The following is a 69,585-nucleotide window of genomic DNA, read 5'->3' as shown; positions in this document are numbered from 1 at the left end:
TGTGGCCCAGGGGTTGAGCGTCGACCTGTGAATCAGGAGGCCACGGTTTGATTCCCCATCAGGGCACAGGCCTGGGTTGAGGGCTCGATCCCCAGTGTGGGGCGTGCAGGAGGCAGCCGATCCATGGTTCTCTCTCATCACGGATGCTTCTCTCTCTCTCTCTCTCCCCTCCCTTCCTCTCTGAAATCAATAAAAAGTATATATTTAAAACAAACCAACCAAAAAAAAAACAAACCTCTGGCTACGTCGTACCTGCGGATTCTTCAGAAATCACTCCCAGTCTTGGCTGGACTTGGCTCAAGGCCTCCCTTGGATGTCGGCCGTGCTAATTGTACTCGCGACGTACATACAACGTTGTCCCGGCCCCTCCGGCCGGCGGACGGACGGACGGACGGACGGCCGGCCGGCCCGGCGTTCCCGTCATCGGTCACAACAGTGATCCGACCGGCAGCTCATTCATCCCAGGGGCCGTGGGCGTGGGAACGGCCCCCGTCCGTCCCTTCTGGAACTTTCGGGGTGCCGGCCGAACCCCCGCCGTGATGTGTTGCTGATGCAGGGATGATGGCCCCTGTCAGCCACGAACAAATGACAGATAAAAGAGCCACCCGCGGTGTCCAGGCACTCCATTAGCCGCCGTGTGATTAAATTACAGCAACACGGCCAGCTATAAACCTTTATGGAACCTCCTGGACCGTGCCGCGCGGCCCCTAACTATACTATTATGTAGAGCGCAGATATTTCTCGGCAAGTCGCCGGCCATCCATCAGGGGGGCGCGGACTGCCGGCGCGGGGTGGAGAGTACATGCATCTTGCCTCTGCCGTGAATAAAACCTCTCGCCTCTCATTACTTTATGACAAGACACAGAAATTCACTTTGCTTTTCATTTAAGCGCCCGGCTTCCCGTTTATGGATGTCTATGCCTTCACGCTTTCGTTCCCTCCACCACCACCACCACCCCCCCTCCCGCGCCGCCCGGCCCCGGCCGCACGTAATAAATGATTATAAATTTTCACATTCGGCCACCTCACTCTCCGCCCGGCTCATGCTTAATGCACCAAGTTGCAGAGCGGCAGGTGAAGAAGAAGGAGGGAAAAAAAAAAAAGCCACACACGCGCACGCACACAACAACGCGCCAACACTTTTTATTTATGGTGTTGTCCTTGGTAACGGAAATTTCAATGCCCTGAAATGAAAAGTATGATTAAAGGGATAGATGTCCTCACTGGAGAGCGGAGGGCAGCCTTCTATTTCCCCCGGAAAATATATAATACTTTTTTGACATCAATTTCATAGAGAATAGACATGGGCTAGTCATCGGAGGAAGTGGGGGGGGGGGGGGGGGAGCGACACAAACGCGTTTCTAACTTCTCGAAGGTTCCCTCCGATCGCTCGCCTGAGAAATAGCGGTGGCGGCGGCTCCGGTGGGTGCTGTGGTTTGGGAATCATGGACCGGCCGCCTCCTGCACGCCCCCCATTGGGATCGAGTCTGCAACCCGGGCCTGTGCCCTTGACCGGAATCGAACTCGGGACCTTTCAGTCCGCAGGCCGACGCTCTATCCACTGATCCACACCAGCCAGGGCAAGAAGAGGACTTTGAAAGCCGTCGGGCCCAAGTCCACCGTCCTTTCATTTCTGGGAAAACGTGCTCCTGAGGTTTGGGCTAAAAAAAAAAAAAAGGCCGGAGTCTGTGAGCCTTTGGGCAGCCGCACGGCCTCCCTCAATACCCGGCCCCACCAATGCCGCCTGACACCTGCCTCCCGCCCCCAGCGGCCGCGGGGCCCTGAGAAACACATTACGTCTCATGTCAGCCATAAAAATAACAGCACGGATTCTAACCCAAACACAATTACCCGGTAATTATCATTTAGACGTCCGCTCGAATCCTTCTCAGAGCCGCCCTCGCCTCCCTCCGCCCCACCAGGGCCAGACGGTTTAATACCCGCGGCCCGGCCAGGCGCACAGAAGGGTCCTCTAGCCCTCCCTCCCACCGGGCCGCCCGCCCGCCACGTCGGCTCTGGACCCCACGCTCTGGGCCTCCCGGTCCCTCTCCGGGCGCCGAGCGCTCACAGCCTGAAGTTGGACGCAAACAGGGAACATGTGCAGCCGATTAGGGGGGGGGGGCGGCACAGGGGTCAGGGGGGCGAGAACACAGCCCACGCTCTCTTTCAACTTGTTAATGTCTCTGACCCTTTTGTACCAAAAGAAAGAGAAGAAAAACCACTTTCATCAACACTCGACACACACACACACACACACACACACACACACACACGGCGCTGTGGCCGGGCCCTGTCGCGTCCCGTAACCGTGTTTGGGTATCAATTACGCACATCAAGTTGAGACGCCGCAGGCCCGGCCGTCATGTTCGGGCAATTAAATCGGAGGGGCTTTGGGGGGGGACCCTCCTGGTTAGGGAGACCCCCCTCTCTCTCCTCCCTCCCTCCTCCTCCTCCTCCTCCTCCTCCTCCTCCTTCTTCTTCTTCTTCTTTCTCTCTCCCTCTCTCTCTCTCTCTCTCTCTCTCTCGCAGCAACAGACGAGGAAGCTTCATCAAACATATCCGAGATCTCTGCTCCTCCCAGGAGCCGTGAAGCCGTGTGCCTTCTGCACCCTGCCTTGTTCCCACATGTCACACGTACACGTACGCAGACCGTAGCCAAGCACATTTGTGGAAACTCGGTTCTATCATATATATTCTTATTGATTTCAGAGAGGAAGGGAGAGGGGGAGAGAGAGAGACACATCCATGATGAGAGAGAATCATGGACCGGCCGCCTCCTGCACGCCCCCCACTGGGGATCGAGCCCGCAACCCGGGCCTGTGCCCTGACCGGGAATCGAACCGGGACCTCCCGGTTCACAGGTCGACGCTCAGCCCCTGAGCCACGGCGGCCGCGCAATACTGGCTGTTTTTGATGCCACAAAAGTTTAACTTCCAGAGAGAAGACAGTGGTCACCCAGGCACTGGTTTTTACTACAAACAATACTCCGTGTTTCTCTCTCCCTCCCCCTCTCCCTTCCTGTCTGAAATCAATAAAAATATATTCAAAAGTCAATAAGGAAAACAAAAGAACCCCCCCTCCGACAACCATTCATTCATTCCGCAGTCGAGTCTCCATAGAGTGCAGATCGCCTACAAACGCACGCGGGGCGCTGCTTCTGCTCTAAAAAGAGTGACAGGGAGCCAGGCCCAGACTCGCTGGGAGCCCCAAGGGTCAGGGGTCCGGGCAGCGAGGAAGGAGGCACGGGGGGGGGGGGGGGGGGGGCGGCCTGAGTTATGGCCCCGCGTGGATCCGCCGCCCACCTGAAGCCACCGGGTTGCTAAGGCGGCAATAAAGCTCTTTGCATCCGGCGGCCACGCACATCCACATTTTAATGAACTGTTTTGACATGGGTCACTGGACATCTCGGGGCTCCTGCAATACAAATCACCACCCCCTCCCTCTCCTGCCAGCCCGCTCCCCTCGCCTGTACTTTCTCGGTTTTCAAATGCAAATGGATACCCAGGCCTGGGAGGTTCCTCACAGACCTGCCTGGTGGAGCCCAGGAAAGTCTTCGTCCCCGGACCGTCTCTCTCAAGGGCGGGGATCTCGGACAAGGTCAACCTCAAGTTTCCAAACCCCAGGCGAAGGCGGTCGTGACAGTCAGGGACACGCCTGAAAAATAAGCCAGGAGGTCAGGGTTCGATTCCCGGTCGGGGCACACACCCGGGTTGCGGGCTCCATCCCCAGTGGGGGGTGTGCGGGAGGCAGCCGATCCATGATTCTCTCTCATCATGGATGTTCCTCTCTCTCTCTCCCTCTCCCTTCCTCTCTGAAATCAATAAAAACATACGTAAGCCCTGGCAGGTTTGGCTCAGTGGATAGAGCGTCGGCCTGCGGCAGACTGAAGGGTCCCGGGTTCGATTCCGGTCAAGGGCATGTACCTTGGTTGCGGGCACATCCCCAGTGGGGGGTGTGCAGGAGGCAGCTGATTGATGCTTCTCTCTCATCAATGTTTCTAACTCTCTATCCCTCTCCCTTCCTCACTGTAAAAAATCAATAAAACATATTTCAAAAAATTAAAAAAAAACATATTTAAAAATACTACTAATAATAAGCCCCTCTGAGCCGGCGCCCCCGCGTTGCCGTGGTTTTAGGCGATGAATGACAGCGTTTGGGGAAGGACCGAGTCCCCGAATCACCATGAGTCAGAGCCGGGGTCCCCCGCCGGCCGGCCTGCCGCTTCTCCGAGTGACCCGAAGGCTGGCATGAATTATTGAGCCCGGTTCCGAGGCCGCAGACGTCTCCGCGGAATAATTAAGCATCATTACTGACAAACAGGCGCGCGCGCCCACGCCCACCCTGAAAGTGACACTAAATTATACAGCGCGGGGTCCGTCTTCCGAGAGCCCGGCGGCACCGCGCGTCGCTTCACGGTGAGCGATCGGCCCCTGGCACCTCATTTAATAACGGATGCAAATGAGAAATGAATACTGAACAAGCCGTGCGGCGTTTTATGGCCTCGCACGCTCTCCGGCCGGGGGGGGGAGGCCTGCCTGACGGGCCCCCCTGTCCCTCCTCCCCCGCCCCATGAAAATACGGTGTGGTCCCCCTGTCGCTGGCCTTTGAGATAAATTAACGTGTCATCCCTTTAAAATCCAGGGCAACAGGTGGCCTCCAACCTGAGACGGTTCGCGGCCCAACCGACCGTGTTCTACTCCAATAATATTTATGGAGGCTTAGGACTCAGCGAATCTTTCCCGGGCCGAGATTTGGGGATATTTGTTTTCCGAGTGGCGTGGAGGATGGAGGTGCTCGCCGTGGCCCCATAAAGATGGTATATGGCGCCCATATAACCCGAGTATTAAAAAGATAATGAATTTGCTATTCATGAGCCATTAAGCTGTGCCTCCTCCCCCTCCCCCACCCCGAAGTAAATTGTATATCATTACACGCCTATCAATACACCCGCCAAACCCCACCACCTTCCCCGAGATGTACGTGCAAGCCACGTTTGGGGAGGCGCAGAGATAAATCAGCGTTTAAAAACATATATTATTATGATGATGATTCTTTTTTTTAGTCCTCTCCCGAGAATATTTTTTTCCATTGATTTTTAGAGAGAGTGGAAGGGAGAGGGAGAGACGGAGAGAAACACTGATGTGAGAGAGACACATCGATCGGTTGCCTCCCACATGACCCCCGACCAGGGCCGGGAGCCCGCAACCGAGGCATGTGCCCTTGACCGGAATCGAACCCGGGACTCTTCAGTCCGCAGGCCGACGCTCCGCCCACTGAGCCAAACTGGCCAGGTCTGGAAACTTTTGTTTGTCTTGAACACAAGGTATGAAATGGTGCTTCCCCCTCCCCGGCCCCTCCTTTAAGTTCTCCTGGGGTTAACATCCAATATCTATTCTCCGCCTGGCAATCGATCCATGCAAGGGGCCAAAAGAGAGAGAATTCCAGCCCTGCCGGCGTGGCTCAGTGGTTGAGCGTCGACCTAGGAACCAGGAGTTGCGGTTTGATTCCCGGTCAGGGCACATGCTGGGATGTGGGCTCCATCCCCAGTGTGGGGTGTGCAGGAGGCAGCTGGTCCATGACTCTCTCTCATCATTGATCTCTCTCTCTCTCTCTCTCTCTCTCTCTCTCCCGCTTCCTCTCTGAGATCAATAAAAATCTATTCTAAAAAAATAACACCCAGCGACTCCGAGTGGATGGAGGAGAGAATCCACACGTAGACTCTTTGGGTTTCCTGCAGGAAGGACCCCGAATTTCAGACAGACACCCGGTCCCTCGGCCCATCAGCCCAGCACCGCCCGCCTCTCCGCCGGCCACCGGAGGAGGCCGCCCTGAGCTGTCTCCGCGGGCACAGAACCGATTCCCAGAGGCGCCTGGAGACAAAGAGGCCGCCTCCCCCGGAGCCAGGACCAGCGGCCGGGAGAGCATCTCTCCAGAGGCCGGCGAGTGATGGCTACAGCCCCGAGCCTCCTCCTTCCTCCTTCCTCCTTCCTCCTTCCCATGGGCCCCGCCGTGATGCTTCACAGACCCCGGCCGCGGCCACGAGCCGGCCCCGAGCCAGGAAATCCAATTGAGAGTCACCGAGGGGAACCGCACGCACAGGTGTCCCGGCCTCGGTGAGCACAGCGGCACCTGAACGGGGAGAGTGTGTGCGTGTGTGTGTTGGTGCCTCTGGGGCTCAGTCGGCCATCTCCCCTCTCCCCTCGACACAGACACCGCCGAGGTCAATCAGGCCGTCCACGCTCGCTCGGCCCAATCCCAAACCCCTCGGTTCCGATAAGATGTCACAAGCGTGGCTGCGGAGGGAGGTCAGGGGAGCGATGGCTCCACGGGGTTTTATTAAGCGTTCCCGCCTCATCGCAGGCTCTGTCAACGCCGGTTCCAACAACCAAGCTGCCCCTCTGACGTTCAAGCAGGTGTGACGATCGGAGGGGATGCCACCACTTTGGTGAAATATCACGAAGAGCCGGGCCGGCGTGGCTCGGGGGTTGTGCATCGACGTGTGGACCCAGGAGCCAGGAGGTCACGGTTCGATTCCCGGTCAGGGCACAGGCCCGGGTTGCGGGCTCCATCCCCAGTGTGGGGCGTGCGGGAGGCAGCCGGTCCACGATTCTCTCTCATCGTGGATGTTTCTCTCTCTCCCGCCCTCTCCCTTCCTCTCTGAAAGCAAGAAATCAATTTTAAAAAATTAAAAAGAGCTGCATTTTTTTGCCCTGGCCGGTGTTGCTCAGTGGTTAGCGCGTCGGCCTGCACACCAGAGGGTCTTGGGTTCGATTCCTGGTCCAGGGCAAGTACCTGGGTTGTAGATTCAATCTTTGGCCCCAGTTGGAGTGGGTACAGGAGGCAACTGATTGATGTCTTTCTCCCGCTCTCTCTCTCTCTCTCTCTCTCTCTCTCTCTCCTCCTCCCCTCTCTCCCCACCCCTTCCACCCTCCCTAAAAAATCAGTGGAAAAAATATCCTCCCGTGAGGATTAACAACAACAAAAAGAGTTGTATTTTAGTCTTATTCTTAAAAATACATTTTTATGGATTTCAGAGAGGAAGGGAGAGGGAGAGAGAGAAACATCGGCGACGAGAGAGAATCATGGATCGGCTGCCAGGCATGGGCCCCGACCGGGAATCGAACCGGGACCTCCTGGTTCATAGGTCGACCCTCGACCACTGAGCCACGCCGGCCGGCCGGGCGGGGCTGTCGTTGTTGAAAGCACCTCAAAGCCGGCACCCGGGGAAGGTGACAGGGGACAGCACTTGGCGAGGGAACCGGGGAGCATGTCGGGGGGAAGGGAGCCAGAAGCTCCAGGTTGGGGGCGGCCAGGCACCAGCTAAGGGGGGGGGGGGGGGGGTGGAGGGGAGATTCGGGGGCGGGGGAGGGTTGGGGATGTCCTGGTTGTGGGGACCCATCTGGCTCTTATATTGAGGACGAGCTGACAGCCACAGCTCACCTGGGACCCCCACAGACCAGGAATCCCCGCCCCTGCGCCTCTCCCTGTCCCTGATCGCCCCCTGGTGGGGGCATCTCCCACACACAGGCTGGCAAAGCCAGGGGACTGGGAAATGAGGCTGATTCTATGGCCTTTCTTATCATTTTTACCACCACCCCCCCCCGCCCCCCGTGGCTGCAGGCACAGGGTGGGGTGAGGGACTGATAACTGGGTGGGTGTCTCTTGGACCAGAGAGACGGGCCTCAGTCACAGTGGTCAGCTCTCCAGGCGAGTCCTGCCCTTGACCATCGTGTTCAGGACACAGTCCAGGGAGGTCTTCGTGACCCCGTGACCTCTGATGGAATCATCTGCAGCCGGGAGGCGACAGCACCTGCGTTTCCAACTCCGCCTCCCAGGAAGCAGGGCTGTTAAACACCAACGGGACTGGGTAGGTTCGCTGCAGAAACCCATCTACGACGCTGTGTCTACGGCCGGGCCGGCCGGGCTCAGGGGTTGAGCATCGACCTGTGAACCAGGAGGTCACGGTTGGATTCCGGTCAAGGGCACAAGCCCGGGTTGTGGGCTCGATCCCCAGTGGGGGGCGTGCAGGAGGCAGCCGATCCATGATTATTCCATCATCGATGTTTCTCTCTTTCTCTCTCTCTCTCTCTCTCTCTCTCTCTCTCCCTTCCTCTCTGAAATCAATGGAAAGTACATCTTTAAAAGCCATGTCTGGCCCCGGCCGGCTTGGCTCAGCGGATAGAGCATCGGCCTGCGGACTGAAGGGTCCCGGGTTCGATTCTGGCCAAGGGCACAGGCCTGGGTTGTGGGCTCGGTCCCCAGTGCGGGGCGTGCAGGAGGCAGCCGGTCCATGATTCTCTCTCATCATGGATGTTTCTCTCTCTCCTTCTCCCTTCCTCTCTGACATCAATAAAGAAGTAAAAATAATAATTTTAAAAAGGCACACATGAGCCCTAACTGGTTTGGCTCTGTGGCTAGAGCGTCGGCCTGCGGACTGAAGGGTCCCGGGTTCGATTCCGGTCAAGGGCATGTACCTGGGTTGCGGGCACATCCCCAGTGGGAGATGTGCAGGAGGCAGCTGATCGATGTTTCTCTCTCATCGATGTTTCTAACTCTCTGTCCCTCTCCCTTCCTCTCTGTAAAAAATCAATAAAAAATATATATATTTTTAAAAGCGCACATGAGCTCTCTATTAAACTCCCTCCATACCGGCATCCTCTCTGCGTTGAAAGCCATCGGACGCCAGCAGGACCAGCGATCCCTTCGGAAAATTGCCGCCGCCTGTTTCCAATACGGCGCCCGGCCCGCCCGCCGGGGCGCACTCGCCGGGGCCCGGCCCCCCCCCCCCCCCGTCCATGCGCGGCTGGGAAACAGACGTGCATTTTTATTTTATTTTTTTTTGCCTCGCAAATTACTGGCATGTTTAAAGCCCACGGTTGATTGACACACGCTCCCCCGTAATGAAGGTAATTACAAAGAATAACAACCCGGGCGGCTCTGCTCAGCGTCAGCGGCCGCCCCGCGCGCACCGTGCGCCCCGAGCTGTCAGGCGCGCGGCCCCGCCACCGGCCGAGCGTGAGCCGGGCGCGCAGACGAGAAGCAGGTTAATGCGCGTCAACACTTCGCTCCAAACACTTGTTGGAACCAATCGAAGCTGCCGGGGCTGAAGGAAGGGATCCGAGGGGGGAGGTTTGCTCGGGGCGACCCCCCCACCCCCCCAAAAAAAAACACAGCCCCGTGGGGTTTAGGGGGAGAGTGGGTGGAAGCACGCCAGCGCGCACCGGCCTCTCCGTGGCGACCTCTGCGCGGAGTCCGCGTCCCACGGGCGGGCATCTGTCGCTTTTGCTAAAAATCTCTGCTGCGCCCTTTTAAAGAAAATGTTTTTAAATTGATTTCAGACAGGAAGGGAGAGGGAGGGAGACGTCGAAACGTCAGTGAGGAGGGAGGCCCTGGCTGGTGTGGCTCAGTGGGTAGAGCGTCGGCCTGCGGACTGAAGGGTCCCGGGTTCGATTCCCGGTCAGGGCACAGGCCCGGGTTGTGGGCTCAATCCCCAGTGGGGGGCGTGCAAGAGGCAGCCGGTCCATGACTCTCTCTCATCACGGATGTTTCTATCTCTCTCTCCTCCTTTCCTCTCTCTGAAGTCAATACAAATATCTTTTAAAACAATAATAAGCCGAACCGGTTTGGCTCAGTGGATAGAGCGTCGGCCTGTGGACTGGGGGGGTCCTGGGTTCGATTCCAGTCGGGGGCATGTACCTTGGTTGCGGGCACGTCCCCAGTGGGGGGTGTGCAGGAGGCAGCTGATCAATCTCTCTCATCGATGTTTCTAACTCACTGTCCCTCTTCCTTCCTCTCTGTAAAAAAATCAATTAAAAAAATATATTAAAAAAAACAATAATAAAATAGACATTTTAATATACACTGAGTGGCCAGATTATGATGACCACCCCATCAGTACTTCATGGACACTTCCAAAAATACTGGATATTGAAAACTTCCTAAGCAAATACTCTCAAGGTTTTATTATTAAAAAAAAATATATATATATATATATATATATATATTATTGATTTTCTACAGAGAGGAAGGTAGAGGGATAGAGAATTAGAAACATCGATGAGAGAGAAACACCAATCAGCTGCCTCCTGCACACCTCCTACTGAGGATGTGCCCGAAACCAAGGTGCATGCCCTTGACCGGAATCGAACCCGGGACCCTTCAGTCCGCCGCAGGCCGACGCTCTATCCACTGAGCCACACCGGCTAGGGCTATTATTATTATTATTTGCATAACTAATTCACCTCATTGTATTGATGGGGTGGTCATCATAACCTGGCTGCTCAGGGTATATTCATATATATAATTAATATATATTAAATCGCAGGTAAAATGCAAGTGGGCGGACAGGGAACATTGAAACGATCCCAGGCGCCCACCCTGAACTTTTGCCGTATGTAATTGTGGGGCCTTTCACTCCGGAGCAGGCTGGGCGGTGGGGTCATGTTTTCTGGGGGGGGGGGGGGGGAGGGCGGGGGGCATGGAATCATGGCCCTGGTTACCTGACCTCGGCCCCTCGTTAACGGGCCGAGGCTGTGTTTGCTTTCATGTGACACTCGGCGTTCGGAGGCAGCGCCTGACACCCAGGCGATGGCAACATCAACAAACAGGGGAGGTTAAAGACTAAAGCGGCGGGGGGGGGGGGGGGGGGGGGGGGGGGGGGGGAGAATCTGCATCTTTACATTGAAAACCAGAGGGAAACAGTGAATGGACACGGGGGAGATGAAAAATGTACATTTTAGAAATTAACTTTCTCCCTCGGGCAATACATTTCTGCGATGCTGTTTGAAGGAAGCGGGTGGGGGAGGGGGGCGTGTGTGGGTTTTACAACGCCTCTCGGAAAAGTGACCAGCTGGTTCCGGGTGAGGAGCCTGGAGGCGTGAGTGCCTTTAGTCAAGCCCTATTCTGATTGATTGATTGATTGATTGATTGGAGAGAGAGAAACATGGATGTGTTGTTCCACGTACTCACGCATTCATTGGTTGCTTCTTGCATGTGCCCTGACCGGGGATCAAACCCACAACCTTGGTGTAGTGAGACGACCCCTAACCATTGGGACACCCGGCCAGGGCCAGTGAAGTCCTGGGTTTTTGTGTGTGTGTGTTTTTAAAAATATTTTATTGATTTTTTTACAGAGAGGAAGGGAGAGGGATAGAGAGTTAGAATCATCAATGAGAGAGAAACACCGATCAGCTGCCTCCTGCACACCTCCTACCGGGGATGTGCCCACAACCAAGGCACATGCCCTTGACCGGAACCGAACCTGGTACCCTTGAGTCCGCAGGCCGACGCTCTATCCGCTGAGCCAAACCGGTCAGGGCAAAAGTCCTGTTTTAATAACTCAACTGACAAGCGTTTCTCGGAAAATGTTTCCAGGCCGCAGTTTTGCTCATATCTGCGAAACAGCTGCTAACCGCCCGCCGCGCGTCCCCGCCGACTTGGAGACCACGCATTAAGACGCCCGCAGTCGGGCCCTGGCTGGCTTGGCTCCGTGGATAGAGCGTCAGCCTGTGAACTGAGGGGTCCTGGGTTCGATTCCCTGTCGGGGCACACGCATTCCCTCCGGTGAGTTTTCTGAAACCTACCGAGGACGTGGAGAGGACGTCCGGCCGGCGTGGCTCAGGGGTTGAGCGTCGACCTAGGAACCAGGTTGAATTCCTGGCCTTTCTCATAAGCCTGCAACTGGGGCGTGTGCCCCGACCGGGAATGGAACCCTGACCTCCTGGTTCCTAGGTCGACGCTCAACCCCTGAGCCACCCCGGCCCGACAGTGATGTTTTCTTACACGGCAGCACATCCCTGTCTCAGGAATTCCCACTCAACCCTTAGATCCCTGGAAAAGCCATTTAGACTCGGATTAAACTAAACAGCAAACAAAGCAAGACCCGGCTTCCAGGCCAGGCCGGACAGGCTTCTGAGAAAGGCCAGAAATTCCCTGCCGGCTCTCCATGACTCAGGACGCCTCCGTATGAATGTCTCCCCCCCACCCGCACCCCCTCCCACACACACAGAAACCAGGAAAAAAATGAGAATTTACATCCGCAGCCTCCAACGGGACCCATGTGCGCGGGAAGCCAGGAAGCCACTCCAAGGGCCCGATGACTCAGAGCCCCGAGTTGCGTGGGTGCACACTCATCGTGCGATAATCATCAGTAACTGCATTGTTCCTGCGCCCCCCGCCGGGGTGGGGGGGGTGGGGGGATGGATGTAATATGTCACAGAGAACTTTTCCAGAGAGTTTGCAGCGGTTCTCAACCTGTGGTTCGCGACCCCTTTGGGGGTCGAACGACCCTTTCACAGGGGTCGCCTAAGACCATCCTGCGTATCAGATATTTACATGACGATTCATCACAGTAGCAACACGACAGTGATGAAGTGGCCACGAAAATAACTTTATGGTCGGGGGTCGCCACATGAGGAGCTGTGTTGAAAGGGCCAGAAGGTTGAGAACCGCTGCTGTAGGTCATTGTGAACCTGGGACTGGAGCCCGGGGCCGGGAAGCCGCTCTGGCCGGATTCCTGTGAGACGCTGCCCTCCAGTGGCCGACGTGCGCATTACAGCGGAAGAGGAGCCTCCCCTTTGTCCCTCAAATTCTAGGTTTTACCTGCAAACCTGTGACGGTCCCTTCGCCAGGGTTCCCACGGGTGATAGTGACGCCAGGTGACACACCAGCCGCAGAAGGGGGGAGTCGCTGGGGGTCACAGAAGACAATGGCGGCTGCACCTGTGTTTATGGGATGCAGCTCTACACACACTCACACACACACACACACACTCACACGGATCACACACAGACGGATCACACACATACACGGATCACACACACACACGGATCACACACACTCACATGGACCACATACACGGATCACACACACTCACATGGACCACATACACTGATCACACACACTCACATGGACCACATACACGGATCACACACACGGATCACACACGGATCACACAGATCACACACACTCACATGGATCACACATATGCACACGGATCACACACATGATCACACACGGATCACACACACTCACACACACTCACACGGATCACACATACACACACACGGATCACACACATACACGGATCACACTCTCTCTCTCACACGGATCACACACACGGATCACACATACACACACGGATCACACACACGGATCACACGCACTCTCACACGGATCACACACGCAGATCACATACACACACGGATCACACACACGGATCACACACACGGATCACACATACACGGATCACACACACTCGCATGGATCACACATACACACAGAGATCACACACTCACACGGATCACACATACACACACGGATCATACACGGATCACACATACACACATGGATCACACACAGATCACACACATACACGGATCACACACACTCACACGGATCACACACTCACACGGATCACACACTCACATGGATCACACACTCACATGGATCACACACACGGATCATACACACACACACACACACACGGGTCAGCGAGGCAAGGCAGGGGCCGGCGCCACGCGGCCCGTCCCTCAGGTGCTCGCAATCTATTTTCAATTAAGCCACTCGGACGCCGTTAACGTGCCTGTGCCTGGACTTCTGCCTCTGAAGTGGCCCAGTCCCCTCCCTGGTGGGTTTAAGGCATCGACCGACCCCTCCCTCCCCCCTTCTAATTGCTCTGACAAGGAAGTGCGTCGTCCGTGATGTCCAGTACCGATCACCAGGGAGAGCGATTACCCGCTTCCCATCTTCCCCTCTGTCAGCGGGGACCTTCAGGGGCCTCCCCGGGCGGGGGAGACCGCCGGGCAGCCGAGAAGGGGGGGGGAAGGTGCAGGGGGGACCAGTTTCAATCGTATGGGCTGAGGAACTCCAACCCTAACACCGTCCCCAGAGACCGGACACCGCTCCCTCAGCGTCCATCGGCAACAACCAGCTGGGAGGAGAAGGACTCCGGACACGCGGGGGAGAACGAGGCGGACCTGCCTTCCCGGCATCAGACCCACTGACCGGGATGTTACATCCACGGCCAAGACACGTGAATGAGAGCGGGATCCCGGCCTGAGAACCCACGGAACGCCCAGAGCGACAGGCGGGGCACCCCGTTCCCCACGCCCCCTGCGATGCACCTGCCTCCCCGTCAGCCACCTGGGCAGGTCTGTGCTGTTTTCATCAGAAAAAGAGCGAACTTGCCAGCGTCCTTCACATCAGCCGGGCACGCCAGCTGCCTCGACTCACCGGCTCCCCACGTCCCAACCCGGGGAGGGGGGCTCAGAAGCCCTGCGTGTGACCCCGTCGGACGTGCCCAGCAGCGTGTTGCACCGCTATTCGCCGACGCACCCTTGGTCCTGTGGGGGAGCTTTTTCCTACGGGACCAAGTGGTTTCTCGGGCCTTCTACCGCCCCGGGGGCCAGAGGTTCCCCACCCCTGAGCCAAGACAGGCAACGGGCTAGCAGGCATTTCAGCAAAGCTCAAGGGTTGACACAGAAGCACCCCGTGTGCTGGCTGTTACTCTGCTGCTCCCGGAGAACGGAGGGTCCGTGCTGTGAGTGACGCTCTGAGACCTGCCTGGTCGCTGCAGGGCCTCCCAGGCCCCGTGAGGAGCTGCTCACCTGCACCCGGCCTGCTCCACCTGCTCACGGGCGTGGAGGGGCCCCGCCTCCGCTCCAGCCCAGGGCGGGGGTCTGCCTGACCCTCTCCATTGCCGGGGGGGGGGGGGGGGGGGGGGGGCGGTCAGCGGGGCCATTAAGGGGACGGCGCTGATGAATAACAAACAGCAGGTCCTCACAGCCCCTCTGTCCCCCAGGACCGTAAAGTGCAGGGGCGGCTCCTCTGGGCTGAAAGCCTCGGGGTTAAAGATCGCAAAGGCCAAATGCACTGCAGCCCGGAGTTTTTGTTTGTTTGTTTTGAAATATATTGTTATTGATTTCAGAGAGGAAGGGAGAGGGAGGGGAGGAGGGGGAGAGGGAGAGACATCAAGGATAAGAGAGGATCGTGGATCCGCCGCCTCCTGCACGCCCCCCACTGGGGATCGAGCCCGCAACCCACGAGTGTGCCCTGACGGGGAATCGAACTGTGACCTCCTGGTTCAGAGGTCGATGCCCAACCACTGAGCCACACCGGCCGGGTGCTATATAGCAATTTTGAGTCAGGAATAAAGTGAGTAAAATAAAACAAAAAAACCTTAGGCCAAGAGACAGTCTGCAGCCGACAGGATGTGGTAAGAGTTCTCTTTGTAACGTTTATTAGGCACATGATTCCAGTAAAAATGTACCTTTCCCCCCGAGCATTCACACACTGCATAGCAATTTATTAAGAGTATAAATACGTAAATACACAGCAATTTACAAAAGACCCCAAGTGGCTTCTGACCACTGACGTCGTGAGGCAGCAGAAGGTAAAGGTTAAATCCTGAACGTGAAGTTAAAAACCACGCCACTGATGCTCTAGCAAGTTCGCCAAACAGGTAGAAGCTTCCGGAAAAGTCCTCACGGGGACAGAGCCCGAGGGGCACTCGGCAGGGCACTGCCTATAAACACACACACAGCGCGTCAAGGAGGGCGCAGCCCAAACGCCAAGAGTTAAATATGAGAAATAAAGCAGATTCGCTGCCGGGCACCACCGCAAAGCACCGGAGACGCCGAGCGAGGCCTCCACACGTGGTGACGGCGTGGCCCTCGCACTCACCAGCTGCCCCGACGAGGGAACGGGACGCTCAGGGGCGAGGCCCGTTCCCGAGGGCCGCCAGCCGGCACCGAGCACCTGCCGCTCAGTGTCACCGCGGGGTCCCGGGCGGCCTCTGCGACCGCGCACGCGCTGAGGCGCAGGTCAGATGGGGTCCCTTACGGGAGAGCCCGGGGGAGCGGCCTGTCACTTGATGGTGGACACGAAGGTGTTTTGAAAACTGTGAAAAGCCACACGGGCCCTCCATCTCCACCGGATCCCGAGCAAACGCTCCCGTGACACCTGCCCCAGAACCAGCAGGACCCCCGGGAGCTGAGCCAGTTCTGCGCTCGGCCCGCGGGTCTGGAATGAGTCACTCGGCCCCGCGCTGGGACGGGCACAGGAAGCTGACAGCGGGTCACTGCGTCGCCGGCTGCGATCTGGACAGACACCGGGGGACGCCCTTGAGCAGGCGGCACGCCCGCCCTCGGGGGAGAGCGGAGACCGAGGAGCGCAGGCCGGCAACTTCCCACCGCCCTCGCCGGAGAGAAGGTAGCGGTCCCCCGGGTCTCCGCTCGTCAGAAGCGTCGCCGTCTCAGACAGGCTCACAGGCAAGCAGACAGGCACCAGCGTCTGAGGCTCAGGGAGAGCTCGAGGCGACGGGGATGCTCCTGGGCCCAGCTGTTCACCACGTCCCAGCGTGTCCGTCGGCGCCCGTCACTTCCCAGGCCGCCGGCCCCAGAACCACAGCCCATCGGGCCTGCCCGCCCAGCCCAGCGAGGCCAGCACCCGGTGTGGGTTTCTGGGAGATATTCACGCCGCTGTCTCGCTTCCTACCTTCTCCCGCGTGAGCGAACGGCCCGCCCCCGCCCTCTGCACGGCCTTCGCCTTCACACCCACTGGGTCCCGCTGGGCGCGCGCTCCCCTGAGCTCCGCGGGGGCCGGGAGGGCAGCGCACAGACGCGCTTGGGGACGCCTCTCCCCGCGGCGGGGCCGGTCCTGCTCGCCCCGGGCGGCCGGCGGCCCGCTCTGCTGTTCTGAGGACACGTGTCCCAGGGTTCCGACGGGTCGGGTCTGTCCTCGGCCTCGAAGCAGAGGAGGAGGGACTTGGCCGCCGATGTCAGGTCCCCACGGCTCTGGGCACAGCTGTCGGCGCCACCGCCCCCGGCCAAGACGCAGACCCTCTCCACGCAGGTCCTGAGGGCGCCCCCATCGCCGCAGCGTCCTGGGCAGGAGAGGAGAGAGTCACTCACCCTGTGGCCCCATCGTGACCATTCTAACCGGTCGACATGATCAGCTCGACTGCTCAAGAAGCAGGTGGGTTTTTGTGGGTTTTTTTCTTAAATATATTTTTATTGATGTCAGAGAGGAAGGGAGAAGGAGAGACAAACACCATGATGAGAGAGAATCACGGATCGGCTGCCTCCTGCACCCCCCACTGGGGATGGAGCCCACAACCTGGGCCTGTGCCCTTGACCCGAATTGAACCCGGGACCCTTCAGTCCGCAGGCCGACGCTCTATCCACTGAGCCACACCGGCCGCCTAGGGCAGGTGGGTGTTTGTAAGGACTGAGCTTTTCCGGCGGAAGCACTTGGGTGTTGAGTGGGGATCAGTCACACGGTTCCCATGTCGGTGATTAATGTCGAGAAGCAGCATTCGGGGGGTGTGGTTAACAAGTTAGACGAGTGAAGAGGTGCCACGACCCCTTTAACTACGAGATCCTGATGAGAACTGCCCCTCCCGCCGGAGCACATACCTCTCAGGGCAGAAACGACTGCTTCAATGGTTTGCTCCAAGCAGCGCGTTAAATTCAGTATTTCCGGGGCGCGATCAGCCATTTCCCTCACGGCTCCGCCTCCGGGAGGTTCTCCCTGCGCTCGCGTGCGGGGGCTTTCCTGTGGGAATGAAGCCCGTGTTGGTGAGAACAGGGACGGGCCCCGTTTCCTCCCCCCCCGCCCCAGCAAGACCAACCCGGTGAGAACAGGTGCGGTTCCCGAAGGAGGAAGAATTCTCATCTCATTTTAAACCCAAGCCAATCGCCCTGTTACAGGAAAACGGAATAAAACAATAGAACCACTGCCACCCAACGTCACGAAAGGTGAATGTATAAAATCCTTAAGAGTTTAATTTTGTTTTATTTAAATAAAAAAATGTCAAGCCACAAACACGTCTCTCTTTTCACACACTGATTATGCGTACACCTGTTATGCTCTCCATTCACCCGTGGCGTGAACATGCCTCGTTTATATATTTCTGCTCACGTGTGACACGGGAGTAACATACTCTGCCTGCTCCCTTGTGCCTTCGCCTCCGAGCACACGGATCGGGAAACACAGGTTGACAGCCCGTAACGACTCTCCCAGCAAAGCTGAGCCCAGGGCGGCCGGACACAGAGCTCGCGCCTGCGGGCCCACGTCCACGCCACGCTCACCCGCCACGGAGCTGACATCACCACATCGGGCGACGCGCCAGCGTGGGGTCACCCGGCGAAGCGTCAGAACGGAAATCGGCGTGACCGACGGGGACCCGGGGGACGACACACACAACAACACAGAGAAGCCACGGAGCCCGCGCTTACGGTTCTCCACTCGGCAAAGATGGTTTCCAGGCACCGGATCAGTACCTCGGCCTTCGCACGCAGCTGCTGGGCCGCCTGGAGGGAGAGGTCAGGCTGTGTGTTATGCATGCGATTCTCCGGAAGCAGGAACCCCGAGGACTCCAGGGACCAGGCGGGAAAGGCGGTCCGGCCGGGAGGTCAGAGACCAGCCCGGTGACCGGGACTACAATTCAGCGGCGAGAGCGGCCGGAGCTCCGGCCCCCTGACCGGCTCCGCAGGAGAGCGGGAGGCGGAGACGGTCTAACAAGCGTTAGGACAAGACCCCAGGACAGACGCGTCTCTGGAACTCAGTTGGGACTGGAGCTTCCCTCTCCCGAGCCCTCTGTTCCCCGTCGTGACCTCAGCAAGGACACCGGTGCCTAAACAATCACCCAGGAAACCCACGGAGTGACGTGCTGGGCTGGGCCCCGAGCGGACGGAACAGACCACCGGGCTCGGGCGCTGGACAGGACCAGCCCAGGGACCCCACCTCGCCAAGTGGGGGGCTCAGAAATGCCGAGCTCGCACCCTGAGCCCCAGGTGTGATCGCACGGCAGGTCAGAGCCGGCGTCAGAGCACCGAGCAACGGTCAGCGAGTGCTGAGAGGGACCCCAGGGGTGAACACAGGCCCCAGTCGCCCCAGCCCCCTCGGCCGCCCCGAGACGGCACGGGTGGGGCTCTGATGTCAGGGCCGAGGGGGAGGAGGCGGATTTCGGGAAGTCGCGCGAGTCCTCGTGGCTTCTGTGTCTCGTGTGAGATCATCCATGTGAACCCGGCAAACACCTCGCTCAGGGCAGCGATGCACCCGTACGGGCCGCTTGCACTCGTAAGTGGAAAAGCAGAGACCGAGGCAAAGGGGAGAGGAGCCGGAAAGGGACCAGCAGGTGTCGCTGCCGCTCCACCGGCCGAGGGTCCACCCGCGGGATTCCGCCCGGACCAGCCCAGCACTGACCAGAGGCCACAGGGACGTGTGCTCCCAGCAGCCTTTCAACAGAACACAGTCGAACACATTCAAACACATGGGTGTGTAACCACCTAATTCATGGAGTCACACACACACACACACACACACACACACACACAAGTCAATGTGGCCCAGCCCGCGTGGCTCAGTGGCTGAGCGTCGACCTATGAACCAGGAGGTCACCGTTCGATCCCCCGTCAGGGCACAGGCCCGGGTTGTGGGCTCGATCTCCAGTGAGGGGCGTGCAGGAGGCAGCCAATCAGTGATTCTCTCGTCATTGATGTTCCCCTCTCTCTCTCTCTCTCTCTCTCTGTCGCTCTCCCTTCCTCTCTGACATCAATAAAAATATATTTTTAAAAAACCACCCTGAGGCACCGCCTGGGACCCCCTAGAACCTCTCACCCCGTTACCTCGCTCTGGGGGTGCTGCCCTGAGAGCTCGCGCCGCAGCTCGTCCGCCCGCTCGAGTCCGGAGTCGATGAGAAGCCTCAGCCCGGCGCCGACTCCGTCCCACAGGGCGTCCACGAGATCCTCCTGGAAAAGTGCGGAGGCCTTAACTGGCAAACTCAGGTTTTCGATTTTTTACAAATAATTAAGTAACTATTGTCATAGCTCCTGCTTATTGCGGGAATACATTCCGAGTTCGTTCCATTCAATGGAAGCTGGACCCAACTAGCAGCCCATCGGGAAGCAAACGGGCAGGTCGGTCACCGAGCATCAGACACCAGCTGGGGACACAATGTTGTCCGAGCAGAGGGACCCCGATACTGTGTCCACAGCCAGAGGGGCCTCTATACTATGTCCACAGCCAGAGGGACCCCGATACTGTGTCCACAGCCAGAGGGGCCTCGATACTGTGTGTCCACAGCCGGGGGCCTGAGCCAGCTGACACAGACGCCCTAGAACCAGAGTCCCTCCCGGCTGACCGGCTGCGTGACCCTCACGGTAACCGCTGTCCCCAAACGAAAGGACGGAGAGGTGCAGGGAGGACTCAGCAGCCTGCGGGTGGCACGCGCACCAGCGTAGACGGAAACCCCCCAGCTCTCCTCCCACACGACTCAGCACAGGCCGTTCTACCGTGAGAGCCGTCACGCTCAGCCGTGCTGGGCCAGGAGCCTCTCCCGCCCGGGTGCGGCCTCCGGGAGCTGTCGCCCCTCCCCTACGCGCCCCTCCCCTGCGCGCCCCTCCCCTGCGCGCCCCTCACCTGCGCGTCGGCGCCCCCGTAAGCCCCGGGGTCCAGGAGACGCAGCCTGCTCCCGCTCAGCACCGCCAGCTGCCCCGCACACGCCACAGCCTGTCGGACGGCCTGGGCGGCTCTGCTCTGCGCGTCTGTCACCATCGACGGGATGTCTGAGGAGCAGCCCTGCCCGGCGACAGGGACCCGTTTGTCAGATGCACGAGGTGCAGGAGCAGGAGGAGAAGAAAGGACAGACCAGACGGGGAGGGAACCACGCTCTGTGCCCGAAACAGCAGCGCCTCCGTCTCAGAGCGAGACAGGCGGCCCCCAACCCCCGGGACAGGGACTAGGACACGGAGGCCTCTGGGGTCGCACACGGGTGACGAGAGAGGACGACACGGAGGCTCTTTGCCCTTGAACTTTTCCGGCCTCGACAGCCGCCCGGCAGGCTTCCCTAAGGGCAGCCGAGGGTCGGGGTTTGGTCTCTCACTGCCGCTCGGCTGCCTCTAAAACCTGGGAGCCCATCGGCCTGCCCCCCCCCCCCCCCTCTCTCTCTCTCTCTCTGTTTCTGCCACAGACCAGCCTCAGCCACACCCTCTCCACGCTCAGGCCCGAGTCGCCCGCAGGGCCTGGTCCCCAGCTCGGCCCCCGCCCCGCCCACGGGGAAGGTCGCAGACACTGAGCGAACGCCTCCCTCCCCGCCATCGGCACGCGGACTGACCTGCAGGAACATCTGCACGAAGCCACCCAGCTTCTCCACCTCCTGCCGCAGCTCCTCTCCCAGCCGTGCCTCGCGGGGCCCGGGCGGGGCGTCCCCCGGCCAGAGCGGGGCCAGCACCGCGAGCTGCCCGAAGGCGCAGGCCACCTGCACCGCCCGCGCCTGGGCCGCGCGGTCCGCAGAGAACACTGAGAGGAAGGAGGAGGATGGGAAGGCCTCTCCCAGGAGAGAAGCTGGCTCCACGCCACCCGCACCTTCACCCGCCGGGAACGCGTGCGGCTGTGACGACAGCCGATCAGAGGGAAGCGCCCGCATAGGAAAGAACCTGGGGGGGGGGGGGGGGCGGGGGGGGCTGCTTACAGTCGTCAGGGCTGTCCTCGTCCTGGGCGGCGTGGGCCTGCGAGATGGCCAGCAGCCCCCCGTGCACCCGCAGGAGGCTGTCCACCAGGCCGTCCGCCACCGTCTCCTCCTCGCCGCTCCGCCCGAGGACGGCCAGGGACGAGCCGATCAGCTCTCTGCAGATCCCGGGGAGGGAGGACTCCGCGGAGCTGGAGCCCAGGGAGCCGGGCTTCTCCCCCGAGCCTGTGCCGACAGAAGACAGCCCTCAGCCCGGGCCCGGCACCACAGCTCCACGGCCGTGCACCCCGAGCGCGTCCCTCACCCCCGGCACCGGGTCACGCGGGACGAGGATGGCTGACGACCACACACCTGAGGAGCGAGAGGAGGGCAGACTCGGAGCCGCGTGGGCCTGGATGTCGTGCAAGTAGCCGGAGACCCTGCGGTTCTTCACCAAACTCCTGCTCCTGCGGACAGACGAGCCAGAGGCGGTCGGTGACCCGCCCTCGAGCGGCATCATTCGCTCAGGTTCCATCCGGGGCCAAGCCCTGGGCTCCCCGTGAGGGTTCCCCGTCCCAGGCGCGTCCAGGCACAAGGTCATGGAGTGACCAGGACAGGCCCACGCGTGCAGAGGACCACGCCGAGCACGGGCTCTGGGCTCAGCCACTGGACGTGCCCAGGGAGAGAGAAACGGGGCAAGTGACCACAGCAAGCTGAGTATTGGGAGCCCAGCACGCGGGAGCTCGGGCGCAGGCGGCCACGGAGGCGGAGGGCCCAGGCCCCGGCGTGGAGCGAGCGGGGAGGCGGCCGCACCGAGGGAGGCGTGGGGGGGAAGCTGTGCTGACGCGGAGAACGCCATGTGGGTGGGGACAGCACGTGGGCGGCGAGGCAGAGGCCAGGACGGGCTGGCCGCCACGTCACTCATCGGGGAGGGTTGTAAGCGGGGAGCTGGTCTGGGAACGGAGCTCTGCGTGGAAAGCTCAGGCCCCGCAGGGAGGTGGAGGGAGTGGCTGCTCCGCCGTGTCTCCTGCTGCCCCTGCCCCTCAGCCAGCAGACCCTGGGCCTCTCCCTGGGTGAGGGCACTGGCTGTCCAGCTGCCCTGCTGTCCTGACTGCCCTGCGAAAGCCCCGTCTCCTCCCGGCCACTCGCCCGTCACCTTCTAACGCCAATGGCAGCCCCCGGGGAGCAACACAACAGCTCGAGCTGTGACCCCGACCCCCACCCAGCAGACTCTTCGACGTCTTTTCCTAACAGAACTCCGGCGGCTCTGCCCGCGCAGAGCAAACACTGCTCGTGGGGAAGGTGGTTAAACAAAGGCACTGGCCCTGCCACAGCCCGTTCCCCACGTACGCCCATGGGCCCTGCGCACCCACAGGGACAGGGCGGGAAGACAGGCAGTGCCCGTGCTCGGGGGCGAGGGAGACGGGCGTGTGAGCACAGGGATCCAGACCAGGAAACCGGCCCTTCGCCTCCATCTGGGCGAACGACGTCTAAACTGAATCAGGAAAACGCCCATCACGCCCCTTCCTGGGACGGCCACTCAGGTCCGGCAAGTCCCGCGTGCGACTGTCACGGGCGCGGCGGGATTTACAGGCGGCCGCGCTCTATTTCACTCGGCCGGGGCCTGTCGGGCGGCCACGCAATTAAGAAGCTGTCAGGGCCCGTCGCTTGTCACTCGGGGCGGCCGGGCGCCGGCGGCTCGGCCATAAACATCCCACAAGGCTGAGCCTCACTCCAAGGTCTCGGCCCGAGAGCCGCTCACTCCCTCCAGACGCCCCCCCTAAATCACAGACGCTCTCAGGAGGGTCTCCGCTGGAGGAACAGCCGGCCTCCGAGCCTCAGGACACGGGAGCGAGCGCAGTGCTGACTTTTCAGCAACGACTGAAACCTCCCTCGATTCCCTCATGGTTAACCTGCTGGTCAGCAGGGGCCGCGGCGTGAATCGCCGACACTCATCAGGCTGCTGATTTCTCTGAAAACAAGGACGTGAGCCCCGGCCGGTGTGGCTCAGTGGACAGAGCGCCGGCCCTCGGACTGCAGGGTCTCGGGTTCGAATCCCGTCAAGGGCACGTTCCTGCACATACCTGCGGGTTCCCCGGACCCGGTCAGGGCTCGTGTGGGAGGCAACCCATCAATGTGTCTCTCTCAGCGTGTCTCTCCTCCTCCCTTCAACTCTCTCTAAAAATCAATGGGAAAAATATCCTCGGGTGAGGACTGAACCAAAAATAAAATGAATAAAATGAAAAATAAGGAAGCGATCCGGACGTGCCCCCGGAGCCAGCGGGCCCGGAGCAGCGAGGCCTACCTCCTCCTGGAGAACGAGGCAGCGGGCGCGTCGGTGAGGTCGGGCTCCCACTCGTCCTCGGGGTCACAGAAGAGGTCCTCGCACTGGCAGTTACTCTGGGAGAAAGAAAACAGACGGTTTCTGCTTGTTATGAACTTCAATACGTGGCTGCACTTTATTTTACTTTTTATTATTATTTGTTTAATCTGTGTTTCTATTGATTTCAGAGAGGAAGGGAGAGGGAGAGAGAGAGAAACACCGATGATGAGAGAGAATCATTTGATCGGCTGCCTCCTGCACGCCTCCCACTGGCAATTGAGCCCGAAACCCAGGCGTGTGCCCTTGACCGGAACCGAACCCGGGACCCTTCAGTCCGCAGGCCGACTCCTCCAGCCCGCGGTCCGGGACCTGAGCCCGCCGCCTGGCCCCACTCGCGGGGATCTGACCCCGCCTGGCCCCGGGCGAGGGCTCGGTGAGTATCTGTGTGGGTTTGCCTCATTAGCATGGCATCCGGGGTTCTCACAGCTGTGATCGCACTGAGATTGGCTTGTGGTTCTCTTCTGAGTCATCTGTTCCGGTTTTGTGGTTTTCGTTTGATTTTAATCGATTATTCTCGTGTCGGAGGGCAGCCGGGACAGGACGCCTGCCTTCTCGATGCTCTGGGACCGTTCACGGGATCTGTCTGTCTGGAAGGTCTGGAGGTTCGAAAGCACTTCCTCGTGAAACCGACTGGGGTCCCCACCTTTTTGCGCGCCCCCCCCCCCCCCCCCCGCCTTTAATTTTTGAGGCTTCTTGACTGACTTTCCGGTGTGTTGCCGGTTACTCAGCTTTCATAACTCTTCTTTCACCAGAAAGGCTTCTCTTCCTGGAGAATGACCACACTTATCGGCACAGCTTCACGTGGGACACGACCTCAAAGGCCCTGTGGTCTTTGCTGAGAGGCCGCCCGCACCTCGAGTCCCGGTTCCCCTTCCCAGACCCGGCGCCCGCGTGCGCTGACCTCCGCCTCGTCCGCGACGGCTTTCCCGCTCGCTGGCTTTCCTTTGCTCCGTGTCCCGATTCCTAGGCTGACCACACACTTTTCCCACAAGGAAACAGTCAAACCCTCCGACTCATACAAATGAAAACAAACCGGTCAAATAGGTGAGGGGCAATATTTCTGGTAGCAAATTGTGAGAATACAAGTGTGATTTAAAAAATTCGTATTTGGGGTATGATTTTAGAAGACAGAAGACAGAAAGTAAGATATTGAAAACAAGTAGGGCCCGGCCAGCGTGACTCAGTGGTTGAGCGCTGACCTAGGAACCAGGAGGTCACGGTTCGATTCCCGGTCAGGGCACATGCCCGGGTTTCGGGCTCCATCCCTAGTCGGGGGATGTGCAGGAGGCAGCCGGTCCATGATGCTCTCTCATCATGGATGTTTCTCTCTCCCTCTCCCTTCCTCTCTGACATCAATATAAACATATTTTTAAAACAGTGTAGAGAGAGAGTCATAGCACGTGAACCTCCTCGAGCTCCTTCAGGGCCGCCAGCTTGGACTCAAACTTCTCCAGGCTCCAGAGGGTGGACACGCCGAGCCGCAGGTTCCGCACCCGGACCCGGGGGCCAGGGCCACCCCCTCTGTCGGGCGCCTCGTGTCTGAAACACACCAGAGGGAAAGGCCATCTTAAGACACACGTGCCCGTCACTCACACGAGAGCTTCTGCACCAGAGGCCCCTCCTCCAGCACGGGGCCCAGAGGAAACCCTTAGGGCTCAGCATGCTGTGGCCGTCACCACCATGGGCAGGTGTGCGTCCTCAGAGGAACTAAAGCACTGTCATCGTTTCTAAAGGGACACAGAGGTGAACTCTGCAAACCCAGAGCTGCTTTTCAACCCCGACCACCAAGGGCTCACCTGCCAAACACGTACTGCCTCTGGGAGCGGCCGCTGAGGGCATTGGCCTCCTGGATCATGAGGGAGAGCTTCAGGGAGCCCCAGCTCGTCGGGACTGGAAGCGAGCACACGGGGAGTCAGTGCACACGCACATGCACACACACACACACACACACACACACACAGCTCGTCGGGACTGGAAGCGAGCACACGGGGAGTCAGTGCACACACACATGCATGCATGCACACAGACACACACACAGCTCGTCGGGACTGGAATCGAGCACACGGGGAGTCAGTGCACACGCACATGCATGCATGCACACAGACACACGCGCACACACATGCACGCACACTCTAGCAATCCCCCCTGGGGAGGACAGGCCTGGGAAAGTCATTCGCTTAATGATTTAGCCCTGGCAGGTGATGCTCAGTGGTTAGAGTGTCGACCTTCTCACCAAAGGGTCATGGGTTCAATTCTGGGTCAAGGGCATGTACCTGGTTGCAGGTTCAATCCCCAGACCTGGTTGTGGCATGTGTGGGAGGCAACCAGTCGATGTGTCTCTCTCACATCGATGTTTCCCTTCCTGTCTCCTTCCCTCCCTCCCTCCCTTCCATTCTCTCTAAAAAATAAAATAAGATGAAATGAGTGGCTTTAACCCCACGTCACAGCGGTGAGGGTGGCGTCTGAGGAGCTCTCCTCCGGCCCGTGCTGCGTGCACAGGGGGCCGCGAAGCGCTGACCGCCCGCACTCACCCGGGGGAGCCCTGTCCCTGCTGCCCTGGTTCTGCTGCAGCGCCTGCACCTCCTGAGCGATTTTTTGCTTCTCGGCTTCCAGGGCCTCCAGGATCCTCGTGTGGCGGATGCTGTGGTCTTCCAGAGCCTGGGCCGTGCATCGCGGGGCCACGCGTGTGCATGTGGGAGAGAGAACACGGAGGTGGGCCGCGGAACACGCTGCCATTACGGCTCAGCTCGCAGGGCGTGTTCCAGTCAGCACAGGAGGCTACCGGGAACTTACGACACGTCTTTAAGGAATGCCTTCCCCCCAAAAAACGTCATTAGGGCTTTAATTACATGGGTTAGTCTTTCTCTTTCCACTGACAGGAGTTAAAAACAAACAAAACACACACAAAACAGCGCTCAAGCAGCCCACGTTCAATGCCTTTGAAAACCTCACTGGACACCATCAGCCTGTGACCGCCGACTAACGCTGTTCTCAAGATTTAAGCAGTTCTGCTTTTCCTCCTAAAACCCTCGAGTTTGGGCCCTCGGTGTCCTCGAGCTGACCCCTGAGGAGTGACCGCCACGTCACCACCGTGTCCACACTTGGGGCCACTGGGGTGTTAGCTCCCAGCGCCACCCCCACCGCAATCTTGGAAAAGAAATAAAACGGCCCTGAGAGTGACGCTGTGACATTAAGCCCTGATTCTCCCCCAACAGCCCGGCTTCTCCCCCGACAGCCCAGCTTCTCCCGACAGCCCGGCTTCTCCCCGACAGCCCGGCTTCTCCCCCGACAGCCCGGCTTCTCCCCCGACAGCCCGGCTTCTCCCGCGACAGCCCCGCTTCTCCCCCGACAGCCCGGCTTCTCCCCCGACAGCCCGGCTTCTCCACCCACAGCCCGGCTTCTCCCGCGACAGCCCGGCTTCTCCCCCAAGAGCCCGGCTTCTCCCCCGACAGCCCTGATTCTCCCCCAAGAGCCCGGCTTCTCCCCCGACAGCCCGGCTTCTCCACCCACAGCCCGGCTTCTCCCGCGACAGCCCCGCTTCTCCCCCGACAGCCCGGCTTCTCCCCCGACAGCCCTGATTCTCCCCCAAGAGCCCGGCTTCTCCCCCGACAGCCCGGCTTCTCCACCCACAGCCCGGCTTCTCCCGCGACAGCCCGGCTTCTCCCCCAAGAGCCCGGCTTCTCCCCCGACAGCCCTGATTCTCCCCCAAGAGCCCGGCTTCTCCCCCGACAGCCCGGCTTCTCCACCCACAGCCCGGCTTCTCCCCCGACAGCCCGGCTTCTCCACCCACAGCCCGGCTTCTCCCGCGACAGCCCCGCTTCTCCCCCGATAGCCCGGCTTCTCCCCCGACAGCCCGGCTTCTCCCCCGACAGCCCAGCTTCTCCCCCGACAGCCCTGATTCTCCCCTGACAGCCCTGATTCTCCCCCGACAGCCCGGCTTCTCCCCCGACAGCCCTGATTCTCCCCCGACAGCCCTGATTCTCCCCCGACAGCCCGGCTTCTCCCCCGACAGCCCGGCTTCTCCACCCACAGCCCCGCGCGGCCGGGAGAGTCACCTGCTGGGCCGCCAGCCTCTCCAGCTGCAGGCGCCTCCGGTTGGCCTGCACCTCCTGCTCCAGCCGCTGCTTCGCCCTCTCCAGCTCCTCGATGCGGAGATGTGCCTTCTGGTTACTCATCTCCTGCAGCCTCTTCCGCTGAGACTCTTCTTTCTTTAAAGAACAATCATAAGTGAATAATAAATAAGTGACCAGGGCCAACCTGCAAGCCCTTCTCCAAGGGCCCCTCCTTTCACCGGAGCAGGAGAGACGGACGCGCCGGGAGGAGAGCTGGCCCGGAGCACCCCTGCCTCACAGGCCCGACGGGTCTGACCACGAACGGACACCCCTGGTCAACCCCTCCCCGCGGGGCCCTGGGGACGCGGGCCCACGGATGGCGCCGGGAGCCGGGCTCACGCGGCTGGAGGGCCCCGTGGCCTCCCCATCGCTGACCCAGCCCCTCTGGAGGGCGTCACTGGGTGCTTCCAACATCAGGGTTCAGATCAGCAGGTGGACAGGGAGGCCTCCGGGGAGTACCCAGCAGGGGGCGGGCCAGAGCCAACACTCAGCCCAGAGAGGCTCCTGGTCTGGCCGGCAGCCACCTGTCGCTCAGGGAGCCGCCCAGGGGAGGAGGCCGCCCGCCGTACCAGCTCGGCCTGCAGGGCCTCGATCCTGCCCTCGAAGGCGGCTCTCTGCGAGGACAGCTCCTGCTCCGCCACCTCCTTGGCCACCTGGATGCCCTGCAGCATCTCCTGCTTCGCCCTCAGCTGCGCCTCCTGGATCTCCGCCTCCAGCCTGCGAAGGACCGAAACCCGCGGTGCAACCCGGGCCTGTGCCCTCGACCGGGAATCGAACCCGGGACCCTCCAGTCCACAGGCCAAGGCTCTACCCACGGAGCCACACCGGCCAGGGCAGGGTTTTCTCCCTTAGCACTTTACATGCAGCGCTACTCTGTATCATCTCAGGTGCACGGCGCCGTGGTCAGAGGGTCATAACCACAGCAGCTCTGAATCGTGTTCAAATGTTTCCCATTGAACAAAACCTTCAGTCTCGAAACTCCCCTCCCGGGAGCCCTCCCCCTGCAGCTCTCCTCCCCCCCCACAGCCCCCCCAAACTCACTGCTTCAGGCCCACGACACTCACTGCGATCGCTGGGCCACCAGCCACTCGTTCTTGGCGAACTCGAAGTCCTTCGGGCCCTCGCCGGCCGGGGCGCCTCCCCCGGGCGGCCTTGTCCCGCTCCGGACCTCCGCCGGGTGGTTGAACCTGAAGTAATGGTCTCCCCCGAGCACCACGCGGTCGCCCTACGGCACACACAGCGACCGCTGCAGGGGCGTCCGGACCGCACAGGCGCCCGGGACAGACCCCTGCTCAGCGGCTCAGGACGGTAGGTGTGATTCACGAGAAACACGGGTCAGAGCAACTGGCGTCCATCCGGCACTTTCTACCCCCGAGAACAGCACGGGGCCTTCTGCACGTGTCACTTCCCAGATGTGTCACAACCACCCCCGAGACACGTGGCTGCCGACGTCAGGAATGAGGAGCCTGGACCACAGACTCAATGAGGGCCCTCGGGGAGCCTCTCCCTGCAGACACTGTGCTGAGAGCTGGACACACACAAAAGAGAAAAAGTCCAGCCGGCGTGGCTCAGGGGTTGAGGGCGGACCTATGACCCAGGAGGTCATGGTTCGATTCCCGGTCAGGGCACAGGCCCGGGTCACGGGCTCCATCCCCAGTGTGGGGCGTGCAGGAGGCAGCCGATCCATGATTCCCTCTCATCACTGATCTCTCTCTCTCTCTCCCTTCCTCTCTGAAGTCAATCAAAATATATTTTTTAAAAAAACAACTTGCACATGAATCACTTCCCGACACTGAGGGATGTAGGTGAGCCTGCGTCACGGGGCGCCCGCAGGCCTGTTCCCCGGATGATCATCACGGTGATCTCTCCGGTGTCTGGGCCCGGGCAATGCACAGCCAGCCCATTCACCAGCTTTTCAAAATCACCGGGCAGAGGACAGAGGGCAAAGGGCAAAGGGCAAAGGGCAGGGCCAGGGCGCCACCCGTCCGGCCTGGGGACACACGATGAGAACAGTGGGCAGCTCGCCCGGTCCCCCCACAGCCACACGGCTCTTGTCTTTGCACGAAGGAGGCGGTTCATGAACACACAGGGGAGGGCGTTTTCAGACTGAAACGCAGACACGTGAACGGCCCGCCCGGAGCCCCGCGCCTTCGCCCGCCAGACGGCGCCCGCTTACGTGGTGCAACACCGTGGGCCCCAACACGTGCGTCCCGTTCACGTAGGTCCTGGCCTCCCCGACGGGGGCGATGCTCACGGTCCCGTCGACGTGGCTGATGGTGCTGTGGGGAGGGAGACACCGTTACGCTCCGGGCAGAGGACGGCGTAGGAGGAGGGGACACGGGACAAGCCGTCCTGTCGGGGTCACTCCTTCGGGGTGAAGGTCCAGATCAACGCGTGACAATAACAGAATTCGCTCACTTGCCTCCAAGCGGACTTTGGGTTTCGGTGGAAAAGCCTGGCCCCCCAGCAAGCACACCCTCCGCAGGGAGGAAGATGTGCATTGTGGGTATTTTGATCACAACTGCTTTTGAAAAAGGGCCCCCTCCCCCGCCCCAAAGAAAACAGAGAAAAATCCAGGGAAAAGCACAGTAAAATACTGATGGTGGTTTCCCTCTAAATGGAACAGATGGACAGTGTTCTTGTGTCCTGCTTTCCTAACGTTCCAGGTTTGTGAGGGAGTGTGTTAATAAGGGGACAGATAAGGAACGTTTTCCTGGCGTGAGAGTGGGGGGAGCGGGGAGATAAAAGCCCCTGGCTGAGCCGGCCGGCGTGGCTCCGTGGTTGAGCGTCGACCTAGGAACCAGGAGGTCACAGTTCGATTCCCGGTCAGGGCACATGCCGGAGTTGCTGACTCAGTCCCCAGTGTGAGGCGTGCAGGAGGCAGCCGATCCATGATCCTCTCTCATCGTGGATGTTTCTCTCTCTCTCTCCCTCTCCCTTCCTCTCTGAAATCAATACAAATATATATCTTTTAAAAGCACCTTTCATTCAGAGAACGGGAAAGAAACCCAGACTGCAAGCCGTCTTTGGACTAACAGGATGGAAAAGGGGGGAGAGGCCGCCCCACAGTGGGGACGAGTCTGTATGATCACGGAGCACTCCGCGTCGCTCCTCCCGGTAAAAGACGCCCCGGGAGGATCACGCCAAGGATTCAGGGCACACGTGTGCCTCCCGTGAGCGGATCGGTCACCCGCAGACAACGGCCAGGGGCCCTCGATTCAGAGAAGGCTGACCTACCAGTGCTCGTCGGCCACCAGCGCCCCGGACAGCTGGATGTCGGGGCGGGAGGTGGGGCCGCGCTTCCCGACCGCGGTGGTGCCCTCCCGGATCACGTACAGCAGCGTCTCCGACAGCTGCGGGTCCTCGCTCAGGTTGACCAGGTTCGGCAGGCGGTTGTCCACTTGGAAGGTGATTCCTGCTTTCTGAAGCCGGAGGGAGGAGAGACCGTGGTCACAGCGTGACTGTGAGATGGGCTTGAAGTGAGCGGTCCTGGTGAAAGGCTCCTCTCCACCCAACGGCTCTCAGTTAAGGTCCTTAATTTCTCCGTGGGACGTCCCAGCGACGGCCTGATGCCCCTCACATTCCAAGTGTCACCCTGACCTCCACACGGCTTTACACAAACCCTCTCTGGGCCCTGCTTCCTGCAGGGCCAGCTCGGACTCGACAAGTTTAATCTGCGCTTTGTTGGTGCCCTTCTCTGACTCCTACCTGTAACTCCTTGATTTCGTGATGTTTTCTTTGTTCGGCCTGTTCAAATTTTTCTTTCCACGCTCTTTCCAAAAACAAACAGAATTCAGAGTTTAAAATACATCCACATATATATGATTACCAATCAACAGACAATCAACAAAGATTATGAAACCACTTGAGATTGAATGAGATGGCCTGGGGGTGGGCAGCAGCACACCTGGGAGTGCGGGGGACAGGAAGGGTGAGGCTGCACCGTCCAGGCCCCGCCCCCCATCTGACCCCGCCCCCCCAGCCCCTGGTCCTGCAGCCCGTGGTCCCGCCCAGCCCTGGGCCCCCCGCCCCCTCACCTCTGCATCTCCACCATCGCTCGCTCCTGCTCGTGCAGCTTCATTCGCAAGGATGTGATTTCCTGCCGACAGAGCCGGTACCGCTCAGGGTCGACGTTCTGACGGCTTCTTTGAGCAGCTTTCAGCTTCTCAATTTCTGCTTTCAACTCTAAATATTGATAAGAAGACGCCCGACTGATGCGGAATCATCTCCGCGGTCAGCGTGGCCCTCCAATTCCCACTGCGCTTGGGAGTTTTAAATTTTCCTAAGGGAGCCGAAACCGGTTTGGCTCAGTGGATAGAGCATCAGCCTGTGGACTGAAAGGTCCCAGGTTCGATTCCGGCCAAGGGCATGGACCTTGGTTGCAGGCACATCCCCAGTAGGGGGTGTGCAGGAGGCAGCTGGTCGATGTTTCTCTCTCATCGATGTTTCTAACTCTCTATCTCTCTCCCTTCCTCTCTGTAAAAAACCAATAAAATATATTTTTTTAAAAAATTTTTTTCCTAAGGGAACCGGGATCTTTGCAGAATCGAGGCCACTGCCCCTGCGGTGCCTCCACGCCTGCCTCCCCGGCCCTGCCCGGAAGCGCTCCCGGGTCCAGGAGCCTGCCCTCCCGGGTAGGAGAGCATGGTGTCCAAGCGGCGCAGGGGAGGCGCTCACCGCGGATGAGCTGGGCGCTCGCGTCCTCGTTCACCCGGGCCCGGTTGACGATGCTGCGCGCCTGGCTTGCGTAGCGCAGGGTGCTCAGCGTCTCCTCCAGGCTGCTGGCCGCCGGGCTCACCGTGGCGATCATGGCCGTCTTGGAGTTGCCGCCCAGGCTTTCCTTCAGCAGCCTGCGGCGGGGGGCGGTGAGGGGCAGGGTCAGCCTCCGCCTCGGCCCCGCAGCCCCCAGCAGCAGCCATCTCCCCATCTCCCCCCCCATCTCCCCGAGACCGCACAGAGCGGACCGCACAGAGCGCGCGCCCAGCCGGGACAGGGGCGCCGGGCGCGGGGCGTGGTCTCCCCACGCGGGTCCTCCCCGGGCCTGCAGCTGTGCTTCCATCTCCTGGACGCCGTCTTCTCTGTTTCTCTTATTTCAGAAGCAACAACCCGTGCACAGGCCTTAAAACACGCTTAACTCCCACGCGTTTCCTAGGCTACCGCTCCCCGCCGCACAGGGAGCCACTTCGGGGAAGACACTCCACGTCTGGGTCACCCATTTCTGGGGCCACCACGACCCTAGAGGGGGAAGAGCTCAACAAACACTGAAAATGTCCAGGGGCCCTGGCTCAGCGGATTGAGCGGACGGAAGGGTCCCGGGTTCGAGTCCCGGTCGGGGCACAGGCCCGGGTTGCAGGCTCCCTCCCCAGTAGGGGGCGTGCAGGATGCAGCCGATCCATGATCCTCTCTCATCATGAATGTTTCTCTCTCTCTCCCTCTCCCTTCCTCTCTGACATCAATAAAAATATATTTTTAAAAAATAATGTAGAAAATAAAGTTCGAAAGACACTTGCCAGGTCAGGACGGACTCCCGGTAGGGAATGAACGCTCTCCGGCGGCCCCCGTGCTCCGCCAGCGCCGAGATGACCTTGCCCAGGGTCAGCAGGGACTTGTTGATGCTCACGCCCTCCTGTGGAGGGAGAGACCCGTGAAGGTCAGGTCGCTGCTCAGCGCAGGTCGACGCCACGCTCCCCTCCACACACTCCCAGCTTCCTGGCGACTCCCAGCCTGGAAAGTGACCACAACCAAACAGGGGGCCTCCGGACGCCCCAGCAGTGCAGGCTGTAAGCTGCGGGGGGGGGGGGGGGGGGGGGGGGGGGGGGGAGGGCTTCTGGTTGTTGTGGAGCACGTTTCCCTGGTAACCTCCTAAACATAAGGCCCGGGAGCAAGCCCCGCCCCCTGGGATAAGCCCCTCCCCCTGGAGCAAGCCCCGCCCCCTGGGATAAGCCCCTCCCCCGGGAACAAGCCCCTCCCCCTGGGAGCAAGCCCCTCCCCCTGGGGACAAGCCCCTCCCCTGGGAACAAGCCCCTCCCCCAGGGACAAGTCCCTCCCCCGGGAACAAGCCCCACCCCAGGTATAAGCCCCGCCCCTGGGAACAAGCCCCTCCCCCAGGGACAAGCCCCTCCCCCGAGAGCAAGCCCCTCCCCCGGGAGGCCCGTCACCCTCAGCTGCTGCCCGCTGGTGCCCGCCAGCCCCTGGCGCTCGCTGCCCGCCAGGTCCACCAGGCTGATGCGGCTGGTCACCGTGTGGTCGTGCTCCTCCCCGTCCACCAGCTCCGTCTGTGGCAAAAGGGGGTTCACATGACGCGGCGTCAGTCCCCTGGGCCTCGCCCCGGGGGGAGCCTGCGGGAGGGGAGCTGTGAGGACCCGGGGCGCCCGCCTGTTCCTGAAGCCGAGCGACCCTCCTTGGACCTGCGATGGTGGGTCACTCAGCTGCGAACGCGCAGAGCGGTGCGCGGACGGTGCCAAAAGGAAAGAAGCGACTCGAAAGGGACAGAAATTCACAGCTTTTACCATAAGCAGGTGAGCAGCTTGACAGCGTGTGAAGGTGCCATTCATCCCAGCAGGGAAGTGGCAACGGGCTTAAAAGCAGCAGCAGGAGCCCTGGCCGGGCAGCTCGGGCCCTTAGAGCCTCGTCCCCAGACACCAGGGATGCGGGTTCTATCCCCGGTCGGAGCACAGACGAGAATCAACCAACGGACGAATGCATCAGCAGGGGAACAACGAGTTTATGTCTCTCTCTCTCTCTCTCTCTCTCTCTCACGGAAAAACAAACAAACAACAGCTCTTGGACTAAAAGCAACACCAACACCCAACGGTAAAGACTGGAGGAAGCGAGGTCTAGGGACGTCAGGCAGCCATGACAAATACTTCACACGGCGTGGCGGTCGCGATGAACGTGCTGCAGAGCTTGTAAACTCGTCCAGGCGGAACGGTCACTCCACTGAAACACGTTCCCCGAGATGTTTCATTGGAGCCCCGGGCCGATAGCTGAGTTATAAGAAATCTTTTACTTTCTGATGGGATTTTCCAAATACGGTCCGGTAATCCCCACGCGTTACTGAGAACACGTCACACGTTGATAGAACGCCCACGATATCACGGCAAATGAATAATAGGTATTATCGGTTTTTAAAACGGTGAGAAAAAACGTATCGCCATCTGCACCAAACCTGATCCAGTCGCCGCGTCTATTTCCTCAAACCCAACGGTGTCGGGCGTGTACACGGATGTCCTTTGACTGAAAGGAAAGGGAGGAGGCGCGTGAGGCGCGACGCGGGGTCCCACCTGGGTGCGGGTCAGCAGCAGCGTGAGCACCGAGTGCGAGCGGGAGCTCTTGTCGTTCATGCCGGTGGCCGCCGTGGCCCGCTGCTTGCTCCCCAGCTGCAGCCAGCCCTGCGGGGGAGAGAGGCCGGGCTGTGGGCGGGGGCCCCGGGGGCGAGGTCACCCGCACCTCCCGTGACCCCACGCCCGTCAGTTCGTAAAATGAAGCCACTCGTCCATGTCGACCGTGCAGTCACCTGTATGCCCACCGTCCGGTTGTGTCCATCCCCGATATCTGAGTCGGGAAATGATAACTTTTTTTTAAAAAAGTCTTTGTTGTTGTCTTACAAAGGTCCTCCTAGGAAATAATAACTTTAAAAGGCAACTGCTGTAACTCTACGCTGACGGGATTTAGTTTTAGTTCAGAAGAGAAATTCTCTTGAGTAAAGTTCAAGAAACAAAATCTGCTCGTGATAAGTGAACAAGGTTAACCGTTCCCCCCCTGCGACCAGCAGCCGAGGAGGATATTCTCATAGGCTCGTGGCCACGGTCACTCTCCAGGGGGAAGAAGGTGAGGGGCAGCCCCCCTTACCTGGATGTCAGAGTAAGAACCCACGGCGTTCCTGGTGGGAAGGGAAAAGACAGAGGCAGTTGGTTACGCTCTTGTTCTCGAACAGTAAGGAGGGAAGCCCCTGAAGGCCTCCACGTGACAACAATCCCAGTTTCCGTGACAACGTTCCCAGTTTCCATGACAACATTCCCAGTCTCCATCCCGGTCAGGGCACAGGCCCGGGCTGTGGGCTGGATCCCCAGCGTCAGGAGGCATCGGATCCGTGATCCTCTCTCATCACTGATGTTTCTCTCTCTCTCTCTCTCTCTCCCTCTCTGAAACCAATGAAAAATATTTTAAAAAACCGGAACTCTTACCATGAACTCATCTTACACCTCCTCCCCCGGCGGCTTAAGGAGCAGATACAAACCGCAGCGGAGAGGGACAGAGGGACACTCGGTGTAATTCATGGCCTGCGCCAGGCCCCACGGGTGCTGGGAAAGGTACAGACACACAGGAGAACACGCAGCGGACACGGGACTTACACGGCCAGAGCTTCGACATACGGCCCGGAGACGGGGTGCTCCCGGACCCTCAGCTGTGGAGCAAGCGGGAGCGGTGGTCAGCGCACGGCAGGGGGTCCGTGCAAAGGCAGTTCTCAGCAGCTTTTCCCCACACTCTGAGTTTCAGGTCAAGACATCTGCCTTCACTTGACCCAGGAATAAACATCAGGGTTCCCACGGAAACTACCTGTGAGGCACTAAAACCGCTCAAGCCCGGCTGCTGTGGCTCAGGGGTTGAGCGTCGACCTATGAACCCAGAGGTCATGGTTCGATCCCCAGTAGAGGGTGTGCAGGAGGCAACCAAACAATGAATCTCTCATCATTGATGTCTCTCTCTCTCTCTCTCTCTCTCCTCCCCCCCGCACCCTTCCTCTCTGAAATCAATAAAAATATATTCTAATAAATAAATAATAAAAAAATTAAAAACTTTACATTCTAACAGCATTTTCTTAAAAGCTTATGTATTTGTGAAATGTCCTACTTCACAGGAAATATTATCCATAGGATATCAGTTTGCCGAACGAATAACCCAGTGAAGAACAGTGCTATAACAATACCATTTTTGTGAGCTTCCACTGCCTTTTAGCTTTAGAGACGTGTTGGGATGGAGCGTTTAAGTGGTCCAACTATATCCTGGAACAAGTACCTTTTACACGATACTTGCTTAAAATAAAGAGCTTCAATTTAATAACTCATTTAATTTCCACTGGCGATAACGCTCAGCTTATTTACTAAATAACAATACAGTTCAACTGCAGCTCCCACGCACCTGCTATTACACAACAGTGTTTGGTAAGCATGTAAGCCCTACGTGTCACCTGGGGGACCCGTGGGGCCACAGGCATTCGTAAACACGGACACTGGGAATGAGCGACAGACGCTCTCACTCACCGCCTGCTTCCCCTGCCTGCCGTCGCCTCTGCCCACCAGCAGGTCGTGGATTTTTTCGTTATAAACTTCAAAGAAGCTCATTTCCAGGTGATACCTGACCTGGTAGGAGAGAAGCTCAGCCTGCAACTTACCTCCTAACGCCCTCCCGAGGTCTGCAACCTGTGCATCCGGCAGGGGCCTCCTGTCACCCTCCACCCTCCACCCTCCAGCTCCGGCTCCAAGCAGAGCAGACAGTCTACAGACCCCATTGCTCCCGCGTCCTCGCTTTCCAATCCCCGCACCCGCTGCCCTCCGCCTGGGTGCCCCGCCCGCTTCCCACCAGTAATGACCGTGTCCTTCAAAAGCCCAGCTGTCCCCCTGAGAAGACCTCCCCGCCGCCTACGATTCTCAGGCAGCCCCTCCTCATTCTGGGGCAGAGTTTCATGTATTAGCGCTTAATGGCGCGTTTCTCCCTTCCGCTCTCTGACCCACAGGGCCTGGGAGGTGAACTCCAAGCTCGCACATCAGCAGCTTCAGGCCCTAAGCTCGGGCCTGTGTCCTGCGGGGTCGGTGCGCCGCCGGCTGAGCGCAGAGACCCGCACAGCGGGGCCGGCTCCCTCCGGCTCCCTCCGTGGGACACAGCAGACGCGCCTCTTCCACCCTCCTCCTCTGCTGCCACCAGAAAGAACCGACTCCAGGCCGCAGCCCAGCCCCGCCCACCCCTGGGTCCTCGCCCACCCCTGGGCCCTCGCCCACCCCGGTGCCGAGGGAAGTTAGGGCCCGTCCCCCCCCCCCCGGGGGCTTCCTCGGTGGCCCTGACTCCCTCCGATGTCCACCCGCTTTGGCTGTCTTCTAGCCCAACACGAAGGCCTGCAGCCCCCGGCACCTACCTCCTGGGTTTGGTGTTTGGCCACTTGAGCAAATAGGTCTTCGCAGAATCTTGGGATGATTCCTGGTTCTTCACCGAATCCCATCATCCTACGTGAAGAGGGGAAGTCACACCAAGCAGGTCTTTAAAACTCTGTCGGGGGGCGGGGCCACGTGATCACCCCAAGTGGGCACGGGAATAAGGGGGTGAACTCGCTGGAGGGGCCACGTGAGGGCTGAAGGGAGGCGGCCAGGAGGCCCCGGAAGCTGAGAGGCTCGGACTGACTTGTGTGGTGTGGCAACAGAAAACAGTTCGCTTTCGGAGAACAAGAAAAACAGATTGATTTGCGTGACACGTATTCATTTGTGCAGGTATCCAGTGTCTGGTAGGTGAATGTTCAAGCAAAAATATTAACTTTTATTAAAATGTTCTATTATTTTATGTTAACGACGACTCGTTTATGTCAGCCCTTTGTATTCAGCGTGTCTCTATCGAAATAAACCCACGTTTCTATGAACATGGAAGCTTTTGTTTCTTTGCGGCCCACAGACACTTCAACCTTGTTCATCTGGCCCGAGTTAGCCTTTGCGTTTGACATGCTCGCTTTACAGTAAAACGGGGTCAATGACTCCTGGGCATAAACAGGAGCCGAGAGGTCCGGCAGCTGGACCAAGGGTGCGGGACTAGCGTGTACCCCGAGCAGACCTGAGCCCGGATCCCTGTGGTCTCAGAACCGTGTGCCATCGCCCTGGCCGGTGTGGCTCAGTGGATAGAGCGTCGGCCTGCGGACTCAAGGGTCCCGGGTTCGATTCTGGTCGGGGGCATGTGCCTTGGTTGCGGGCACACAACCGGTGGGGAGTGTGCAGGAGGCAGCTGATCGATGTTTCTCTCTCATCGATGTTTCTAACTCTCTAACCCTCTCCCTTCCTCTCTGTAAAAAATCAATAAAAAATAAAAACAATAAAAAAAAAAAGAACTGTGTGCCATCAATCAAGCCAGGCTGCCTCTCACGAAAGACACACACACACACACACACACACACACACCCAGAGCACCGTCTGCAGCCACACTCACGTGTACGACTTCCCGGAGCCCGTCTGCCCGTAAGCGAAGAGGCAGGCGTTGTAGCCCTCCAAGGCGCGGGCCAGGAGCGGGGCCGCCAGCGTCTGGTACACGGCGGCCTGGCTGGCGTAGCGCGGGTGGCACTCGTCGAAGGACCAGAAGGAGACGTCGTAGAGGAAGCTGTACGCCTGTCTCAGGTCCGGGTGCCGCACGGCGATCTCCTCCCCGTCCAGGAAGACCACCTGGGCCGCGTCCTCGTCCTTCTCTCTTCGAGAAGAAGTGCAAAGAAGAAGATCAAGTTACCGCCGATATTCTGAGGATGAAGACCTCAAAACTAGGTGAACGTAACACTCCTCCGGGCAGGATGAGGTTTCAGTTTTATGTGGAAAATAGAGAGCAGCCGGGCCGGCGTGGCTCAGGGGCTGAGCGTTGACCTGTGAGCCAGGAGGTCAGGGTTCGATTCCCGGTCAGGGCAGAGGCCCAGGTTGTGGGCTCCATCCCGTGTGGGGCGTGCGGGAGGCAGCCGATCCATGGTTCTCTCTCATCACTGATGTTTGTCTCTCATCACTGATGTTTCTGTCTCTCTCCCTCTCCCTTCCTGTCTCTGAAAACAATAAAAACATTAAAAAAAAAAAAGAAAGAAAAAAAGGAAAAAATGCAGACCAGCAAACATGATTATAATGTTTCCGAAACACAGTTCCCGGGGCTCCTGCCTCCTCTCCGGGGAAGATGGAGTTCCGGTTTCTCACTCGGAACGTGGACCCTCCTTTTACAGCATTTTCTTTTTTTTTTAATATATTTTATTGATTTTTTACAGAGAGGAAGGGAGAGGGATAGAGAGTTAGAAACATCGATGAGAGAGAAACATCGATCAGCTGCCTCCTGCACACCTCCTACTGGGGATGTGCCCGCAACCCAGGTACATGCCCTTGACCGGAATCGAACCTGGGACCCTTCAGTCCGCAGGCCGACGCTCTATCCACTGACCCACACCGGTCAGGGCCTTTTACAGCATTTTCCATCTTTCCCCTTTGCCTCTTGATCTCTCCCTTTTCCCCGCTTGCTGTGGTCTACCTGTCCGCTCCAGCTCAGATCTGGAAACTTACTTCTCATGTTTTATAAAGAAACTTCGGAGGCACAAGTCTATAGAAAGCGGGCAAGGTGGACACATATAACCCCAACAAGCCCAGCTGAACGTCTCTGGCTCCCCCTGCTGCTCCCGCTGCCCTGCAGGTCCCTCCTGCCCCCAGGCACCTCCCTCGGAGCCTCGGACCTTCCCGTCCACCCTCCGTCCACCTCGGACCTGGTGGGAATCTCTCACTGGCTCCAGGTCTGCAGGAGGCACTGGGTCCTGGTCTGGCCCTCGATATCCCTTTTTGCCCCCAGCTCTGTTTCAGATCAGAATTTATCCTGGAAACCACCCGGCCCATCCCCGGGGCACGGCCAGTCCCCTAAAATAATGGACGCACTACAACTCAACCCAAGTTTTCTCTATAAAAACGTCACTAAAATAAAATAAAATAAAATAAAATAAATAAGATAAAATAAAATAATAAAATAAAGTAAAATAAATAAAATAAAATAAAATAATAAAATAAAATAAATAAAATAAAATAATAAAATAAATAAAATAAAATAAATAAATAAAATAAAATAAAATAAATAAAACAAAATAAAATGTCACCAACAAGTGTGAGACGCACGAGCACCAGCCCCGCCTTCGGTTTCAAAGGTGTGACCTACCTCTTGCTGAAAGGCCTCACGCGGACCGCCACCGTCACCTGACTGTTCTCTGCTTTTAAGGGGTCCCTCTCTGTGGAGGCGCTCTGAGCCGCAGCCTCCTCCATGGGAGGGAGCGTATGCTCGTGTGACCCTTCCCTTTTATTTGCGAAAAGGGAGTGTTTGGGCTTCTGTTGACCTTGGGAGCTGGGCGTCCTGGGTCTCAGGGTGGACATCGCCGCGCTCTGAGGCTGAGGCGTGCCGTGCCGTGGGGTCCACGTGTGCCCTGCAGTGTGTTTCGCAGGCGTCCCTTTCCCTAAGCTTTCAAACTCATTTCTGCTTTTCGCAACATCCTCCCCAAGATTTCTGTGGTGCCAGCTTCCTGTTCCCGACGCTCGGATGTCCAACGGGCTCTGAAAGGGTTTCGTGGCCAAGCGTCCCAGTCGAGCCTCCTCAGCCTCTTTCTGGGGACGGATGGGCGTGCTGTGACTGAAGTACACACGTGTCACGCTGTCGTTTGCTCCCCTGAGGGCAGAAAATGTTCCTCTGTCTTTTTCATCGGCCACCAGGCCAGTGTCGCTGTCTTCAGGTGAGGGTGCAGACGATGCAACGGGGGAGTTTTTCTCGTTACTGACAATCCTTACCTTCCTACTGGTGTCCCGTGAAGCACCATCACTTGCTGCAGCCCCTCCCACGCTCTGTGTCGTTGAATCTGCTCTAGTTGTTGTCCGCCTGTCCACAGAATCTGCTCCAGCTGTTGTCAGCCTGTCCACGGAATCTGCTCTAGCTGGTGTCCGCCTGTCCACGGAATCTACTCTAGTTGTTGTCCACCTGTCCACAGAATCTGCTCCAGCTGGTGTCCGCCTGTCCACGGAATCTGCTCCAGCTGTTGCCTGCCTGTCCACGGAATCTGCTCCAGCTGTTGCCCGCCTGTCCACAGAATCTGCTCCAGCTGGTGTCCGCCTGTCCACGGAATCTGCTCCAGCTGTTGTCTGCCTGTCCACGGAATCTGCTCCAGCTGGTGTCCGCCTGTCCACAGAATCTGCTCCAGCTGGTGTCCGCCTGTCCACAGAACCTGCTCGGACGCAACGTTGTAACTTAAGACGAGTTTCTGTCTTTCTTTCAGATGACTCTCCCACCTCACTCCCAAGCAACGACGATTCTTTGTTCCTTGTAACTCTCCTCTGAAGGGTCAGTCTACCCGCAGGGTTAGGGGTCAGGGGCGTATCTCCAGGTGTCTTACAGGCGGAGATCACGTAGGTGCTGTTTATGTCTCTGAGTTTCCTTGCGGACCTCAGGAACGGGTCGTCGTTTTCACGCTCGGACACGTCCGAGCTGGACAGCTGCTTCCGGCTGCTCCCCAGGCCGAGGCCGTCCGGTGATGAGCTCCTCTGGGAAGCAGGAGCGCCGGGGAGGCCGCTGCTGTGCCCTCGCTGTGCTGTGTAGACTGACATGGCGGCAGCGAGTTACTCTTAAAAGGATGTCGCTGAAGACTCTAAGCTCTGCTCTGGATGCTCCTTTGACGCCCAGCCGATCCGTTTCCAAAAGTATCTGTTAAGTTACAAAAAAAAATTAGATTGCACAGACCACAAACAGGCTTCGAAGACATGAGGACCTTCCAGGACATTAGAATACGTTAGAATAAATGGCGACATCCGGCTCAGAACTGTTTCCAAGCAGCTCAGACAAATCCATGCCCTCGTAGAGCTGACGGTCATTATCTCACACGTTATTTACATTCCCTAATGCCAATGCTACGGATTCCAAAGACAAGACCCCTATTCTTAGTTCCTTAGTCCAGAAGGAATAGACACATCACCCTTACATCAGGTCAAAGGTGCCAAGGGACTTAAAAGATGTAAAAAGTGCATGTCGGCAAAGTGTTGGGGCTTTTTTAAGTACCCCCAGTTGGGGAAGCAGGGAGGGAGGGGGGTGAAAGGGAACCCTAGCTCCTAAATCAGAGACGGAGAAGCATTTTCGTAATACGTGTTGGGGAGATGTTACAAACAGGGATGCCTAGAGGGATATGGACAGAATGATTTCAAGCCACCGAGGCTGAATCGGTCAAAATCCAAACAAGACTCCCCATCAACAAATATGAAAAACAAAGCCATGGCCTTACAGGCTGGAAATGCTCAATATACAGGACGTCCCCGCCGGGTTCAAAGAGGAAGAGGCAGCCTGGCCGGCGGGGCTCAGTGGTTGAGCATCAACCTAGGAACCAGGAGGCCACAGTCTGATTTGCCGGTCAGGGCACATGCCCGGGTTGCAGCCTTAATCCCCAGTAGGGGAGGCAGATGATCAACGATTCTCTCATCACTGATGTTTCTCTTTCTCCATCTCTCTCTCTACCCCTCCCTTCCTCTCTGAAATCAATATATACATAGATAGATAGATAGATAGATAGATATAAATATAGATATAGATATATAGATATAGATATATAGATGTGTGCATAATATGCTAATTAGACCGGACGGCCTTCCAGACGACCTTCCGGACGAAGCCGTGGCCATCAGCCAGGGGAATTTCGAGCATCGGGCCTCCAATATATATATAAATTTTTTTTTTAAAGAACAAAAATGCAGAAGTTCATTTTTAAGGACGTCTTTTGGAAGTTCTAAATAAACAACAACACCCTGGGCATGAGCATCTCCGGGCAAGCTGTCCAGTCCAAGGACACGCCCTTCCTCCTATGCAGACACACGGAAGGCCAGCAAGTCCGCCGCCGGACACTCAGCTGCTCGCACCCACAGGTGGGCCCCGGTTGGGCGAGTTCTCCATCCGACGGGACGGACCCTCGGGAAAGCAGTCACCGCCCTGCCCAGCGTCCCCGCGGTTCTGGGCGTCGCTGGTCACTGCGATGAGACTGGACCGGAGCCTGAGGTCCGGCCGCCGGGTCCGTCCGTCCATCCTCCCTCCCACTCTCCCTCCCTCTCTCCGTGGAGGCCCGGAGCCGAGACCACCGCCCGCACCCCCACGACCGCACCCCCCCAGGGCCGCACCCACACACACGGCACCCCCACCTCGCACGCCCCCCACCGCCGAGAAGGCCCGACGCGGTGCCCGCGACACTCACCGCCCGCTTTCCCGGTGCCCACAATTTGAATGGGCGCTCCGCCTTCTGATTGGCTACTGGAAGCCGCGTTCTGATTGGCTGCTGGGCGTCGCGTGCTGATTAGCGGCTGCGGCCGCGTCGTCGCCGCCTTCTAATTGGCTGCAGGGTTGGCTGCTGGGCGCCGCACTACGATTTGCGCGCTGACGTCACGTCGGCCCCGCCTCCTGATTGGCTGCTGGACGTCGCGTCGGCGCCACGCCTTGGCTTCCTCCCGCCCCTCCCGGAAGCGCCGGTGGCTGGGACTCGGGGAGTCGGAACGCTAGACCCTGCGGCAGTGACACTCGTCCACCTTCAGGGTGAGCGCGGAGTCCGTCCACCGTCAAAGTGGCTGTTTGTCCCCGATTGGTCATCGCTGCGCTTTTCTAGGGTTTCGGAGGCAGAGCGCGGCGATCGGAACGGACTGAATGTTTTACCTTGAGTTTGTTTCGCTTAATTCTGAAAACCCGCAACTGGGACGGGTCTCCAAGCCCAGCGAGGAGGGAAGGCCAGATGCTCCCACGCGGGCTGTGGACCCGAGCAGCGGGCAGCTCAGAGCTCTGTGCCCGCGTCGCATTCAGGCCCCGCTGCCGGGACAGCAGCTGTTCACGATGCCCGCGTTTTCAAACTTGCTCCGAACTGGACTCCTCCGAGTAGGAGTTCCTTGAAGGACTGATCACACCTGCTTGGGGCGCCCGGACGGTGTGGCTCAGTGGCTTGAGCGTGGACCTATGAGCCAGGAGGTCACGGTTCGATTCGGGGGTTGTGGGCTCCATCCCCAGTGTGGGGCGTGCAGGAGGCAGCCGATCCATGATCCTCTCTCATCATGGATGTTTCTCTCTCTCTCTCCCTCTCCTTCCTCTCTGAAATCAATAAAAATATTGTTAGAAAAACAAAACAAAAACCTACGTCTCACTAAAATCACTTTACCTCTCTGAGCCTTGGTTTCTGTGCGTGTAATATGAGATAAAACATCAATGATTGCTGGAAAATTCAAGTTAGAGAATACTTTGGAAATGGTTTTTAAAATGTGACTGGTTACTGTCTATCAATATAATTGACACATCTTTTCACTGTATACAGGCAACTGTCAAGTATTTGTGAGAGTTGCAGTAGCTGATGTGTATGAAAGTGCGAGCATGTTGCATGAGACAGGACTCCATAAATGAATGACCTCAGAAACCAACTGCATCTGCTGTCGGCTAAGAATCCTAGGGATAATTTTCCCTGAGTTTCCGATCTCATTCACCACCAGCTGCCCACTCCCCTTTGGTTGAGCCCCTCCCTAGCTCTGGCCTCGGAGAAACAGGGGCCCCACACCTGCACTCTGGCCTCAGCTTCCCCCTTCCCGGGGACCTCCCTCCATTAAAATATTCCTCTTCCCTTTTCACTGTCCCAAATAATCCAGTTATTCTGAAAATAAAAGCACGTCTTTTTTTAAAAGTCCACCAGAGGGAGACAAACTGAAAGAAAACACTTGGAAGGAGGTCGGAGGAGGCCTGGCCGGCCTGGCTCAGTGGTTGAGCATCAACCTATAAACCAGGAGGTCACAGTTCAATTCCTGGTTGAGGCACATGCCCTGGGTGTGGGCTCGATCCCCGGTGGGAAGTAGGGGGGGGGGCGTGCAGGAGGCAGCTGATCCATGATTCTCCCTCATCACTGATGTTTCTCTCTCCCTCTCCCTTCCTCTCTGAAATCAATAAAAATAATTTTTTTTTAAAGAAGTGATGCAAGCCCGTTGGAAGCCTTTTAGATTAGGTTAAGGTTCACAGGAAAACCTCCACTCGGGCCAGTTAACAGTCCCTGGGGACAGAGATTTATTATAAATTACCCAATGTCAGAGTTTTTAAATCGTTAAAACGTGGGCTGTATCGTCCTGCTTTATAGGAGTTCGTGTTGGGTTGCATTTTTTACTGCCGTGTCTTTGGTTCGAGCCACTGCCCTGGGCAGCCGCCTCGACAAGAGACTCCTCTGGTTCTCAAATTCCTGCAAGAGTTGAGCACAAAGGCCGTTTTAAATTGGGCAGATCTTGTGTTTTCTTTCTAAATTCGAACACGTGTCGGGCCAGGAGCCTTGGGAGTATGGGCGCCTGCACGTTGCCGTCTGATCGGCTGATGAAACCTTTAAGAATTCCATCGTGACCACTCGGTGGCTGACGCAACCTGAATCCATTGAGCAAGTCTGCCCGTCATTTAAAAAGAGGCCGTTCCAGGAACCTCGTAATCCCTTTTTAATGTAGAAAGAGGAGAGCTCCGGGATTAGTACCTGTTCCAGACGCTCTTTCCTCTTTGAATCACGCTGGGTTCATTCCAGAGAAGATTAGGAGGAGTCAAAAAACCATTGTCAGCCCCAGGGCCTACTGGGTAACCTGTTTGTACATCAAGGAAGCTCTAGGGTTCAGTGAGGATGGAGAGAACCGTTCCCCGGGGTTCTGAGCAAACCCTGAGACCCTCATCATGACAGGAACAGGACCCATCACCTCTCTGCTCCAGGAGATCCCACCCGGCCCGTGTGGCTCAGTGGTTGAGCATCAACCTATGAACCAGGAGGTCACGGTTTGATTCCCGGTCAGGGCTCATGCCCGGGTTGCGGGCTCCATCCCCAGTGGGGGGCGTGCAGGAGGCAGCCGATCAGGATTCCCTCTCATCATTGATGTTTCTATCTTCCTCTCTGAAATGAATCCTATATAATAAAAGGCCAGCGACCCTAACGGCGTAACGACCAGATCGACCAGTCACTATGAGGCGCATTGACCACCTCTCGGTCCCTCCCCCCATCCCGCAGGTTCCGATCGCTGTATGGCCAACGGGGAGCCACAGGGAACCGGGATGGGTGGCGGCGGGGCGGGGACTGGCAAGCGGACAGAAGATGGCCCTGATCGCAGGCTAGGCCGAGGGACCCTACCTGTGCACGATTTCATGCACCGGGCCTCTAGTACAAATACATTTTAAACAAAACAAACAAAGAGTGGTCACTGTGGTCTGGCCCCAGGCTCTCTCCTCCGCATGGTCAGCGGTTCCCCGTGAAGGCTCCACTTAAACGTGTTAGAGATTTGCCTTCCATGCGGGGCCTCCCAGCTTGTGAGGCTGCGTGTCAGTCGCCCCGTTTCTGCCCGTTTCCCTAGACGGCTCAGATCTGTAGTCATCTGCCCATTCCTGGAATGTGGCACCCGATACTCTGCGTCCTCACAGGCTCATCCGAAACCCTGCCTTCTCACCTGAGGACACCAGGGACTCAATGCTCCCATTGTGCCCAAGGTGCCCGCCCGGGGTAATTAGGAAGGTGCACCGCCCGCAGGGGGGCTGGGAGCGGGCAGCGTGGGGTGCCTGCCTGTGCTCCCCGCCTGTGCTCCCTGACTCTCCACTCTGCACAGGACACTGGGGCGGGGGGGGGGGGGGGGGGAGGCTCACGGTCACAGAGTTCTCACCCTTTTTATCTTCTCTTAAAATATATTTTTATTGATTTCAGAGAGGAAGGGAGACGGGGAGAGAGAGAGAGAAGCATCCATGATGAGAGAGAATCATGGATCGGCTGCCTCCTGCATGCCCCACACTGGGGACGGAGCCCACAACCCGGGGAATGTGCCCTGACCGGGAATCGAATTGTGGCCTCCTGGTTCCTGGGTCAATGCACAACCACTGAGCCATGCCGGCCGAGCTGTAAATTGCTCCTTGTAAACATATCTAAATGGTAAACGCCTGCCTTCTACTTCCGGGCCATTCTGTGCAACGAGGCTGCACATGCCACACGTTGTAGCAGGTACGGTACGGCAGGTCCTGGCGGGACGGGACACGACCGCTCACCTAATTATCCCTGGTCGGTTTCGGGCGGCGGCCCGGCCGGCGGGGTCACACTCAGGGAGCCTCACCGACAACAAAAGGGCCCTATCTCCCCGGAGTCGGCTTACTGGCGGCCGCCAGGACAGTCACCTTGAACGACCTGCCACCTCCCGTACCAGGCCTGCCTCCCTGTGAGCAAACGCCGTGTCCACTGCGGTCAGCAGGAAGCATAAAGGCGACAGAGGGGTGTCGGTGTGAGTGCCACCACCTGAGTGTGGCTCAGCCTGCCAAAGATGACGGTATCTTTTTCTTAATTTATTGATTGATGCCAGAGAGGAAGGGCGAGGGAGTGAGAGAGAGAGAAACATCCATGATGAGAGAGAATCATGGACCAGCTGCCTCCTGCACGCCCCACACTGGGGACGGAGCCCACAACCCGGGCGTGTGCCCTGACCGGGAATCGAACCGTGACCTCCTGGTTCACAGGTCAACGCTCAACCACTGAGCTACTGTGACCAGGCAGAAATTTTTTTGAATTCCATTTTATTGTTAAAAGTATTATAGATGTCCCTTTCCCCCCCCCTTAAAAAATATAAATACATAAATAAAAAGAAATATTGTCTAAACCTCCCCCCAATTTTTTTTTCCATTTTTATTTCATGTCCTCGTCCTGGTTCCTCAAACCGCACGTCCTAATGTACAGAACGTCCCCGGATCGGAGTGTCTAGGCGGCTTGACGCCTCACTTCTGCGCGGTGCTCTTGTCGTGCCTCCGGATGATGTCCATGAGGTTGGCGCCCGTGACCAGCGGGTTCGGGGCCTGCCGGTCGCCCTGCTGCTCCCGCCGCTGCTGGTCGCGTAGGTACGGGGAGTTGAGCAGCTGCGGCGGCAGGAGGGTCCCCGTGGGCTTCACCCTCTTGGCCACGTCCCAGAAGAGCCTCTTGGAGTTGTTGTTGATGAAGGTGATGGCCGTGCCCTTCTGGCCGAGCCTCCCCACGCGGCCGACCTGGAGCGGGAGGCAAAGGGGGGTTTCGGGATGGTCCCCGTGACACCCCAACGCCCCGAGGAAGGAGCGGAGGACCCGGGTGGGAAGACCAACGGTCACTCAGAGAGCAGCTGCTGGAATTGGTCTCTCGATATATTTGTGAAATCGGTCTAGGGGCTGCCACTGGCATATTTTTTTAAGAAACAGCCCAGCCCTGGCTGGTGTGGCTCAGTGGATAGAGGGTCGGCCTGTGGACTGAAGGGTCCCGGGTTCAGAGATTCCCGGTCAGGGCACATGCCCGGGGTTGTGGGCTCAATCGCCAGAGTGGGGGGTGCAGGAGGCAGCCGATCCATGATTCTCTCTCATCATGGATGTTTCTCTCTCTCTCTCCCTCTCCCTTCCTTTCTGAAATCAATCAAAATATATTTAAAAGAAACAGCCCAAATACCTATGTGTATATGCACACATAGGCACACATGTGCACACATGTGCTCACATGTGCATGTGCATTTCTGCACCGTGAACTCAGGTGACCACTCCAAGGTGAGGGCTTATCCATTCGTGTTCCTTGTCCCTGTGTGCACGTGTGCTCCAAGGATGGAGACAGACAGACGCGCACGATCTGAGCCACCCTGAAGGCGGGCGGCCATCGCGGTGTGACTGCGCGCTGCTCCGTGAGTAATGAACGCAGAGGATTGACCTTGGGACCGGAGGAAAGGTTCGGGCGTTCTAGCGGCACCCTCTGCTCAGGACGCAGAGCAGCTGCCTACCTATTTTATTTCATTTTTTAAAAAATATTTTTTATTGCTTTTTCACAGAGAGGAAGGGAGAGGGACAGAGAGCTAGAAACATCGATGAGAGAGCAACATGGACCAGCTGCCTCCTGCACACCCCCCACTGAGGATGTGCCCGCAACCCAGGTACATGCCCTGGACCGGAATCGAACCTGGGACCCTTCAGTCCGCAGGCCGACGCTCCATCCACTGAGCCACACCGGTCAGGGCTTTATTTCATTTTTTTAAATATATTTTATTATTGATCTCAGAGAGGAAGGGAGAGGGAGAGAGAGAGAGAATCACAGATCAGCTGCCTCCTGCATGCCCCCTTGGGGATGGAGCCCGCAACCCGGGCATGTGCCCTGAGCAGGAATGGAACCGTGACCTCCTGGTTCAGAGGTCGGCTCTCAACCACTGAGCCACGCCGGCTGGCGCCTCTTGCGTATTTTAAAATGTTAGAAAGATTCCCACACAACACGACTCCAAGTCTGGAAGGGAATAAGCCTTGGTTATTTGAAAACGGCCTCCTGGGCCATCGGCTCTCTGACGCACAGGGGGAGGCAGCGGGGAGGGGGTGCTGCCTTGTCATTAACTCGGAGCACCAGGCAGAGGACCGCGTCCCGGCCCGCAGCCTCCTGGGCGGCCCGGGGGGAAGGTGGCCCCCAGGGGCCTCTGCGAGCACCGGAGAAAGGCCTCCTTGCCGGGCCGGTAAGTGACGCCGGAGAAGGAAGCCAGCAGCGCCGGGGAGATAACGGCTCAGAGGAGGCTCTGTGTCCGGCCGAAAGGAGAGCTGCCGGTTGGCGTCTCTGGCAGCAAAGGGGAGAGATGCGCCTGAAAAGGGAAAGACTAGAGCCACACGGATGTGAGGAGGAGATGAAGACAAGATTCCTCAAAAACGAACCCTGTGTGGGGCTCCTTGTATTCCGGCCAGATGTACCCACGTCAAACAAAGCCTCCCCTCCCCCCCGCCCCCCCGCTTGTCTTTTCTGGTTCTAAAAGCCATTTAACACGCTCACTGAAGAGAGGAAGAAATATAAAGGAGCCCTAGCCGGTGTGGCTCAGTGGGTAGAGCGTCGGCCTGCGGACTGAAGCGTCCTGGGTTCTATTCCTGTCAACGGCACATGCCCGGGTTTTGGGCTCGATCCCCAGTAGGGGGCGTGCAGGAGGCAGCCGACCCATGACTCTCTCTCATCAGTGATGTTTCTGTCTCCCTCTCCCTCTCTCAAATCAGTAAAAATATATTAAAATTTTTAAAAGGAATACAAAGGAAATTAAAAAAATAAAAAACCAATTAAAAATGTAAATGACATGGTAGGTTATCATTTCTAATTACTATGTAAGGCACAGAGTTTTTAAAACCAAGATTTCATTTATAGGCACATACATCTTAAAAGCAAAAAAAAATAAAAATCAAGCCGAAGCCGGTGTGGCTCAGTGGATAGAGCGTCGGCCTGCGGACTGAAGGGTCCCAGGTTCGATTCCGGTCAAGGGCATGGACCTTGGTTGCGGGCACATCCCCAGTGGGGGGTGTGCAGGAGGCAGCTGATGGATGTTTCTCTCTCATCGATGTTTCTAACTCTCTGTCCCTCTCCCTTCCTCTCTGTAAAAAATCAATAAAATATATTTTAAAAAAATAAAATAAAAATAAAAATCACGTTTCCTGTCCATTACGGGACTTTTACTGACCAGGGCTGAGCCCGAGGGGAGTCACGCGCTCACACGGAAGCCCCCTTACCTGGTGCACGTACTCGTCCATGCTCGAGGGCATGTCGAAGTTCACGACCAGCTTGACCCTGACCAGGTCCAGGCCTCGTCCCAGGACGCCCGTGCTCACCACCACCTCGTGGGCTCCGCCAAGCAAGCCCTTTCCAGGAGAGCGAGAGAAGGCACTGTTCAGGGCAGGGGTCTCCGGCCGGTGGTCCGCGGACCGCTTTAGGGCTGGGGTCAGGGTCAGGGTCAGGGGGACACTGGTGGTCCGCGAGGTCCGAAAGGTTGGCGACCCCCTGAGAACTGTGTCTCATGCGGTTTCATAGACTTGAGATCCTTTCCTTTTCCCGATGCTTTCTGCAACATTTTTGAAGGATCTTTTCGGGAAGGAAACAGTGAACCCGGGGGAAGTGGGTGTGGCCCAGGTTCCTCCCAGGCCCCCCCTCTCCCCCCCACACCCCCGGGGTGTTTTCTATTCCTTTCCTCGGGCAAACCTTTATCAGAGGTGACCTAGGCTCTGCCCCAGCCACGCTGACCTGATGTCAGAAACGGTGGCTTCTGAATTAGTCACCTCGTTAGCGGACAATCCCTGGGGACCAGGCTGACCTGCTCCCCAAACACAAATGCTGGCAGGAGGGACAGTCAGCTCCGGTCACTGCCTGCCTGGAGTTCTTAGTCGTTAAAAAAAAAAAAAAAAAGATCCAGCCCTAACTGGTTTGGCTCAGTGGATAGAGCTTCGGCCTGCGGACTGAAAGGGCCCAGGTTCGATTCCAGTCAGGGGCACAGGCCCGGGTTGTGGGCTCCATCCCCAGTAGGGGGAGTGCAGGGGGCAGCCGATCCATGATTCTCTCTCATCATTGCACGTTTCTATCTATAAATTCTCCCTTCCTCTCTGAAATCAATAAAAATGTCTTTTTTTTAAATAAAGGGGTCTGCATTAAACACCACTGGTTATTCCAGTGTCTCTTGAAAATGAGGCAACACGGGTTCCGGGAGCGAGATGAGACGGGGCCGCGCGTCGCACCTCCAGGATGCTCCTCCGCTCGGCCTGCGGCTTCTCCGAATGCATGGACACGCTCCTCAGGCCCGTGACCTTCTGCACGGCATCGCTCAGCAGGTCCGCCCCGAGCCTGCAGTCCACAAACACCAGCACGGGCGGCTGGAAGAGTTTCTTATCCTGGGGGGGCGGGGAGGACACACATTCAAGTTACTCGGGAACACCCGCCACGGGGAGTTCTCCTGCAAGCACCGGTCCCAGCTGGTTACCAGCAGGTTCACACGCACCGAGAAGGAGGGACAAGGCATACGCTGTCGACATGAGTGTATTTTCTTTAAAATATGCACACACAGAAGCCAGAACGGCCCACGGCCCTTCTATGCACAAATGATTTTTAAAAGTTAAGCACAGTGAGCGTGGCTGGTGTGGCTCAGTGGTCGAGCATTGACCTCTGAACCGGGAGACGGGGGATCGATTCCCGGTCGGGGCGCATGCCCGGGTTGTACACGTGACCCCCAGTGGGGGGGCGTGCAGGAGGCAGCCGACCCATGATTCTCTCTCATCATGGATGTTTCCTTCTCTCTCTTTCTCCATCTCCCTTCCTCTCTGACATCAATAAAAATATATATCTTTAAAAAATGTCATGGATTCGCCCTGACCGGTTTGGCTCAGTGGCTAGAGCGTCGGCCTGTGGACTGAAGGGTCCCGGGTTCGATTCCGGTCAGGGGCATGTGCCCTGGCTGCGGGCACATCCCCAGTGGGGGGTGTGCAGGAGGCAGCTGATGGATGTTTCTCTCTCATCGATGTTTCTAGCTCTCTGTCCCTCTCCCTTCCTCTCTGTAAAAAAATAAAAAAAAAAATAATTTCATAGATTCTTACAGGATTCCGAGACAGGCAAAGCAATGTGTTAGCAGAAACCTAAGCCAAATGCCCCAAAAGCTACACCCGACACCCCTCCTCTTAAGACCCACGAAACGGGCGGACACGGCCCACGGGCCCGGCTCCCCGGCGTGGCGGCTCACATTCAGGATCTCAAACAGCTTCTTCTTCTTGGCGGGCTCCTCCACCCACAGCACGATCTGCCGCACGTGGGGGCAGGGCAGGTTCTTCTCTCCGGCCGTGATCCGCACGGGGTCCCGCAGGAGCTGGCCGGCCAGCTGCTCGATGCTGGCGGGGATCGTGGCCGAGACCAGGACGGTCTGACAGTCGTGGGGGACGTGTTCCAGGACGTCCAGCACCTGCTGCTGAAAGCCCATCTTCAACATGGTGTCGGCCTGAAACAGCGTCGTTTTAATTTATTATTTCATCTGTCATTTATTGATGTCAGAGAGGAAGGGAGAGGGAGAGAGAGAGAGAGAGAGAAACATCAGTGATGAGAGAGCATCATGGATCGGCTGCCCCCTGCACGCCCCACACTGGGCATCGAGCCCACAACCCAGGCCTGTGCCCTTGAGCGGGAATCGAACTGTGACCTCCCGGTTCATAGGTCGGCGCTCAACCACGGAGCCACGCCGGCCGGGCTGAAACATCATTTTAACATGAGCCCGTTTTGATGTTAAAACCCAGGGCCACCCAAGAAAAGACTCTGGTAAGAAATGAAAAACCCTTACCCAGAAACAGCTACCACCCTGTCAAAACAGGAAGGATTGCCAAAACCGGTGTGGCTCAGTGGATAGAGCGTCGGCCTGTGGACTCAAGGGTCCCGGGTTCGATTCCGGTCCAGGGCATGTACCTTGGTTGCGGGCACATCCCCAGTGTGTGGTGTGCAGGAGGCAGCTGATTGATGTTTCTCTCTCATCGATGTTTCTAACTCTCTATCCCTCTCCCTTCTTCTCCATAAAAAATCAGTAAAATATATTTTTTTTTTTAAAAAGAAAGAAAAGAGGCCAGCCCGGACAGCGTGGCTTGGTGTGAGCATCGACCTATGAACCAGGAGGTCACGGTTCGATTCCCGGTCAGGGCACAGGCCCGGGTTGTGGGCTCAATCCCTGGTGGGGGGCGTGCAGGAGGCAGCCGGTCCATGATTCTCTCTCATCATGGATGTTTCCGTCTCTCTCTCCCTCTCCCTTCCTCTCTGAAATCCATGAAAATACATTTAAAGAGAGAGCCCACCAACTACAGAGCGCCGAGCGACGCATGTTCCCGGTCACTCACTTCATCCACAACCGCTATCTTCACGCTGCGGAGCTGGACGGAGCTCTGCTTCATGATGTCCAGGAGGCGGCCCGGGGTTGCTATGACGACCTGGGGAAAAGGGGAAAAGCAAATAAAAAAAATACATGTGAGGAGCCCGGCCGGTGTGGCTCAGTGGTTGGGCACCAACCCGTGTACCAAGAGGCCGCGGGTCCGATTCCAGGTCAGGGCACACGTGCGGTGGTTCAACGGGCCGCCCGTGTGAGCGTCCGACAGTCAGGGCGTGCAGCGCGCATCCGTGAACGTGCCCCTCCCCTTCCCCACACGGAACCAACTTCAGAAACGCCCACGCTGACGTGGCGAGAATGCAAAGGCCACCGATGGGTCACACGTAACGCTTTCTCGAGGGACGCCCTGCGGGCTGGGCCGCTCACCTTGACCTGCTGCCGCAGCCGGTGCAGCTGCGGGGGCAAGGGCAGGCCCCCCACCAGCAGCGCCGTCTTCATGCGCGGCAGGCCCTTCATCAGCTCTTTGGCTTGTCTCTCTATCTGAATGGCCAGCTCTCTCGTTGGCGTGAGGATGAGAGCAGACGGACACGTGCCCTGCAAGGACGGAAAACAGACCTAGAGACACCAGCAGTCTATCCCTATGGATATGAACTAAGTTTTTTAAAAAATACATACGTGTGTGTGTGTGTGTGTATGTGTATGTAGGTAGACTGGAGGCCTGATGCACGAAATGCGTGCAAGGGGCTCGGCCCTCGCAGCCCCAGCTGCCTCGTGGCCCCGCCCACTGGTCGTTCCAGAAGGTCGTTCCGGAAGGTCGTTCCACCGCCGTCCGGTCTAATTAGCGTATCAGCTCTTTATTACATAGGGTTTTGCTCTAATTGCTGCTTGAACCATAAAACATGATGCAGATAACTCAAGAGAAAAAGTATTATGTTTACCCCAATTTTACTCTTTTTTACTGTTCTTTGTTCCTCGCTGGTGGTCCCAGGGTCTCTCTCTCATCGTTGCCTTTCTTTTTCGAGAACTTCCTTTAGCCATTCCTTCAGGACTGGCCGGCTGGTGACGGGTGCCTCTCGCTTTCCTTCTGACAACGTCTTGGTTCCTCATCGTTAGAGAGAACGTCTCCACTGGGGATAGAATCCCTGTTTGACCGTTCCTCCCTGGCAGCACTCGAACAATGGCATGGCCCCCATGATTTCTAATCGGCAGAAATCTGCTGTCCTTGTTTGGTGTTCTGTAGGTAAAAGTGTCATCTCTCTCTGGTGGCCATATATATATATATGATTTTTTTTAATCCTCACCTGAGGATATTTTTTCATTGATTTTCAGAGAGAGTGAAAGAGGGAAAGACAGAGAGAAATATCTACGCGAGAGAAACACATCAATTGGTTGCCTCCTGCACACTCACCGACCAGGGCCCAGGCCGGGGAGGAGCCTGTAAATGAGGTACGTGTCCTGGAATTGAACCCGGGACCCTTCAGTCCACAGGCCGATGCTCTATCCACTGAGCCAAACCGGCGAGGGCTTAAATATATATATATATATATATTTTTTTTTTTTTATTGATTTCAGAGAGGAAGAGTTCAATGATTCTCTCTCATCATTGAAGTTTCTATCTCTCCCTCTCCCTTCCTCTCTGAAACCAATAAAAATATATATATTTTTTAAAAATTCCCTCAAGTTACGTTTCTCAGACACACTCCTCAACGCTAAAGATTCAGGGTCGCTTTGCAACTTGAACCCAGGAGGAGCGTGGAGGTGGGTGGACTTGAACTCACCTCGAGCAGAGCGCGCATGATGACGGGCAGGAGGAAGGCGGCCGTCTTCCCCGAGCCCGTGTCGGCGCTGGCCAGGATGTCCCGCCCCAGGAGCCCCACGGGCGTCATCTGCATCTGGATCGGGGTGGGCACCTCGTAGCCGGCCGCCGTCAGGTTGAGGCTCAAGGTCTCGGGGAAGGCGCAGTGCTCGAAGTCCACGATGGGCCTGGCGACGGCCCGCCCCTGGACGCAGATGCCCAGCTGGTGCCTGAGGTTCTCGACCTGGTCCTCCCCGAGGCTGGCGATGAAGGGGTGCTCCTGGTAGACGTAGGGCGTCAGGAGCGGGGCCTGCGGCGGCGAGCCGGCTCCCGGGGGGCCGCTGAGCGCCGACCTCTCTTCCTTTTCCTTCACCTGCAGGAGGTGTTTGGCTTTGCACTCCAAGCTGCACACGTCTTCGTCCGTCTGGTCGCAGATGTACTCGCCGTAGCGGCCGCAGACGACGCACACGGGCTCCCCGGGCTCCGCCGGGCGCTGCGTTTTGGAAAAGGACTTGACAGGCTCGTCGGAGGGAAGGCTGTCCCGGGCGCCCGGCTCGGGCCCCGCCTGTGGCCTGTGGGCAACTGCGGCGTCTCCTGTAGGGACAGCGTCCTCGGGGGGGCCGCTCCCCTCCTCCCACCGCACGACCTCGGCTTCTGGTCTCGCTTTCTTGGCCGCGCAGCCTTGGCCGCCGTCGGGGGCGTTCCTCTTGACTTTGAGAGACCTCGGGACAAACATCCTTCGACGTTCTGTGGAGGAAATTATACAATGAGGTTTATTGTCAATGCAATGACGTGCCCAGGACAGAGTAGCAGGTGGTCATCCTGGAATCAGCCTGGTGTCCCCGGGTTTTGCCTCAAAGGATTAGAGAAAGTATCAAGACACTAGCCATACAGAGCTTTTCTTCCATTCGCCAGCTTTCTCTTATTTATTTTCTTTGTGGCTGAGAGAAAAAGTGTGAAAGCATTTTTTATATACTGTCTAGGATTAGCCAGAAATACTTAACAATGTTTAAGATGTGTGTGTGTGGCGGGGGGGGGGAGCACAATAGAATTATCCAGAAAATCCTAAATAAGCTGCAGTTACACATTAAAGGGAGAATCTGTCAAATGTTATCGTTAGGGTTTTGCAGAGGGTTGCTTTCAAATAAGTGATTAAAAGTCATAAACCTGGACCAGAAATTTAACCTCATCCTCAATACAAGAAAATGCTGAGTTCTTAAGGAAACAATAAGCAATTGTTTGCATTAGTTATGATGAAATCACCAGCAATCTAGAGTTTGCCATAATACTTGTAATGGTAGCCATTCCAGAGTGATCCTTGTGTAACAAAATTTGAAGCACACTAAAAACAACCTGGAAACTGTCTAAATCATTTTCACTCAACTGGTAATGCCCTTTATATCTTAAGAGAAGATGTAGGGAGTAAGAGAAAGTGGTATAAGGTAACCATTTATCCATGAGACTTGTATGGGGAGGGATAGCAGTAGAGAGTTCTCAGAAGAGCCCCATGTTGTGTCCTTAGATGGCCTTTCCATCAGGGCTGTGGGTGTGTTTTTAGTATGCTAATCTATTACAATGAGTGTATAATGATTTTACCACAAGGTGAAATCAGTCTCCATGTTGTGTGGAGCTGGTCTTCTGCCAGTTCTAAGCCATAAATCTGGTTTTAAGCCATAAATCTGTTGGGGGTTGATCGTATTATCATCTTTTTTTTTTTTTTTTTTTTTTTTTCCTATATAGTTCTAAGGCAAATTCACTCTGATTCTTTTAGAAATATATTCTTTTTTTTTTTTTTTTTTTTTTTAATTAAATCTTTATTGTTCAGATTATTACATTTGTTCCTCTTTTTTCCCCCCATAACTCCCCTCCTTCCAGCTCCCACCCCACCCTCCACCCTCACTCCCCACCCACTGTGTTCATCCATAGGTGCATGATTTTTGTCCAGTCACTTCCCGCATCTCCCACACCCCTTTTTCCCCCAAGAATAGTCAGTCCATTCCCTTTCTATGTCCCTGATTCTATTATAATCACCAGTTCATTCTGTACATCAGGTTATTTATTCACTTGATTCTTAGATTCATTTGTTGATAGATGCATGTTTGTTGTTCATAATTTGTATCTTTACCTTTTTTTTCTTCTTCCTCTTCTTAAAGGATACCTTTCAGCATTTCATATAATACTGGTTTGGCGGTGATGAACTCCTTTAGCTTTTCCTTATCTGTGAAGCTCTTTATCTGACCTTCAATTCTGAATGATAGCTTTGCTGGATAAAGTAATCTTGGTTGTAGGTTCTTGGTATTCAGCACTTTGAAAATTTCTTGCCATTCCCTTCTGGCCTGCAAAGTTTCTGTTGAGAAATCAGCTGACAGTCGTATGGGTATTCCCTTGTAGGTAATTGAGCCTCTTTCTCTTGCTGCTTTTAAGATTTTCTCTTTGTCTTTTGCTCTTGGCATTTTAATGATGATGTGTCTTGGTGTGGTCCTCTTTGGATTCCTTTTGTTTGGGGTTCTCTGCGCTTCTTGGACCTGTAAGTCCATTTCTTTCACCAGGTGGGGGAAGTTTTCTGCCATTATTTCTTGAAATAGGTTTTCAATATCTTGCTGTCTCTCATCTTCTGGCACTCCAATGACTCTGATATTAGACCGCTTAAAGCTGTCCCAGAGGCTCCTTACACTATCTTCACACTTTCGGATTCTTTTTTCATTTTGCTTTTCCAATTGGGTGTTTTTTGTCGAATCTTTGGTTTGATTATTGTACTCCTCTGGTCTGCTATTGGGTATAATATTCTTTATTTCAGTCCGTGTATGCTTACTTTCTAATTTCTTTATCGTAGCATCGAGGGTCTCATTAGTTTTCGTGAGGTTCTGCACAAATTTATGGCAAGCCCTCAAAATTGCGATTCTTAGCTCCATATCCTCCATTTCTGTCATGTTTTTTTGTCTCCGCATCTTTTATGCTTTCTTGGTGCACCCCCTTGTGGTCTCTGTGCGCAGTCTTGTTCTAGCCAAGCCTTAATTGTTGTAGTTAACACTAGGGGGATTTGACCCTCAGGCCGGCTGGCTATAGTAATCAGCTGTGCGGAAAACTGTCTTCTGGGGAGGCGCTAATCCAGCCTTTGCCTGAGGCGATCAGCAAATGGCTGTGCGCAGGCTTTGGGCGGGGCGGGATCAACAGGGCGGGCGGAGGGAGCAGTTATGGCCACGCTCAGTCCCGTTCCCAGAGGCTCTGCTTCTCAGAACCCCGGCAGCCGCTGCAAACCTCGGAGAGAAAGCTGCCCTCAGGTTCCAACTGATGCCGGGTAATCCCGCTTCTCCCGTTTGAGTCTGGGTCCCTAGAGACTCGCCCGGATCTGGAGCCCAGAGTCTGAGACTCAGTCCCGACAGAAAACGACAACCGCGCCCTCAGCCACCAGCCCGCTTTCGCGCGCACCTCGGTACCTTTGTATTTTCCACACTGCGCCGCCTCTGAGCCTCGATTTGCTGTTCTCTTTCCTTCTAGTTGTAGAGTCTCTCTTCAGCCAGCCTTCCTGTGGTTCTGGGTGATGTCCGTTCAGTCTTTTAGTTGTATTTTTGAAATGGTTGTTTGCGGCAGCGGTCTCCGGTGTTTACCTACGCCGCCATCTTGGTCGATTCCGTATTATCATCTTGATAGTCCTTGGTGGCAGCCGTTTGGCCACATACCCTATCTCTCGCCAGCTTTCTCTGATGAAAAGACAGCATCCTTTCCCCCACACGCATGCACATGCATGTACACACATGTACATAATGCACGTGCCAAACGCAGACACACACACCAACACACATGTGCGCATTCATACAGACACACATATACACGCAGGCACGCATACCAACAGACACATGCACACATACCAACACAGGGATACACATTTATATATGCACAGAGGCACATGAAAACACATACCAACACAGACACACATGCCAACACATATATGCCCGTTCGTACATGCACAGACACACATATACCCACATGCACACATACCAGCAGGCATACATGCACACATTTATACATGCACACACATGCACGCATACCAACAGAGACAGGCATGCATGTACTTATGCATGCACAGGTGCACACACACATACATGCACAGAGACACATGGACACACATACCAACACATACCCACAGAGACAGACATGCACACACAGACACACGGAGACACACGCAGGCATCACACACCTTCAGGAGTAAGTTCGATTGCATTTTCACAAACGGGGGGGGGGGGGCACCCCACGAATGGGAATCTTCACAGTCAAAACCGCCAGGCACAGACGGAAATGCTACTTTGACCCAGAAAGTAACCAGCCGCGGTGCCGGGGCGCCCAGCACAGTGCTCAGGGCTTCACAGGTCAGCTGACCGGCGGGGTCCCGGGCAGGTGCGTGTCCCCCATAAACAAGAGCACATCCGAGGTGGGTCTCCCCACAGGAGGCTCCCGGCAGCCCTGTGTCGGGGCCCAGGGTGCCCGCCGTCCCCAGGAGCCTCTGTGCCAATGACCATCAAATAGGCTCTTAACACATTTTTCTCAAAAATAACTCTTAGGCAGCGGTTCTCAACCTTCCGGCCCTTTCAATACAGTCCCTCATGTTGTGACCCAACCATAAAACTATTTTCGTGGCTACTTCATCACTGTCATGTTGCTGCTGTGATGAATCGTCATGTAAATATCTGATCTGCAGGATGGTCTTAGGCGACCCCTGCGAAAGGGTCGTTCGACCGCCAAAGGGGCCACGACCCACAGGTTGAGAACCGCTGCCTTAGGGCGAATGGCTCATTTCCAGCAAAAATGCAGCTGGGGGTCTGCAGTGACAATCTTCAGGCCCCGCGGAGCGCGGCTTTCCGGGGGCGCGAAACGCTGGGAATGCAGAGTCCAAGGGCGGCCCCCCTCGCCGCCCCCGCCGCCTCCACCCTCCCCGCCACACCCCCACCCCCTCAGCGCCCGGATTCAGCTCTCACCCGCGCCGCGGCCTCGTTCCCAGGGCGCCTGCGCGTCCCGGCGGCACAGCACTCAGGGCGCCTGCGCGTCCCGGCGGCCCGCACCCAGAGCGCCTGCGCGTCACGGCGGCCCAGCACTCAGAGCGCCTGCGCGTCACGGAGGTGCTAAGAGACCGGGCGAGCTTGCCAGGATGGGAGGACGGGCCCCTCCTACTGCCACGCCCTAGCGTCGGGGTCCACGAGCCGCCGGCCCGCCGCGTCCCCTGCAGCTCCTCAAGCGCTGGGTCGGGCTTCCTGCCCACAGGCTCGGCTTCACCGCTGCTGGGAGCGGCATGCGGAGCGGGGTCTACGTCTCCGGGTTTTGGGAGGGGCCGCGCCCTAGATCCTCGGGGGAGGCGGTGCCATGGCGGGGGGCGGAGCTCTGGTGGGAGGGGCCTGGCGTGCGGAGGGGGCGTGGCTTGATCCGGGGGCGGGGTTCCACGCGCTGTCCCCGCCCCTTCACGGCTCCCGGCTGGAGGGAAAGCCCGGAGCCGGATCTGGGCTGGGAGGCTGTCTCTGCAGGGAGGGGCGGGCGTGGGGATCCTCTTGGAAGAACTGACGTGATCGCGTGGGCCGGGGTTGGCGAAAGAGCATCGGACGGTCCCGAAAGACGACAGAAGGGGCGGGGACGGGGATGGGGGGGCGGGGCGGGGCGGGGATAGGGGGGATCGCAGGCCCCCGGAGGTCTGGACGCGGCTTCTGCCGCTGGGGGCCGGCCAGCATGGCTCTAAAATTAAATCGAGGCTGTTTCATGTGGCGAGTTTCCGCCACGGCCACACCCACCCGACACCGGAGAGAAAATAACACAGTCTCGGTGCTTGGTCCCTCCCGGCTGACGGTCCTCTGCTTAGCAGGCTCTGGGGCCACAAGCCCCAGCCGCTGGTGGTGCCGAAGCGAGGGGGAGGGGGAGGGGGAGAGGCTGATGGCTCTGCAAGTTTATTGCTCCAACGACATTGCTGGGCCCAGTGGCTGAGTGTCGGCCTATGAACCAGGAGCTCAGGGTTCGATTCCCCCCTGGTTGTGGGCTCGAACCCCAGTGGGGGTCCTCATGCTGCAGGCAGCCGATCCATGATTCTCTCTCGTCATGGATGTTTTGATCGCTCGGTCCCTCTCCCTTCCTCTCTGACATCAATAAAAATATGTTTGTTTATTTTTAATATATTTTTATTGATTTTAGAGAGAGGAGCGGAGAGGGAGAGAGGAATTGAAACATCCACGATGAGAGAGAATCACGGATCGGCTGCCTCCTGCACGCCCCCTACTGGGGATCGAGCTTGCAACCCCGTTGCATATGCCGTTGGTCGGAATCGAACCCAGGACCCTTCAGTCCACAGGCCAACACTCTATCCACTGGGCCAAACCAGCCAGGGCATGTTTGTTTGTTTGTTTTTATTAACGTGTTTTTTTTTTAATATTTTATTGATTTTTTACAGAGAGGAAGAGAGAGAGGGGTAGAGAGTTAGAAACATCGATGAGAGAGAAACATCGATCAGCTGCCTCCTGCACACCTCCTACCGGGGATGTGCCCGCAACCAAGGTACATGCCCTTGACTGGAATCGAACCCGGGACCCCTCAGTCCACAGGCTGATGCTCTATCCACGGAGCCAAACCGGTTAGGGCTGTTTGTTTGTTTTTAAAAAAGCTCAGATTCAGGTCCCCAATTAGGACTCCTCAGAGCACAGTCCCATTCACCCCCGCTGCTATCTCCCCACCAACACGGTGCGATGATGGCCTGTGCGTGGCGGCGGCGGAAGCCTTACCTGTAGGAGCCCAGGTGGGAACCGCAGATGGGCAGATGGCGTTACTGACACACGCCTAGCCCGCGGGCTCGGCAGGGCAGGGCAGGGCGGGGCAGGAAAGGTGGGGTGTGACTCAGTCGCCCAGCGCCGTGGAATTCACACTCGCCCCACATGGCCATTCTGAGCTCGCCTTCAGCCCAGCCTCGGAACAGGAAATGCGGTCATAACGCGAGCTGTTGAGACACGAACAGAAAGACTAACGCCCGTCCTTCTCAGATGCCTGGAAACTGGGCTCACACCTATTCGTCTACAGCCACTCCTTACTCGTTCATAGGTGAGGCTTGGAAAACCTGTCCGAGCTGACATCTCGGTGGAGGCAGAGAGCACGGGGGATAGCATTTGAGGGCCCTTGTTTTGTTGGTTTTAGCGTATTTTTATTGATTTCAGAGAGGAAGGGAGAGAGAGGTAGAAGCATGAGAGAGAGAGAAGCAATGATGAGAGAGAATCATGGATCGGCTGCCTCCTGCAGGCCTCCGAGTGGGGGATGGAGCCCGCAGCCCGGGCATGCGCCCTGACCGGGAACGGAACCGTGACCTCCTGGTTCATAGGTCGACGCTCAACCGCTGAGCTCATATCCTGTCTTAAAGCACACGACCACCTCCCAGCTAGAAAAATCAAACATCGCCCGGCCGGCTGCCTACTGGGGGATGGAGCCCGCAACCCGGGCATGTGCCCTTGACTGGAACCAAAACCGGGACCCTTCAGTCCACAGTCTGAGGCTCTATCCACTGAGCCAAACCGGCCAGGGCAAATTTCATTATTTACTTTATTTTATTTTATTTTATTGATTTTTAGACAGAGGAAAGAAGAGGGATAGAGAGAGAAACATTGGTCTGCTGCCTCCTTCACGCCCTCTACTGGGGATGGAGCCCGCAACCCAGGCCTGTGCCCTGACCAGGAATCGAACCGTGACCTCCTGGTTCATGGGTCAATGCTCGACCACGGAGCCACTCGGATGTATTCCTGACATCCAGCTAGACCAGTGGTTCTCAACCTTCCTAATGCCACGACCCTTTAATACAGTTCCTCATGTTGTGGTGACCCCCAATTTCATTGTTACAAATTGAACATCATTAAAAAGCATAGCGACCAATCCCCAAAACAATATGTCATTATATCTGTGTTTTCCGCTGGTCTTAGGCGACCCCTGTGAAAGGGTCGTTCGACCCCCAAAGGGGTGGCGACCCACAGGCTGAGAACCGCTGCTCTAGACCGGCTCTCGTGCTAGCTGGAGAGTGTGCCCGCCACCACAGTCTGTGCGAGTCCTCGACCTACAAGGACACACTTGGCACAACCATTTCGGGGAACGCGTTCTACATCCAGTGCACATCGCCAGCCAACCAGGGCCCCTCCGTGCCAGCTGCCCCGTGTGGATGCGTGTGAGGGCACACGGAGAGCGAGGAAGGCCAAACCCCCACGCCGAGGCCGTGGTTTCAGAAGGGCGGTTATACGATCCCTGTGCAGACCTCAGCTTATTCGCTCGCCCTTTCTTTTCTTTTCACCCCCTGGAAAGCTATAATTTGCGTTTCAGAGCAGCAGTTAGGAGAACATGCTCACCAGGATCAGAAAACCCTGCATTAACCCCCCGGTGACGGGGCGCCGTGGACAAGGGGACGGGCCCTCACCGTCCAGGCGGGAGCCCTCCCCGTGCCCCACGCTTCTCCCCGCACACCTCCCAACTTTCCCCATCGCTGCTCTTCCTCCCTGCGGCTCGGCTAGAGACTGTTCCTTTTAGAAATCATTTTTCCCCAAGGCTAGCCTCCAAGGAACCCCCCAGCAACCCCCACTTTCCGAAGCAAGCACAGAAGCCTTTGCATTTTTAAAAAACGTATTTTTATTGATTTCAGAGCAGGAGAGAGAGAAACATCCATGATGAGAGAGCATCACGGATGGGCTGCCTCCCGCAGGCCCCACACTGGGGATGGAGCCCGCCACCCGGGCCTGTGCCCTGACCGGGAATCGAACCGTGACCTCCTGGTTCATAGGTCAATGCTCAACCGGCCGGGCTTGGAGACACTTCTTACGGGACTCGGGAGGCGTTGGCTAGCTCTGTGACACCGGGCCTTCTCTTGCTCTGAATTATGGATCCGCTCGAAGTGGTGCAGGAGCTGTGCGAGCCCCACAAGCTGAGCGTGTCCGTGCGAGGGCCGAGGGCGCCGTGGGGCGGGGGGGGGGGGGGGGGGGGGCTCCCAGGCAGCGAGAGAAACGGCTCATGCTCCCACCTCCGTCAGGGAGGACTCCAGGCCGCGGTGTTGATAATGACCTCATCGCCAAGCTCTCAAATCTGCGGTCATATCAGGGACGCAGGAACGCCTGCGAGGAAGGAATCTTAAAGCCCGAGATCAGGCACGAGCCGCCCGTCCTGGAAACACCTGGCAGAACAGCGAGGCTGCTGTCTTTGTGGGATGATAACAGCTCATTCACTCAAGTCCCCCAACTAGTCAGACAGCTGACGCGGTTTTTAAAAGCTATTTTAATTCTTTCCTTAAACCCTCTTGTCTGGAATTGGTATGACTGATGCAGCCACCACAATGAGGTAATTAATCAACATATTAACATATGGTACCATAAAGAGAAGAGCCCTACTTTTAAAAATATATGTGTTTTATTGATTTTAGAGGGAGGGAGGGAGAGGGAGAGAAACATCCATGATGAGAGAGAATCATGGACCGGCTGCCTCCTGCACGCCCCACACTGGGGATCGAGCCCACAACCCGGGCCTGTGCCCTTGACCAGGAATCGAACCCTGACCTCCTGGTTCCTAGGTCGACGCTCAACCACTGAGCCACGCCGGCCGAGCTAAAAATACTTTCATATCATCTTTTAGGCTCTTTCTAATCTACTTTAACACCATCGCCTTAATTCCCACAGTATCTTGTTATGCTGTCAAGTTGAAATTTAAGATTTTTGTTTTCTTGGCGACATCCCTTCACGGTGGCCTAACCTGCCACTGTTATGGGATTATGACCCAAGGGTCCATCACGGGGTGAGGCCAGGGGCAGGACTGAGACCTGCACACGTGGGTGAAAGTGCGGAGCTCCGTGTGCGGGGCCACGCCGGGCGTGTCGGACCGAGAGCGGAGATCCCCAGGCGCAGGGGGTCCTGGGGGGCGGCGGACAGGGAAGAGGCAGGCGCGGGAAGGCGTCCAGACGACAGTGAGTCCGCTCCCAGGACCACAACACAGACACGCCCACGGAGTCTGCGATTTGAAGGGAAAAAAAAACCAACTTCCTGTATTTTACAGTCGAGAACAGTGGGAGACAGGAAGTGGCAGGAAGCCCTCCGCTAGGGACAAGGATGGGTCCTAAGAACAGGCTCACCCAGCCCTCCCCGTGCATCACGATTTTCCCAGCCGGCCTCCCGGTCGAGGCCACAAACCCGCTGAACGAGTAAATAACTCAGTTTTGGGAACTCGAAGGCTGGTGGTGCCACTGATCAGGGAAAAGGTGCGAAAGGGAGAGGGAGGTAGGGGCCCAGCCGTGGCCCAGGTCATCTCGACGATAAAGTGAAAAATGAACAGCCCGTCGGGCGTGCAGGAGGCGGCCGATCCAGGATCCTCTCTCCTCATTGATGTTTCTCTCTCTCTCTCTCTCTCTCCCTCTCCCTTCCTCTCGGAAATAAAAAAGTACATAAATACCATTGGAAGGCAGAATATGAAATTAAAACAAATAAGAACCAAATCGGGTGTGCAGCCCGGGGAGCCGGGAGTGTCTTGGTTCTGTGGATGCAACTGGGACTTAAGGACACAGACTGGGTCCAACGAATGGGGAGATGCCAGGGACATCTGAACACGCCTCCCCCCACGCCCCTCGGTTTTCTGGGTAAACTTCACTCGCCACCCCAGCCACCTTCCGCTCAGACAGGAACACACTCGAGGTGGCCGTAGGGCTGTGAATGCCTCTTTGTTGCTGCCGCAGGGAGGGCACCAGCCGCCCTCCACGGAGATTTATAACTTGGCTGGAACGCTGTCCTCATCACACAGCTTTAGGTCAAGGGTGGTTGTTTTTGTTTTTTTTTCCCCAAATTCTGAAAACACACACACCCCGTTGAACAAAGCCAGCGTTTCATGGGCAGCCTGATTTTCTGCCTCCCTAAGCGCTGTCCTCATTCTTTAATTCTATTTTAACATGTTTGAGGGAAGGATGCCATGAGGAGAGCGGGTGTTTCCATAACACCTTTGATCCAAAAGCAATTACCAGGTGGACCGGTTACTAATGCGGATTTTTTTTTTTTTCAATAGACGGAGTCACACGTATGTTGATAGAGATGCGATTTGACATGTGCACTATTTTGTTGTATTGGCAACAAGCTTCAAAACTTCATATGTCACATTTGCTGAAGGTGTTAACGTCATAGATATTTTTACGCTTAAAAAATGTCGAATTTCATGCCAAAAAAAGAGCAATTGTGGAAAGTTTTAATTCATTACTTTATTTTGAAGAAAAGTGCTGCTGAAAGTGATCGCATACTTCGGGAAGCTTACGGTGAACATGCTCCATCTCAAGATACTTGTGGACGCTGGTTTAAACGCTTTAAAAGTGATGATTTCGATGTGAAAGACAAAGAACGTCCAGGTCAACCAAAGAAGCTTGAAGACCAACGATGACAAGCATTATTGGATGAAGATGCGTGTCCAACTCAAAAACAACTCGCAGAAAGATGAAACGCTGCTCAGCAAACAATTTCCGATTGTTTACAAGCGATGGGAAGGATTTTAAAGGAAGGAAAGTGGGTGCCCCATCAAGTGAACAAAAGACAAATGGAAAACCGAAAAGTCATCAGTAAAATGTGGCTTCAACGGCACAAAAGTCTTTTTTGCATTGAATTGTGACTGGAGATGAGAAGTGGATTTATTTTGAGAATCCCAAACGCACAAAATCATGGGTTGATCCAGGTCAACCATCAACATCGACTGCAAGGCCAAATCGCTTCGGAAAGAAGACAATGTGTTTGGTGCGATCGGGAAGGTGTGGTGTATTAGGAGCTTCTAACACCAGCTGAAACCATTAATACTGATCACTACCGACAGCAAATCATCAATTGGAACCACGCTTTGATCGTAAAACCACCAGAATGGGCCAGAAGACACGGCAAAGTAATGTTGCTTCATGATGACGCACCATCACACACTTCAAAACCAGTGAAAGACACGTTAAAAGATCTTGCCTGGGAAGTATGAACCCACCCACCGTATTCACCAGCCCTTGCTCCCTCAGATGAGCATTTGTTCCGATCGACGGCACCCGCACTGTCTGAGCAGCACTTCAACACGTACGAAGAAGTGGACAATGGGGTCTCTGAATGGTCTGCCTCAAAACAAGAAAAGTTCTATTGGGACGGTCTCCACAAATGACCTGAAAGACGGGGGAATGTGTAGCTGGCGAGGGACGTTACTTTGAACAAAGCACTTTTGATGTTTCTCTTGAAATTACCGTGTTTTCTTTGATGACAAAATCCGCATTACTAACCGGTAAATGGTCAATCCGCATTACTAACCGGTAAATGGTCAATCCGCATTACTAACCGGTGGTTTTACGATCAAAGCGTGGTTCAAATTGATCATTTGTTGCTGGTAGCGATCAGCACTAACGGTTCCACCTGGTTTGAGAAGCAGGGACCTCCCTTCATTGTTTCATTTGCGTTTTCTCAGCCCCTCGGGGTGCCTACAGCAACACCATGCTGCGCTGGGACTGAGGATCTATCGCTCTCCCAGTGTTCTATCAGCCTGCGTGTGCAGAGCGGGAAAAGGTTTTCTAAATGGAACGCCGTCTCTAATCCTCGCTAGAAGATTCCCAGTGAAGGGAGTGGCACTGTTTCCAATGCGGGGTCCTGTGTGGAGATGGGACTTCGCCCGGAACGTGACTGACAGACTGAGACTGAGTTCAAACCTGCACACGAGGGGGTTGGGGGAGAGTCACGCTAGCGTGAGGTCTGACTGTAACACGTGCTATTTGGAGGTTTCACTGCTCAGTCACATACAGTGATTCCATACAGTGACATGCTCTCTGTTTAGACCAGCGGTTCTCAACCTGTGGGTCGCGACCCCTTTGGGGGTCGAACGACCTTTCACGGGGGTCGCCTAAGCCCATCGGAAAACACATCGATCATTACATATTGTTTTTGTGATTGATCACTATGCCTTAATGATGTTCAATGTGTCACAATGAAAATACATCCTGCATATCAGATATTTACATGACGATTCATAACAGTAGCAACATGACAGTGATGAAGTAGCCACGAAAATAATTTCATGGTTGGGGGTCACCACAACATGCGGAACTGTATGAAAGGGTCGCGGCATGAGGAAGGTTGAGAACCACTGGTTTAGACGTTCGATACAAAGGGTCTGGTGGGAAAGTACTTACGGCTTTTCTTTCCCTTCCGACGCCGGCGCCGGCTTTCCTCCTGAAGGACCCGGGAGGGGCGTGTTCTTCACGTGGCGGAGGTAAGGCTGGCTTCTCAGAGCCCCACGAACAGTGTCATTTAGAGGCCACAGCTTTCCCTTCTCCAGTCCTCAGCCTCAGGCTGTAATTTCCCGCTTCCTGGTTTTATCCAGAGACTTCAAATTAGCACGAGAAGCTAAACAGGAAGCTGCATTCCTCTGATCTCGAAAATGAGGAGGAAGATGGGGCAGGGGCGGGCGAGAAAACACGGTCAGGAGAAGGAGGAAGCCACGTCTTGTGT

The 69,585-nt window shown here is 56.8% G+C and overlaps 2 protein-coding genes across 4 annotated transcripts; both read right to left on the bottom strand.

Annotated features, from left to right (window-relative positions):
- Nucleotides 1-16,204: 16,204 nt before the first annotated feature.
- On the bottom strand, nt 16,205-43,949 carry KIF14 (kinesin family member 14). The gene is made up of 32 exons (XM_070401377.1): nt 43,914-43,949; nt 41,910-42,385; nt 41,623-41,678; nt 40,859-41,532; nt 39,128-39,382; nt 38,076-38,163; nt 37,207-37,305; nt 36,298-36,350; nt 35,795-35,825; nt 35,227-35,334; nt 34,102-34,218; nt 33,454-33,569; nt 32,621-32,793; nt 31,981-32,128; nt 31,652-31,715; nt 31,181-31,365; nt 30,120-30,222; nt 29,008-29,168; nt 28,513-28,660; nt 27,887-28,039; nt 26,363-26,489; nt 25,628-25,721; nt 25,232-25,370; nt 23,754-23,848; nt 21,821-21,915; nt 21,473-21,694; nt 21,116-21,300; nt 20,422-20,580; nt 19,629-19,751; nt 18,237-18,311; nt 17,415-17,553; nt 16,205-16,882 (listed from the first exon to the last, which is right to left on the bottom strand). Exons 2-32 carry the CDS (start codon nt 42,286-42,288, stop codon nt 16,548-16,550), a joined length of 4,899 nt encoding a protein of 1,632 aa, XP_070257478.1. The 5' UTR covers nt 42,289-42,385; nt 43,914-43,949; the 3' UTR covers nt 16,205-16,547.
- Nucleotides 43,950-48,180: 4,231 nt separating this feature from the next.
- DDX59 (DEAD-box helicase 59) lies at nt 48,181-61,252 on the bottom strand. 3 transcript variants are annotated; one of them, XM_070401380.1, is made up of 8 exons: nt 61,081-61,248; nt 56,091-56,854; nt 54,739-54,906; nt 54,326-54,415; nt 53,194-53,445; nt 52,199-52,351; nt 51,203-51,331; nt 48,181-48,712 (listed from the first exon to the last, which is right to left on the bottom strand). In XM_070401380.1, the coding sequence occupies exons 2-8, from the start codon at nt 56,841-56,843 to the stop codon at nt 48,449-48,451; spliced, it is 1,809 nt and encodes a 602-aa protein (XP_070257481.1). In that variant the 5' UTR covers nt 56,844-56,854; nt 61,081-61,248; the 3' UTR covers nt 48,181-48,448. The 3 variants fall into 3 exon arrangements, with proteins under 3 accessions (XP_070257481.1, XP_070257482.1, XP_070257483.1); XM_070401381.1 differs by lacking the exon at nt 61,081-61,248 and adding an exon at nt 59,545-60,154; XM_070401382.1 differs by lacking the exon at nt 48,181-48,712 and adding an exon at nt 49,737-50,298 and having other exon boundaries at nt 61,081-61,252.
- Between the last annotated feature and the right edge of the window lie 8,333 nt (nt 61,253-69,585).

Source organism: Myotis yumanensis, unplaced genomic scaffold (genome assembly GCF_028538775.1).
Source record: "Myotis yumanensis isolate MYYU_CA2020_CCGP unplaced genomic scaffold, mMyoYum1.0.hap1 SCAF_22, whole genome shotgun sequence".
Classification (NCBI taxonomy): Eukaryota; Metazoa; Chordata; class Mammalia; order Chiroptera; family Vespertilionidae; genus Myotis; species Myotis yumanensis.
The sequence above is the reverse complement of the archived record's forward strand: the minus strand, read 5'-3'. Positions and strand labels throughout refer to the sequence as shown.

Bases quoted from the DNA above. Each gene is read 5' to 3' on its own strand.
- DDX59 (XM_070401380.1), bottom strand. From the start codon at position 56,843: ATGTTTGTCCCGAGGTCTCTCAAAGTCAAGAGGAACGCCCCCGACGGC. The intron at 54,907-56,090 runs GTGAGTTCAAGT...CCGTCCTTGCAG, and splicing joins TCATGCGCGCTCTGCTCGAG to GGCACGTGTCCGTCTGCTCT. The intron at 54,416-54,738 runs GTGAGCGGCCCA...CCTTTTCCCCAG, and splicing joins GGCTGCGGCAGCAGGTCAAG to GTCGTCATAGCAACCCCGGG.
- KIF14 (XM_070401377.1), bottom strand. From the start codon at position 42,288: ATGTCAGTCTACACAGCACAGCGAGGGCACAGCAGCGGCCTCCCCGGC. The intron at 30,223-31,180 runs GTAGGTCAGCCT...CCCTCCCCACAG, and splicing joins CTGGTGGCCGACGAGCACTG to CACCATCAGCCACGTCGACG. The intron at 18,312-19,628 runs GTAACGGGGTGA...CTCTCCCTCCAG, and splicing joins GGCAGCACCCCCAGAGCGAG to GCGGCCCAGCAGCTGCGTGC.